This window comes from Lasioglossum baleicum, chromosome 19 (genome assembly GCF_051020765.1).
Source record: "Lasioglossum baleicum chromosome 19, iyLasBale1, whole genome shotgun sequence".
Lineage (NCBI taxonomy): Eukaryota > Metazoa > Arthropoda > Insecta > Hymenoptera > Halictidae > Lasioglossum > Lasioglossum baleicum.
Genome location: NC_134947.1, coordinates 2,763,524 through 2,835,612, shown reverse-complemented (window position 1 = coordinate 2,835,612; position 72,089 = coordinate 2,763,524). Strand labels below are relative to the sequence as shown.

At 41.2% G+C, this 72,089-nt stretch overlaps 3 protein-coding genes across 4 annotated transcripts; 2 read left to right on the top strand and 1 right to left on the bottom strand.

Moving 5' to 3' along the window:
* Positions 1-26,651: 26,651 nt before the first annotated feature.
* On the top strand, positions 26,652-33,014 carry LOC143218433 (uncharacterized). The gene is made up of 2 exons (XM_076443585.1): positions 26,652-27,017; positions 27,099-33,014. The coding sequence occupies exon 2, from the start codon at positions 28,162-28,164 to the stop codon at positions 29,545-29,547; it is 1,386 nt and encodes a 461-aa protein (XP_076299700.1). The 5' UTR covers positions 26,652-27,017; positions 27,099-28,161; the 3' UTR covers positions 29,548-33,014.
* A 3,241-nt stretch (positions 33,015-36,255) lies between these two features.
* LOC143218526 (uncharacterized) lies at positions 36,256-58,086 on the top strand. 2 transcript variants are annotated; one of them, XM_076443751.1, is made up of 9 exons: positions 36,256-36,280; positions 37,156-37,242; positions 37,901-37,997; positions 38,077-38,246; positions 54,667-54,799; positions 54,884-54,979; positions 55,203-55,436; positions 55,535-55,775; positions 57,198-58,086. In XM_076443751.1, exons 7-8 carry the CDS (start codon positions 55,362-55,364, stop codon positions 55,772-55,774), a joined length of 315 nt encoding a protein of 104 aa, XP_076299866.1. In that variant the 5' UTR covers positions 36,256-36,280; positions 37,156-37,242; positions 37,901-37,997; positions 38,077-38,246; positions 54,667-54,799; positions 54,884-54,979; positions 55,203-55,361; the 3' UTR covers position 55,775; positions 57,198-58,086. The 2 variants fall into 2 exon arrangements, with proteins under 2 accessions (XP_076299866.1, XP_076299865.1); XM_076443750.1 differs by lacking the exons at positions 36,256-36,280; positions 37,156-37,242; positions 37,901-37,997; ... (1 more) ...; positions 54,667-54,799; positions 54,884-54,979 and having other exon boundaries at positions 55,268-55,775.
* On the bottom strand, positions 45,242-54,610 carry LOC143218525 (uncharacterized). The gene is made up of 7 exons (XM_076443749.1): positions 54,021-54,610; positions 53,092-53,525; positions 50,993-51,323; positions 50,803-50,905; positions 50,628-50,702; positions 50,419-50,539; positions 45,242-47,463 (listed from the first exon to the last, which is right to left on the bottom strand). Exons 1-2 carry the CDS (start codon positions 54,604-54,606, stop codon positions 53,386-53,388), a joined length of 726 nt encoding a protein of 241 aa, XP_076299864.1. The 5' UTR covers positions 54,607-54,610; the 3' UTR covers positions 45,242-47,463; positions 50,419-50,539; positions 50,628-50,702; positions 50,803-50,905; positions 50,993-51,323; positions 53,092-53,385.
* Positions 58,087-72,089: the final 14,003 nt, after the last annotated feature.

Here is a 72,089-nt window from a genome sequence, read left to right as displayed (position 1 = left end):
AAATGTAAAGTTTTCCCCGGAAATTGTCTGTCCGAATTTAGTTAATTGTTTGTCTATCAAATCTATATAAATTTTGCTGTTCATAGTTTTCTTTATAAATTTTACTTCAGTCACCCCTCGATACCCAATTCCGGCCCAAAGCATTACTCCTCCGCCACCCATGTGTCTGCGGCTTAATATTCTTTCTTCTTTTCGCAGGTCGTGATAATAGTGTGCGAAACCATCCGGTCCATCTAGATTAAACCTTTTCTCATCACTAAAAATAACATGACGCCACTTTTTTCTCCAATGTATGTGCTCATGTGCAAATTTCAGACGCTCTGATTTATGCTGAGCGGTTAAAGGTGGTTTTTTCTTCAATTTCATTCGAACCAAGTGCGGACATTCTTTTATTATCCTTTGCACATTACGTATATGTGTATGTACGCCTGCTGCTTTAGCGATTTGTCGTGCTGTTCCCGAAGAATTCGAAGCTTCTTTTAAAATTGCACGTTTTCCGCGATTGCTTACTGCTTTTGGTCGACCAGAACTCTTTTTTTCCGTATGCTTTGGGATTTTTTAATAAATTATATACCACTTTTCTGCTCCGATGTATAATACGTGCAATTTTTGAAATCGAGTAATTCTCTTTATGCAATGTCAAAATCGTTTTTATTTCAGCATCGCATAAAGATTTTCCAGTACCCATAGTGTATGTAATTTCAATAGTAATAAGAAACACACAATATTTAATGCACAGTCAAACAGTACACGATACAAACAGTCTGACGGTCTAGTGTTAACTGCAGAGAAAGAATTTTAAGAATGTGCCATCAATTTGTCGCGCCGGTGACCCCGGTTGTTTACATTTAGACTAGAGTCTGCAACCTCCGCCGACCTCCGCCGGTGTAAGTAAGCTAGAAGCTCCACCGAAGTACATACACCGAGAGAAACATATCAAATTTTATCACAGTTTTAAGAAATAGCAATATTTACGGGTGTGCCATCTTTTTGTCGCTGTTCCGGAACGTTCCGGAATCGCGGCCGGGTCTCCCCCCGCGCGGAGCGGCGAGAGGCTAGCGCTCGCTCGGGGAGTGAGTGATCGAGAAGACGCGAACGCGAGCACAGTAAACACGCCATAATTACATTTTTCACGTTGACTCTTCGATTCTGTTACACTTTGATGTTATTAATTGTTGGAAGTGACTGTTTTGTTGGTTAAAATACAGTTAGTTGTTGTTAAAGTGCGGTGTGACGATCAGTTGACCATCCACGCCTGAATCCCATCCATTTTATCGTATCTTCTCTGAACATTTCTGGTCCTTCGAGCCGGATATCAGGCGCCGCGTGTTCTACGAATCAAGTGCGATCTCGCGACGTTAAAGCATCTGCATCTCCAATCTACAGTTGTAGCCGCATCGTACGGAAGCTGCAAGTCCAACGCCTTGTGAATTGGGATTATCAGTGATCGTTTCTCGCAGAAAACTCGCCAAACGTTTTCTTTTCAACGGTCGTCGATCGTTCAAATCCGCAACGGCTCTTTGTCTGCGAGTTCGCGTGTGTCTGTGCGTGTGTGATCGGCCAACGTTCCATGTTGTCGTTCTGAGGTCGCGTTCAAATTGCGAACCAGCGAGTGAAGCGGACCTCTCTCTCTCGCACTCGTGTCTCGTGTCCGGCGCGCCCGTACGCGACACACTCTCTCTTTCTCTCGTTCACTCTCGTCGCTCACGTGTATATCGCGAATCAGTTGTTGACGTTACCTTCTCTCTCGCTCTCGCAGCGCCGATCCAACGTGCGCGTCAACGGTAAACGCTCTATCTCTCTCACTCTCGTTCGTTTCGTTCGAGCCGCGAATTTTCTGTTCGCTTTACATCTCTCGCTGTACCAGCCTTCTTCGTCGGAAATCTCGATCAACAACGCGTCGCGGTTTCGTTCATAATGGAAGATCTCATAGCTAAGCAAGTCAGGGATCAGGATCTTCTAACGCGTGCGTTCATCAACCTCAAGAAGAAGGGAGGACAGTCATCGAAAGGGGCCATCGAATCTCATCTGGCCGGGCTCGAGAAAAAGTGGAGTATCATCGAAGCTCGTCATGAGTCCATCTTGAGGTTACAAACCGACAAGACAGCCGGCATCAAGTACTTCGTAGCAGACTTCATGGGTGAGGCAACTATCGCTTTTTATGACGAACGAGGCAAATTTCTCGACGCGTTACACGACCTTGAACCTGCGCCTGCCCCCAAACCAAGCGCTAGTCGGTCATCCGAACCCAAGAGTCGTCGAAGAAAATTGGCTCCTATTGAGATAACGCCGTTTGCTGGGAAATACTCCGAATGGACTTCCTTCAGGGATTACTTCACGTCGTTTGTCGGCAACGATCCAGATCTCGAAAACGTCGAGAAGTTGCACTACCTCAAGGCGTCATTGGAAGGAGAAGCTGCGAATCTAATCAAGAATATTCCAATTACGGATGCCAGCTACGAGCGCGCATGGAAAACACTCAAATCTTACTACGATAATAAACGCAATTTATTGAAACAGTGCATTGACGCGTTCTTACAGCTGCAGCCGCTGGCTTTCGAGTCTCCTCAGAGCTTGAAGCGACTCCGGGACGGTGCCACTGAGACTGTTGAAACGCTTCTGAGTCTCGGCCGACCGGCCTCCTCCGTAGACGATTTCCTGGTGCACCTGACGATCCAACGCTGCGACCCGGTCACTCGACGGGATTGGGAGCTGTCACTGGGCAAAAGCACCGAACTGTTAAATTGGCCGCAGCTCGATGACTTCTTGGTGTCACGAATCCAGGGGTTGGAGCGAGCCGAGCCCAAGGGGGCACCACCACCTGATGAGCCTGCCCCGTCGCGGACAGTCGCCAGGGGTGACAAGAAGACCTCCTCCAATCCGCGCAAGGTCAATGTGCACACGGCCTCTCATTCCAAAACATCTTCTCGTCCCGGGTGCTCATTTTGCCAAGCAGCTCATTTTGTGGCCGCGTGCGACAAATTCAGAAGTCGTTCTGTCGATGATCGTTGCAACTTCGTTTCAGAGAAGCAACTCTGCTACAACTGCCTTGGTCCACATCGCTTAGCAGAGTGCCAATCCAAAAAGAGCTGCTTCATCTGTCACGGACGTCATCACACCCTCATCCATCGGGATCAACCGTCACAGCAGTCCATTGCAGCGCCGAAGTCATCGACTCACCCACCGAACGAGCGTTCTTCTCGGGAAGTGGCATCACACGCAACCAGGACCGATGTCGCTCAGTCTCGGTCCATCTTATTAGCCACGGCTAGGCTAATCTTGTCTTCGGACAACAACAGAAGCGCATCGGTGCGAGCGCTCATCGATCCCTGCTCGGAAGCGTCGTTCATCACGGAGTGCCTGGCGCAACGATTGCGGCTCCCTTGTCAATCCGTCTCTGTGCCAGTGTCTGGCGTGGGTGCTGCCCTGTGCCACACGGCCAGATCGGCAACTCATGCGACCATCTCGCCACACTTCGAAAGCGGCAGAAGTTGGAGAATCAAAGCTCTCATCTTGCCACGCCTCACCAACTATCTACCGCCTCCGCAACGGATCAAGTCGTGTCTCACCTTCACCGAGGGAATACGTCTGGCTGATCCAAACCTTGACTCACTTGATTCCATCGAGATGATTCTTGGCGCGGACGTGTTTCCACGCATCATCGAGGAAGGGCTACGCAAGAGTCCCGATGAAGACACGCTCGCTCAAGCCACCGGGTTAGGATGGATCCTTACCGGATCACCTCTATCATCTCCGTCTACGTTCCAATCGTCAACGTCAGTCTCCAGCCTGCAATGCCTCGTGGACGGGGATCTCTCGCCGCTGCTGGAGCGATTCTGGACTCAGGAGGAGGCGACCATCCAAATTGATCGGCCTCTTACGAACGAGGAAGCTGAGTGCGAGAATCACTTCGCCTCCACCCAGAAGCGTACCTCAGAAGGAAAGTATGTTCTCAAGCTACCCTTCAAATCAAATCTGTCTCTCTTAGGCAACTCGGAGCCGGCAGCTCGATCAATGCTTAAGCGGATGGAGAAATCGTTTGCGGATCAACCACAGCTGCGCGAGAAGTACGTGCAGTTCATGGACGAGTACGCTGCCACAGGACACATGAGAGAGGTCTCGGTGGAAGACGATTCACCATCGCGCGCACTACCGGCCTTCTACTTGCCACACCACGGCGTGTTCAAAACGAACGGCGACACGTCCAAGCTGCGGGTGGTGTTCAATGGATCAGTCAAGCTTCGCAATGGACTCAACCTCAATGACTGTCTCCACACGGGTCCGAAACTGCAAGCGGACATCTTCGATGTCTTACTCCGCTGGCGGGTTCATCGTTATGTCTTCTCAGCCGACATAAAGCAAATGTTCAGGCAAATCCGTGTCGACCCTGACGATCAGCGTTACCAGCGGATCCTCTGGCGGGACTCACCTCAAGGACCGATTCGCACATTCCAGTTGTGTACCGTTACCGTCATGGATCCGAGAACATCCATCTGTCTGGAAAGCTTATGTTGCTAATCGAGTTTCAGAGATCCAGACAACTCTTCCTCAGGCATGCTGGCATCATGTTGCTGGGAAGGAGAATCCAGCTGACTGCGCCTCTCGAGGAGTCTCACCGCGAGAGTTAGCCAACTCCACTCTCTGGCTATCCGGACCATCATTTCTGCGCTCCGGCGACGCCACTTGGACATCTGCGACCGATCATCCACTACCAAAAGACTGTCCAGAGAGACGTGGGCCGTCCTGTTTGGTCATCAACCGTCCACCATCGGAGTCCGAGGTCCTTCTTCGCTTCAGCTGTATCACCAGGCTTCTGCGCATCACGACCCGATGTTTCGAGTTCGTGCAGAAGCTGCGAACAAGTTCCAAGCGGTTGGCGGGAGCTAACGCAGGAGAACTCTCACGCCTGGACCCAGTTCAGCTTGAGTCTACACTCAAGTTTTGGGTCAAACATGTCCAAACCTCGTATTTCTCCACCGAGATCCAATTCCTATCCCAGGCCAAATCGTTGTCATCCAAAAGCCCTCTAATCCGTTTGAATCCGTTTCTAGACGACTTTGGATTGTTGAGGGTCGGCGGACGCCTGCGGCATTCCTTGCTGCACCCTGACGAGATGCATCCCATCATCCTCCCAAGGGAATCGCACCTCTCTCAGCTCGTCGTACGGAACGCGCACGCTAAGACGCTTCACGGAGGGACGCAGCTGACACTTTCCTACGTTCGGCAGCGCTTTTGGATAGTCCGCGGACGTCAGCTGGTGAAGTCGGTCATCCTCAAGTGTGTCCGTTGCTGGCGACAACGTGCGGCCCCCGCTATGCAGCTCATGGGTGACTTGCCATCGCGAAGAGTGCAGCGATATCGACCCTTCCTCCATACAGGGATCGACTACGCTGGCCCTATCAATCTTCGACTCTCCAAGGGACGTGGCACTCGCAGCTACAAAGGCTATATCGCTGTTTTTGTCTGTCTAGCCACCCGCGCTGTCCATCTAGAAGCAGCCTCAGGGTACTCCACCGCTGACTTCTTGAACGTCTACCGTCGCTTTGTGGCCCGACGAGGTATCTGCGCGAGCATCTCCAGCGACTGCGGAACCAACTTCGTCGGGGCCGAGAAGGAACTTCGAAGCCTTTTTGCACAGGCTGGTGCTCAGAGCACGGAGATCGCCCACCTCTTGGCCAACGACGGTACGGAGTGGAAGTTCAACCCCCCCGCTGCGCCTCACTTCGGCGGCATCTGGGAGGCCGCCGTGAAGTCTACAAAGTTCCACCTCCGAAGAGTGCTCGGGGAAACAGCACTCACCTTCGAGGAAATGACGACCTTGCTCGCCCAGATCGAGGCCTGCCTCAACTCGAGACCTCTGTGCCCTCTCAACGATGACATCACCGACGCATCCGCACTCACTCCAGCGCACTTTCTCATCGGCGAACCGACCCTCACGGTGCCGGAGCCCTCCGCGTTGGATCCATCCTTGAGCCGGCCGCATCGCTGGCATTTACTACGTCAGATGTACGAGCACTTTTGGAATCGATGGTCGTCCGAGTACCTGCACGAGCTCCAACACCGTCCGAAATGGCGGGCTCGACAACCTCAACCAAAGATAGGCGATTTGTGCCTCGTGAGATTGGAGCCCCAGCCGCCGTGCAAGTGGCCACTCGCCCGCATCCTGGCCGTGCACCCTGGCGCCGATGGCTTGATACGCGTCGTGGAGCTTCGAACCGCCAAGACCACCCTCACCAGGCCTATCACCAAGGTCAGCCTCCTGCCAAAGGACCAAGACTGTTCCCCAGGGACTGGCGAAGGCGGGCGGAATGTTCCGGAACGTTCCGGAATCGCGGCCGGGTCTCCCCCCCGCGCGGAGCGGCGAGAGGCTAGCGCTCGCTCGGGAGAGTGAGTGATCGAGAAGACGCGAACGCGAGCACAGTAAACACGCCATAATTACATTTTTCACGTTGACTCTTCGATTCTGTTACACTTTGATGTTATTAATTGTTGGAAGTGACTGTTTTGTTGGTTAAAATACAGTTAGTTGTTGTTAAAGTGCGGTGTGACGATCAGTTGACCATCCACGCCTGAATCCCATCCATTTTATCGTATCTTCTCTGAACAGTCGCGGACTGTAGTACAAAGAAAAAATAGAAGGAGAAGTCTTCTACAGAAGGAGAAGAAATAAACAAAGAACTATTACAAATGATCGATAGTCTAAAAAAAAAAATTGAAGATATAAGCAAGGAGCTGGAGGAGGAGAGAGCCAAAAACGCATCGAGCTCTACGCAAAATAGCATAGCAGAAAGCCCAAAAAGAAAATCTACAGCAAATGGCAATGAAGAAAAGAAATCACCAAGTACCGTTAGCCGCACGACCCCCAACTACGAATAAGGGAAACAATGGCCAGAAGGTCATAGCACAAGCAAGAAAAGATGTAACGGAACAGGGGCAACCCAGGAGTACCTGAAAGAACAAAACAACACCACACCAGCCGACGACAATATAATGGACCTCGACGGGCCACAGGACCCCAACCCAAAGACAAAGACAACGAAACCAAACGTAGACAATAAAGAGGTACAAGAAATAGTAACGAAAGAACGACAGGTAAAACCGCCGATAATAAATATTTTCGAATCTTCCCAGCAAGTCACGTACAGAATTGTTAAAGAGTCCCTAAATATTAACAAATTCAGCATTAAATACATTAATAGTAATAAACATTATTTACAACTTGAGAACCTAGAAGACCATGCAGCAGTTATTAACATACTAACAGCAAGAAAAATTAAATTCTTCACATATACACCGAAGTCGATCAGACCAAAATCCATACTTTTAAAGGGTATTGATAACAGCTTTGTCCCGGACGAAATATTAGAAGAAATTAATAACCTAAATCTACATAAAGTTTCGATTATCAAAATAACCAAATTCAGCACGCAAAAATCTATCAAAAATAACAATCCATTACCATTCCTACTAGTACAAATCACCCCTGACAGTGATATCGGAACCCTAACAAGCATAAAATACATTCTAAATCAATCGGTTAAATGGGAATGACTAATAAAAAAAGAACCAATCATGTGCCTTAGATGTCAAAGAATAGGACACTCAGCGTCAAATTGTAAATTAGACTTTAGATGCGTCAAATGTTCCGAAAACCACGATCCAGGTAACTGCGAGATCAAAAAAGATAGCTTGGTAGAAAAATCAAAACTCTTTTGTGTAAGATGCAAAGAATTTGGACACCCGGCATCGTACAAAGGTTGTCCAAAGTTCAAAGAAATAAAAGAAAGATACACACACAACTTAAAAAAAAAGAACGAAAACAAAATTACTACTTTAGCAGAGATAAAAAATAGTATAACCCCGAAATACAAAGTTTCATATGCTGAAGCGGTTCAAACAAATAACCGATCTACCGACAATCAAATAAACAATAACACAAACCCAACAAACAGACACTACTCTTTTTCTCAACGACCAATAGACAGCTCACAGCACACACAAACACAACAGGACAAAGTACATACACACGTAACAAACCTAACATACACAAATCAACAAAGCATACCCGACCCTATAATGGAGCTAAAAAATCTTTTTACATCACAATTGAACAGAATAGAGTACTTAATATCTCAAAACACTCAAAACATACAAAATCTATTTAAATTATATTGTGATGGTACACCAGAACTAGTAGACACTAGAGACTATGAAACAAACGAAGAACTAACCAATGGCTAACAAAAGCGTAACACAGTTAAATATTATTTCCGCAAATGTAAACTCCATCGCATCAAACGAAAGGAGACATAATATAGTACAAATCATCAACAACCTCAATCCGGATATTATATTACTAAACGAGACAAAGCTTAAAAAATTTCACAACCTGAAATTTAAAAAATACAATCTAATTAGAAACGACAGGAACTCAGCAAACGGAGGAGGCGTAGCAACCCTCATTAAAAATCATTTTAATTACGAGAGAATAATACCAATAAAAGAACTGAACATAATAGAAACGGTTATCTTAAAACTCAAACTAGAAAATAACAATAATCTGTTCATCATAGCAGTCTATGCCCCTAGTACGGAAGCAACCGATGTAATAGCTGATTTGGACTACATTTTTTACTTTTTAGAACTACATAAGACTAATAATTATTTCGTAATAGCGGGCGACCTGAACGCTAAACACCAAAAATGGAACAACCATTATCAGAATGCTAGAGGGCGAGCTTTGGCTAACTGGATACAAAAACACGAAATAGACTATAAAATAGTTTTAAAACACACAAATATACCAACCTTTGTAAGGAGCAATTCATATTTAGATATAGGTCTGATCGACAGCAGAATAAAATTAGAAAACCTAAATCAGGATGGTACCATACAGACCACAGACATCGATAGTGACCACAGAGCTATCAACATACAATTCTCACTACCCAAAAAAGACGACATAATTGTTTTTAAAAACCATAAATATCCATTACTCTACAAAAAAACAGACTGGACTAAATTCAAAAAATACCTAGCGGCTAAATACACTACGCATATTCCGCAAAATAGAAATTTAACCAACCAAGAAATAAATAACTTTCTAGAAGAAATAAATACAGCCATAGTAGACGCAATAAAAAAAACATGTTCCTAGACAAGTAGACTACAATTCATCCGACATGTATATAAACAGAACCATTAAAAACTTGCTCGCACAAAAAAGCAAACTATTAACCATACTAAATAATGAATACAGACACCCCTCTCCACAAGCTACGGTCGTAATTAAAGAATCCAAAGAATTGATCAAAAAATGTAAAGCAGAAATCAAAAATGAATTCAAGAAATCGGTCAATACGTGTTAGATCGGTATAACAGTTGGCAACGTAGTTCCATTTCTAGTCACTACTGGCGCTACATTCACCATTGGCGTTCCGCCGCTATCGATCGCACTCTCGTCGATCTCAGACACGCGATCTCGTAACGTATACTTGTATCTCCGGATATCTCTTTTATAATAAAACTATTGTGAGTGTGTAAAGCGACGCCCTGCGTACAGTTAATTTCTGCTCCTATCGAAACCACGATCCTAGCCTCCTTAACAGGTTATGGGCCCAGAGCAGGGATTCATACCGGTATAATACCGGTATAATACCGGTACACAAAATAACGGTATTATACCGGTATTACCCCAATAACCTTTATAGAAACCGAAATACCGGTATGACACCATACCGGTAAATGGAAATACCGGTATATTTCAAGAACTTATACCGGTATTATACCGGTATTATACCGGTATTTTCGGTTGTATGTTGTACCGAAATACCGGTATGATACTATTTGAAAGTACCGATATATTTTCTCATATTTGCCGGTAATTTTTTTAATTTTCTTATTTTATTTAACAACAACAGACGTCTTGCGACAACGAACAAGCGATACCGTAACGACGCACGGAGACCGCCGCGCTGCGGAGCGCGGAAGGCGGAAATAATTGAATACGCGGCAAGGCCAAAGGCACGTAGGATTTTTGTTTTAATAAAGCAATCTTTCATTTTGTCATTAGCCATAACGAACGACATACGTTTTCTCAGATCCCTCACCACCTCCATTTTTCCTCCGTATATACCACTTTTTCGATATCGGAACGTTATCCGTTATTGTATATATTTAATACTTTATACTTACTTTTTTTAGTGTTGATATTAGAATATTTCTTATTCATTATAGTTCATTAGTGCGTTATTTTAGTTCGGTTTTAGTTTTTTTGCATTAATCTTAGTACAATTAGAGTCAGAGTCAGTGTAAGAAATGGGTCGAAGGAAGATAAATGCTGTTTTTGAATACTTCGAGTATAATTCATCGCAAAATAAATCGACATGCATAATTAATGAGTGTGGTCACGAAATTACAGTAAGTAGTCGTAAATATAGTTACTCCCAGTCGTATTTATACACTGCATCCCGACTTCTTTATTATGGCTGAAAATTGGAATACTCTACATGGTGAATAAAAAGTAATGGTCATACGTCCTAGGGGTGAATCTACACCTCTTACATCAACAAATAGTTATTGATATATTAGCTGTTAATGTTTTTACAAAATTTGATTGTGTGGAATTATACGTATAGATAAAAGCCTACTACTACAGTCCACACGTCCGTGTCGATGAGACAGAACATGATCGTGTGCGTGCCTCGAGTAAACGAAAGGGACATTCGTTGCTAGGCCCGTACCAAGCTCGAGGCACGCACACGATCATGTTCTGTCTCATCGACACGGACGTGTGGACTGTAGTAGGCTTTTGTCTATACGTATAATTCTACACAATCAAATTTTGCAAGAACTTTAGCAGCTCATATCTCAATAACTATTTGTTTGCGACACATGTGGCTCCTTTCAAACATTTTCTCTTTTCGATGAGTAGAAAGCGTTGATGTAAAAAAAAACTTTAACAACAATTTCCTTTGTTACAAACAATTTTGAGACAAGTTTCTCTTACAAATGTCCACCGATCCAGAGGTGTAGATTCACCCCTAGGACGGATGACCATTACTTTTTATACACCCTGTACATATTCGTTTACATACTACGATACTACATTTTATGTGTACTTTTAGGGAAATCATGGTACTAACCTCCAGTCGCATTTGTCTTCAACGCATCCGACTGAATTTACGTTAGTCATGCTACGTAATAGAAAACGGAAACATGATGAAACGACAACGTCGCAGACAGATACTAGCAGCTCTCTCAACAATAATAATAACAAACGCACTAGAGAAAAGCTATTGGATAACTGTGTCAACTTAGTTACCGTTCACGGCCGACCCTTTAGTTTAATAAACGATACTGCATTTCAAGATATTATTAAAATGATACCGTCGATTTCACGTTCACCCATATCATCGCAAGAAGTACGAAATGCTGTAAAAATTAAGGCAAACTTGTTTAGAGATATGCTGAATAAAAAATTAAACGGCAAATTACTATCACTAAAAATAGATACTGCGACTTGCATGGATCGCTCATTTTTGGGGATCAATGTGCAATATCTAGATGGAGTAAAAATTGTTTTAAATACCTTAGCGGTAAAAGAAATATATAATAGTCATACCGCTGTAAATATACAGAGAATTTTAAAAGACGTACTCCTCGCTTATGGAATATCTGTAAAACAGATTTATTCAATAACAACCGATAACGGCTCCAACATGATCAAACTTGTAAGACTGGTAGAAAATGATCAAGAAGATTTCGAATGCTATGACATTGAAGACAACAGTGATAGCGAAAATTCAAACTCTTTGTCTATGGATGAACTACGCGGGACTCGAAATAACGAGGAATTTCAATTGTCATTATCAGATGACGAAGATACAATTTCAAATGAAAGGGATGAAACTATTGAAAAATACCGGGCTCGATCAGTACGATGTGCAGCTCATACATTGCAGCTAGCTGTGACAGACGTATTAAAGGATAGTGATATTGCTGCAATAATAACCAACGCAAGGAGGGTTTGTAAGAAATTGCGGACACCAGTTTTCAAAAGCTTGTTAAAAGCACTGCAAAAGAAAAAACCAATCATAGATTGTCCTACGCGTTGGCATTCTACATTAGACATGCTAGAAGCCCTCTTGGAACTAAGAGAATGTTGCAATACAAGTAACGATCATTATTTGCATCCACTGACGTGGATAGAAATAGGCGACATAGTGCGTTCTTTGCTTCCAGCTCGCATCGCAACCAAAAGACTACAAGAGGAGCAACTTCTCATTGGGGATTTTTATAAAATATGGTCGCAATGCATATTGGAAACATCGACTATAAAAACTGAATTAGCAGAGAAACTCGTCACAGCCATGAAACTTCGAGAGAAGAATTTATTTGATAATGATGTTTTCTTGGCAGGTATGTATATTCCGTAATGTACAATTTAACATAGCTCTAAATCAATAGTATAAGGTATTGTATAAGGCAATGGTCATCACGATGTTTTTTTCGTAGGTATGTTTCTCGATGTGCGGTTCAACATAGTATTGAATCAAGAGCAAATTGTGCGAGCTAAAACTCATCTTGCAAGTACTTGGGAACACAAACAAAAACTGCATAAAGAATGCAGATTATCATTTAATAACACACCAAGTACTTCAACTGCAGACGAAGATGAAGTTGACGTTGACGGTGTCGAAAAAATGTTACGAGATTTAGAGCGTACTAGAAGGCGTAGTTGCGATAATCATACCGTACAGATTATGAATATATTGGGGAGATTCGAAGAGCATCCACGATTGGATTCTAAAAAGAAAATTTTGGATTTTTGGGATAACCAAAAATCCCAAATGCCAGAATTATATTCTTTAGTACAAGTTGCTTTAGCAGTACCGCCAACACAAGTTAGTGTTGAAAGATTGTTTTCATCTTTAAAGTATATACTATCTCCATTGCGCTACAACTTATCCGATGAAATTGTTAACGACATATTAATACTTAAAAATAATAAAATTGAAAATTTATAAATTGCTAGTTTAGAAATATATTGTTATTGTTCTAAACTAGCAATTTATAAATTTTCAATTTTATTATTTTTAAGTATTAATATGTCATCCTAGGACGGATGACCATTACTTTTTATTCACCATGTAGAGTATTCCAATTTTCAACACTAACTTGTGTTGGTGATACTATTAAAGTAACTAGAATGAATAAACTAGCAATTTGTAAATTATCAATTTTATTATTTTTAAGTATTAATATGTCATCCTAGGACGGATGAATTACTGTTTTATTCACCATGTAGAGTATTCCAATTTTCAGCCATAATAAAGAAGTCGGGATGCAGAGTATAAATACGACTGGGAGTAACTGTATTTACGACTACTTACTGTAATTTCGTGACCACACTCATTAATTATGCATGTCGATTTATTTTGCGATGAATTATACTCGAAGTATTCAAAAACAGCATTTATCTTCCTTCGACCCATTTCTTACACTGACTCTGACTCTAATTGTACTAAGATTAATGCAAAAAAACTAAAACCGAACTAAAATAACGCACTAATGAACTATAATGAATAAGAAATATTCTAATATCAACACTAAAAAAAGTAAGTATAAAGTATTAAATATATACAATAACGGATAACGTTCCGATATCGAAAAAGTGGTATATACGGAGGAAAAATGGAGGTGGTGAGGGATCTGAGAAAACGTATGTCGTTCGTGATGGCTAATGACAAAATGAAAGATTGCTTTATTAAAACAAAAATCCTACGTGCCTTTGGCCTTGCCACGTATTCAATTATTTCCGCCTTCCGCGCTCCGCAGCGCGGCGGTCTCCGTGCGTCGTTACGGTATCGCTTGTTCGTTGTCGCAAGACGTCTGTTGTTGTTAAATAAAATAAGAAAATTAAAAAAATTACCGGCAAATATGAGAAAATATATCGGTACTTTCAAATAGTATCATACCGGTATTTCGGTACAACATACAACCGAAAATACCGGTATAATACCGGTATAATACCGGTATAAGTTCTTGAAATATACCGGTATTTCCATTTACCGGTATGGTGTCATACCGGTATTTCGGTTTCTATAAAGGTTATTGGAGTAATACCGGTATAATACCGTTATTTTGTATACCGTTATTATACCGGTATTATACCGGTATGAATCCCTGCCCCAGAGCATAAAGAACAAAATTAACGAAATACGCAACTTAACCTATACGGCCACGAGGCGCGCAACATTGCACAAGTGACGCTAGAGATCGATCGAAGATCTGTTTTCGCTCGTAGTTCCGTGCATTAATAAAAGAACATAAATCGTCGCGAACGCGTACACACGTGCTAACGAATAATAAAGTGACGCCGTGTCGCCAGTGAACGATCGAACAAGAAAAATGGCATTTTCGAACACCGTGCGGTTAGAAGTGCTAACGCGTGAAAACTACGATACTTGGAAAATTCAAGCACGAGCCGTCTTAATGAAAAATGATCTTTGGGAATACGTGTGCGGCGAAAGCGTGCCTCCTGTCGTGGGTGGAGAAGGCGACGCCCTCCGAGCATCGCAACAAGCGCACAAAGCATGGCTAAAACAAGATGGAAAGGCTATGTCGGATCTGATACTTTCGATAAATCCATCCGAATTAAAACAGATTCGCGGCTGCAACACATCAAGAGAAGTGTGGGAAAAATTGGAGTCCGTCTACGCTTCGAAAGGACCTGCACGTAAAGCAACATTACTCAAAAAATTAACCCTGCACAAAATGCAGGAAGGCGGGGATATTCGAGAACATACGACTGTATTCTTCGACGTTGTCGATAAATTGGAAGCCATGGGCATAAACATGAATGGTGAGTTACTTTCAATGATGCTATTATATAGTTTGCCAGACAGCTTCGACAATTTCCGATGCGCGATCGAGACGCGCGACGATCTACCGGATGCTGAATCGCTACGGGTAAAAATAATCGAGGAAAGCGACGCACGAAAGCAAAAGACGACTGGAAACGAATCCAACGCCATGTTCGTCAAGCATTACCGACACAAAGGAAAACCATCGAGAAATGCAGAGGAAATCCACCGAAAAACCAATGGAAAACCGAACGAAGGTAAACAATCACTTCATCCTGTTAAATATAAGTGCGGATATTGTAGAAAGGTAGGACACAAGACTGCAGACTGTTGGAAGAAGAAGTCGACCAATCCAAGGGGAGATCCTGACGATGAAACGTATCTCGCAACTACACTCAACGATGAGTCAGCACAGCTCTCCAGCACCGTATTGGACAAGAATCATTGGTGTCTGGATAGCGGATGCACATCTCACTTATGCAACGACAAAGGTTTGTTCACGAACCCGGAGGAGACACGCAGCGGATTGAGACTGGCCAGTAACGCGACAGCTCAAATAACCGCAAAAGGCGACGTGAACATCATGACATCGGATGGCAATCAAGGCAAGTTAATCAAACTTCAAAACACCTTATATGTTCCCGAATTGAGGACTAATTTATTGTCCGTTGCCAAGATTGTAGACAAAGGCAATGAAATAATCTTCCGAAAGAATCATGCTGTTGTCGCAGACCCTCGTGGAAAAGTGAAATTAATCGCTGACAGAAGAGGCGATTTATTCTATCTGCGTGGGAATAGACAACAGGCTTGCGTTGCAACCAAGGACCGGTCCAGTGCACAAATCTGGCACGAAAGACTCGGACACCTGAACTCCAGGGATACGTCATCAATGTTGAAGAATTTACTTCAACTCAAGATCAACGACGCGAAGAAATTACCTTCATGCAAGATATGTCTAACGGGAAAACTTACAAGTCTCCCGTTTACATCCAAATCCGAGCGATCGTCAAACCTCTTGGATGTCGTGCATACGGACCTGTGCGGACCGATGCGAACTACATCAATTGGATGCGCGCGTTACTTCATGACATTAATCGACGATCACAGTCGATGGTGCGAGATATATTTCCTTAAGAGTAAGGACGAGGCAACAAGTAGGTTCATCGAATACAAAAACTTCGTTGAGACGCAGACCGGGCGTAAAATAAAAGCAGTTCAATCGGATAACGGAACGGAATACTGTAATAATATCTTGAACGAAATTTTCAGTAAAGCCGGGATCCGTCGACGCTTAACAACCGTACACACACCGGAGCAGAACGGAATCGCCGAACGCAAGAATCGTACCTTAGTTGAATCGGCGCGGTGCATGTTGATACAGTCGGGACTTCCACCTAAATTCTGGGCGGAAGCAATTGCCACCGCCAACTTTATACGCAACAGATGCATCACCAAAAGCCTGGACGGTAAAACCCCTCACGAAATATGGACTGGGAAAGAACCGAATATAAGATTTCTTAAAACATTCGGATGCAGGGCATACGTGCTGGATAAAACCCAAAATAAGGGGAAGTTCGATCGAAGAGGGATCGCAGGTAACTTCGTAGGATACTCGAACAAATCCAAAGCGTATCGCGTATGGATTCCGAGCGAGAACAGAATTCGAACAACAAGAGACGTGAAATTTCTGGACGAATTCGACTCCGAAGACAAGTTCGATGATATCATCACAGAAGAAACTGCAAACGGAAGATTCAGGATCATAAGCATCGGAAGCACCGAGACTACACGAAACGATGAACAGACAACACCGGAAGAGCAAACAACGCCCGCAACCAATACAACGTCCGCAACCAATACAACGTCCGCAACCAATACAACGCCCGATCCTTCACCGAACACGGAAAATAATACAAACGACGAAAATACTTTGAGGCGCTGTCCAGGAAGACCTCGAAAGATAAAAACCGGAAAACCAGGTCGACCGGCCAAAGAATATAATACGGCAAATGTTAATCAGAGTCGGGACGAGCAGCTCGATACGGGGACAACAAACGAGGACATGCAAACCGATGATGCCTCACAGATCGAAGAGCAAAACGCGCAGAGCGACGAAAGCGAAATAGAATGGCACGAAGCCGAATTCGCTATGCTCGCGTCAGAAATTAATTTCTCCAACGCAATCTCTGGTCCCGACAGCGACGAATGGAAAGAGGCGATCTATTCGGAAATAAAATGCCTAGTCACAAATCGTACTTGGACTTTAGTCAAGAAACCAGACAAAGCCAAGGTCATAGGATGCAGAACGGTTCTTCGGAACAAATACAAACCGGACGGAAGCTTAGAAAGGCGGAAGGCGCGAGTTGTGGCGAAAGGATTCGCCCAACGACCAGATATAGATTTTCATGACACGTTCGCACCAGTAGCGAGAATCGAATCTCTTCGATTATTGATGGCATTAGCCGCGAAGTGTGATCTTCGTGTCGCGCAACTGGATGTAACAACTGCTTACTTGAACGGCAAAATCGACACGGAAATCTATATGGATATGCCCCCACTTCTTGAAGAAATGCTTCACAGGATCGTCCATGAAGAGGAAGACACCGACCTTATAAAAAGGGCACAAAGCATGCTAGACAAGATCCGCACAGGACACAAAGTTTGTAAACTTGTAAAGGCATTATATGGCCTGCGCCAAGCGGGCCGCTTATGGAATGAGGAACTAAACAGAATCCTTCGAAGTATCGGATTCACTCCGACAAACGCAGATCCATGCGTGTACGTCGACAAAAGTGAAAGAACATTCATTCTAGTCTATGTCGACGATATATTGATTATCACCAATAATCAGGACAGGGAGAGACAAATTAAAAGGAAACTCTCCGAATCATTCAAGATCAAGGATCTTGGAGAAGTAAAATATTGTTTAGGATTCGAGTTTCAGCGCGAAAGGGGAACTATACGTCTTTCACAATCCGGTTATATTCGCGACATAATTCAAAAGTTCGGGATGGAACACTGCAAGCCAACGAGTACTCCTCTCGCTGTTGGCAGCAAATTAGACGCCGTCGGAGAAAATGACGAAGAGGACGCTCACAACTTTCCCTACAGGGAACTTATGGGTGCATTAACATACTTAGCAATCGGTACGCGTCCGGATATCGCACATGCGGTAAGTGCCTTAAGCCAATTTAACAGCAAACATAAAAGGGTGCATCAGACAGCCGCGAAACGAATCCTTCGATATCTTAAAGGAAGCATCAACTGCGGACTTCTATATAAAAAGGAAAACAAAAATCTAATTGGATTAGTAGACGCCGATTGGGGGAACTGCCCTATAGATAGGCGATCATACACAGGTTCAGCATTTATTCTTAGCGGAGCCGCCATATGTTGGGAATCCCGCAAACAAAGGACAGTCGCATTATCATCGACGGAAGCCGAATACATGGGACTCACCGACGCTACGAAACAGGCCATATACTTAATTGGTTTCTTAAAAGAACTTGGTTTTGCAGATTTAGCTGATGTCGTAATATACAACGATAACCAAGGAGCAAGAAAACTGGCTTCAAATCCTGTGTTCCACGCAAGAACGAAGCACAGCGATATCCGACACCACTTCGTTCGTCAAGCTATACTAAATCATCCAATGAAGATAGAATATATCCCAACAGAGGACATGATCGCCGACGTACTCACAAAAGCTCTCTCAGGACCAAAGCACCATAAGTGCACGAGCGAACTCGGCGTAACGCCTCTCATCAATTAGACAGCAATTGTATTAAAATGCAATGTCATGTACTCCCTTCAGGAATCATAACATTGAGGGAGAGTGTTAGATCGGTATAACAGTTGGCAACGTAGTTCCATTTCTAGTCACTACTGGCGCTACATTCACCATTGGCGTTCCGCCGCTATCGATCGCACTCTCGTCGATCTCAGACACGCGATCTCGTAACGTATACTTGTATCTCCGGATATCTCTTTTATAATAAAACTATTGTGAGTGTGTAAAGCGACGCCCTGCGTACAGTTAATTTCTGCTCCTATCGAAACCACGATCCTAGCCTCCTTAACAATACGTTCTGGGAAAACAAAATAAAAAACATACCCATAAATTCAACAAAAATGTTCCCGAAACTAAACTCAATTTTTAGAAAAAAACAACTGAGAATATCCCAAATCTAGAAACCGATAACAACTATGATATTTTAAAAGACGCGAAAATAGACATAAATGACACACAAACAAACAGCACGGGAAAATATATAATAACTAATAATAGGGACAAACTAAATTTAATAGGGGCTAACTTCGCAAAAGTCTACACTCAAAACAAAAATCTGGGAAAAAATAGATTATCTGAAATTATCGATAAACACCACAATAATCTCATGCAGAACATAGAAGAGGATTTGGCCAATAACAAATACCTAATACAGTTCGACGATAACAATCAAGCGAGAAACCCAGAATGGGAAGAGGACCCAAGCTACTTCACAAACATAGCACTAACAACCAGCCTCTTTAAAAAACTTAACAATAAATGCTCCTCAGGGCCAGACGAAATACCAAATATAATACTCAAAAATCTTCCACTCCACATCATATACGACTATAACACAATTTTCAATAACTGCTTAAACAACTGTTATTTCCCAACAAATTGGAAAACGGCAAAAGTAATCCCGATTGCCAAGGAAGGTAAAGACCCTTCTTCTCCTCTTAGCTACAGACCAATCAGCCTTCTCCCCAATATCTCTAAAGTATTCGAAATCCTAATAAAAAGAGCTCTAGAAAAATTTTACGATGATAACAACTTAATTCCGGACACACAATTCGGGTTCAAACATCAACTAAGTACAATACATGCAATACATAAACTAACATCCGATATCCACGCAGCTATTTTTAATAAAGAGAATGTGGCAGCCTGCCTTATAGATCTAGAAAAGGCCTTTGACACAGTGTGGGTCAAAGGTCTCTTATACAAAATGAAAAAAAAGGCTGCGAATCACACCTGTTAAAAATACTAACGAGCATGTTACTGAACAAAAAATTTTACACAAACACACACGAAGATATTCTATTCGAAATGGAAGATGGCCTGCAACAAGGAACAGTTACAGCTCCGATTCTTTTTAACTTTTTCAATGCAGAAATTCCGAACCTATTTGATATACCGGATTCAACAGACATAAAAGTCATATTTTTCGCAGATGACTTAATAATATACATTACAGGAAAAAACGTCAAAAATCTCCAAGCTAAAATGCAATCAATAGTTAACAAAATAAATGAATACTATAAAACCTGGAAGTTAAAAATAAACCCAACAAAATGCGAAACTATTTTATTCAGGCCAAAAATAGACAAACAGAGCAAAACTTTTAGAAACTCCTACAAATCATTCCAGATAAAAATTGACGATACAACAGTTCCGCACAAAAATCTAGTACGATACCTCGGAATTTACTTAGATAACCGAATAATACTAAACGAACACATAAAAATACAAATGGAAAAAGCTAGAAAAGCATTCATGGCTAATAGCAAAATATTCCATTCCGATTACCTAAATCCGCAAATTAAAAAATTATGTTACATGCTCTTGATCAGACCTATAATCTCATATGGTTGCCCTATTTGGTTTAACACGAGCCCACATATAATAGAATCTATTAGAAAATTCGAACGTAAATGTCTAAGAGCGTGTACGCGTGTATATAGGAGTAGAGAATCGAATTTCAAAAAATTCGAAACATGTAAAAAACTATATGACACGGCAAATATACCAAGGATAGATAGCTTTATGATAAAATTAAATAGAGATTATTTCGCAAAAATTAGACATATAAGAAACAACAATTTAATTTCTAGTTCGCTATACCCAAATGACGAATATTACACAAGAACGTGCAATACTGGAAATATCCCTCCAGAAGCTTTCCTATTATTAGACAAAACGGGTAGAATCACAGATTCAAATAATATACCTATTATATACCATATAGAGAGGAAATCTAGTGATAAAAGGATCCTATATCCACATAATCCTAACAGCAATGACCTTTCTCTCAGATCAAAACTAGTCTATAATATGTCTCTCCCTAAGAGAGATATCGAAGATAAATACTACAAAAACACCAAAATATATTGGTGCCTAAAAAGCGAGTAAATAATAAGACTGATGCAGGCTGCGACAGCTAAAGTTTGTTACTAAATATATATATAAATAAGATAATCTAGATCTAGATAGCAACATCTTTAGTATACCATATATAGATATCAAAAAGTACAAGATTGAATGAATGAATGAATGAGTATGTAAATAATAGTGTGCAAGTGGTAGTCAGATAAGTTATCCGCATTGTTCTGTATATATGTATATATCCCGCAACCCGATACATAGAGGTTAAGAAATTAAAATTCCGTCTTTTTCCTTTTATCTTTTTTTTACGGAAGAATTAGAATGCGCAAAAAAAAGAATCCAGAATTATGGATAATGCTAAAATATAGTTATAGTTATGTATAAGACCAGCCTTTAAGACATAGAATAAGTTAAAGTGGTTGTGAGCGTTAAATTATATTGACCATTCAACTCGTTTATATATTTTTTTTGTCTCCGATATGTGTTGTAGTATATTCTCTACATGTAACAATGTGCAATCTTGTTTATCATTGTTCCCTGAATAAAGCTTTTAAAAAAAAAAAAATTAGGCGTTCGATTGTGGACCGGCCTATGCTAGGTTCGCGCCCGTCGTAGGTCTATTTTTTTTTATTTCATCAATTCTCTTCTTTTTTTATATCTAACTTCACACTAGTCAAGGATATTTTTGTAGAATTCTTTTAAAAGCAATATTGAAATATTTAAAAAGTATTTTAAGGTAAAATACACCAATATAGTAGTTGTGTCTAACAGAGTCGTAAGGCGAGTAAAGAAAAGAAAAGGTAAATGTATAAAAGTAAACAAAGATAAAAGTTAATGAAACATCAAAAGTTTGTCATTCTAAATATGCTTTTATAGATTCGTTAGTTTACTTTGACAAGTATCGGAACATCTGCTTTCACTGTGAAATATATCATTAGCAACCCTGAGTAGTACATACACAACAATTGCTGTTCCGCATAAGAGACGAGGTACCAAATTGAATGCCAAAGCAGTAAACAACAATAGAGCCATTTCTACAACTTGAATTTCTTTCTTTTCTCTATAACAAAGTATTTAAAACTCGAAGACACATAAATGGAATTACTGCTTAAAATGTCGAGTACTGCCAGAAGTTCAATTCATCGATAAAATAAAATATGCTTTACAGAAAACACGATAAAATGAATCTGAGATAATTAAGATCCGCACAAGCTATGTATTATAATTTTTTTGCGAATTTCACCTATAATATTTTTTTTGAATATGTAGATATTGCTTCTAAAAGAAATCTACAAACACACCATTGATTATTATATAGTCTGTGACGTTGCAACGTTTGCGACGTCCCTTCTCCGTTAATTCCGCGCATATTTTCGAGAGCGATAAAGGACCGGACCGCCCTCTAACGGGACACGTACCGAGACAGGATTCGAGAGCGCTCCTTTAAGAGATCCCAATATTATCGAGGACCTCCTAATGACATCTGTCGCGCGTGCCGAGAACGGCAAGTTTCAGGGCCGTAGATGGAACGCGCAGAAGGAACCACCGACCGTCCGAATTGTCACGGGAAATGAACAATCGCCCCAAGGCCAGGAAGCGCCCGACGGAAAAGCGAATGGCCGTTTCGAGAAATTAGAGCTTGGTGCGAGGACACTCGGCAAGCAAACCGGAGGCGCCGCCAGGACAGCAGCTTGCGAACATCTCGTCCGATACGGACCGACGGAACACCCTGACGTCGTCTCGCCCCATCAAGGGAGAGCTGCCCCGGGGTTGGTGCCCTCGTAGCCAAAAAGAGGAAGCCCCTCCGCTGGTCAAGTCGAGCGATAGGCTCCTTGACCAATTTCGTGATTGCCCGGGGCCCTAGGGCGCGAAGAGGGTACGCTCCTGTGCCGTCGAGTCACGCCGTGGAAACACGCCATAGGCAATTCGGAAAAGCGGTCGAGTGGGGGGAACCGCGTTCGATCCGCTAGGCGGCCGAAAATCGATGGATCACTGTCGCGCTGGCTATCGTAGACCGCACACGTGTCTGCCCTTGAAAACGCGTTGCGAATCACAAAGTAATACTTGCGCCGCGAGAGATTGCGTGTCCTGTGGAGGGTTTCCGTGCGCCTAGGACTACGTCCACCCGAGCCCAGGCTTGCTGTACGCTCTATCGGGAGCCGGTCAAGTGAATCGGAACGACAAACAGCACGAGAAACGGTAAGTCGCACTTGCGATCCATTCGATATTTTCGTTGCGCGCCGGCTCGACCTTCGTCGTGCGAGGACGAACGCTTCCCGTTCGGGCCTCGATACTTCGCTCGCATTCCTCTCGGAATGCTTTGAGATTTTCGTGAATATTTCGGGAGAGTGTTCCTCTGTAAATTGCGTGCGGAAGAGTGTCTTCCGAGGAGTCGCGTTCGTGAGAGTAATTTAATTCGGTATCTTCGCGTTTCTCGAATCCGGTGTCTCCTGTCGAAGCGCGTAGTCTGTCCGTCGGCGTTCGATCGCGTAATCGATAACGTACGCGTAGGGGCGATTCACGTGCGGAAGTCATCGCGGCAGTCTCGCAGTTCGCCGGTCATCTGCGCCTCGCGTTTCCGAAGTTCGTTGCGAACGAAACGGCGATAATTGTCAGCGGTATTGTTGCGAGCGAAATCGGTAGGATACCCGCGCGGCGAACGGCCATCTTTTCGCTATCTTGTATGAAGAGCGCGGGCTCTCGGGTCGCGGCCACGTGGCCGCTGATTTTGTAAACCAACGACTGCTACAATAAATAGCTCGAGACCATATCGTAGTCGAATTATTCGATTCCCTGTGAGATCCGTCCTGCCGAGAGGGCTGTCCCAGTCGCCCCGTGTTCGAACCATCTGGCCTAGTCGCGACGTCATTTTCGATCCGCGTATCTCGAAGATTCGGCTCTCGACCTCGGCGTCTCCGAGCTCGAGCAGAGTTTTGCGTTTCGTGTGGCATCCTTGCGGTGCCTGGCGCCCGAACCTTTAGCTTTCGTGCGGGAATCGCCGAATCTTCGAGTCTCGTATTGTCTCGGGCGGACCGCGTGCACTCGGCTTGCACGCGGCCGGGTCTCAGCGCCTGCAAGGCCCGAAGGTAACCGGCTTCCGCGGGTCTAACTGCTCGTCGGAAAAAGGTTAACGTGACAAGTCAGACATAAAAAAAAAGAATTAATCAAGTAAAAAAAATGTATACCTATGCAGGGAGCGAACCTAGCATAGGCCGGTCCACAATCGAACGCCTAACGCACTGAGCCAATTGAATTGTTGGAAACGTGATTTAGATTTCTAGATGTAATGATTATACTGTAGAAATATTAATTAAGTTGATTTCATTTTTTAATTACTTCTGTAGAATGCTCAAGGTTTATCAGAGCCTGATAGACTTACAGAATAAATAGAACGTAACAATTTTAAGGTTAGCTTAGTTCTTCGCGGAAAAAACGTCGAAAAAATCGGTTTTTATTTTTTTTAACAACGGCGCACCAAACCGAAAAATCTGAAAAAATTCATGAACAATACTTATAACAATATACTGCTACTGTAAAAATATAAAAGTGGACACTCGAGAACTTGCATGTGAAATCTGCATTTTTTCGATTTTTTTGAGGTTTTTGATTTTTTACAAGCAGGATTTCCATTTTAAAAATCTGAAACTAATTGCAAAGTATGTATTTGGGTTCTTGACATGTGTCAGATTTTTTTCAGAATTTCTAAACGTCATTAATTAGGGAAAATAGGCCAAAAACTGATTTTTCGATTTTACCCCATAACTACCCTCCCGATCGAGATACAGGGTAGAAATTTTGCACAGTATGGTTTTTCTTGGTGCTCTATCGAATGGCACATCGTCGATAAAATTCGGTTCAAGGGCATTTTTGACTACCTTATCCGGCTATACCCTTTCAATATATAAAAATTAGAAAAAATATTTTTTGTTTATAAAAATGGGAATCAAGTCAATTTTTTAAATGTTACTATATATTTCTGACTTTATAATAGTGTTGTATAAAGCTCGAGTCTTCGAAGCTCCAGAGCTCAGTCTTCAAGACTTCTTCTAAATCTTCTTCTATAGAAACTTAGTCTTTAAGACTGAGCTCTGAAGCTTCGAAGACTCGAGCTTTATACAACACTACTTTATAATATCTTCAACTTTAAATAACGCTAAAATACTTTTGGCCACTAAAAACGGGTTTCTGGATAGCAGAGCGGCCAGAGCCCGAAGGCAGTTATATTGGCGGGGATGTACCGAAATAATCTTACCGGACAAAAGGACTCCAGGACATGTCCTACGAGTTACAAAATATACACAAATACACTTGTTCTCGCGCATGCGCGAGAAAATTTGGGCACAATCGAAGCACTAACCGCACGTTCCCTCTACACCAGCGTCGGCAGTAGATCGCTCCAGGATCATCTACAATATTGATTTCGAAAGGTATGAAGAAAAATATTATAATTATTATTATTTATTATGAACGGACCGAGGTTCATTTACACAAATGTTTACAGTAGAAGAAAATAGGAGAAAAAATATGGAGGCAACGAAAAATGCCATTGAACTGCAAGAAACATCGACAACACAACCCCAAACCGATCAGAGGGAATCTCTGTATCTAAGCTGCAAGAATATCGAGTATCAACCACATGAAACTGAAGCGTCCGAGAATCTCAGTAACACGCGGCCTCGTGTTCTTACCATTTGCCACCTCCTGGATATCCGCCCGCGGCGAATCAATCGCCCGGACTTCACGAATATCTGGACCACCCGGATGCCTTCCACGGCTGGTCTCATCACGCTCATCATTCGCATGTCCAATACCTACATTATTGTAGCGGTGATGAAGCTAACTCCGCCGATCACCGTCGCGGAACCATCTGGGTATTCGGGGTAACGAAAAAGCTGATGAATTAGCCAATATTGCCAGGAACAATGTTGATTCAGACGACTCTTTCAAAATGCCGTATACTGATTTAAGTGTGATCTTCAAACCACATGCTTTCAATAACACTAATGAATATGTAGTCAATGAAGGTCGATACAAAGGGAAAACTTAGTTTGAGCATTTTCACGACGAAAGAAGAAAACCCTGGTACTCAGGGAAAAATCTATCTCGAGAAACCATTGTAACCATCAACAGAATTAGATCCGGCCATTATAGTCTTAACTTCTCTTTAGCTAAAATCAATGTGGTAAATAACCCTGGCTGTTCATGTGGTCATGAGACACAGGATATAGATCATGTCCTGTGGCAATGTCCTATACATGACACTTCCAGATTAAAGTTTGTACATAACCTGAGATTACGAGGGTTTTTTCTTCCCATGTCATGTAACGTTCTACTCCACAGACCTACAAATACTGTATGTAAGATTTTATGTTCCTTTCTGAAAGATCGTGAATTATGTATATGACGCCACTTTCTATCACGCCCACCACAAATGAAGTGCCTTCAATTGATATATACTTGTTACATTAATCATACATTAGCATAAGGCTTTCATTGTAATATTGTAATATTATGAATGTATAATAATATAAACTGCAGAATAGAGGTTACTATTAGAGGTTCCTATTAGAGGTTACAACTGTTCAATAAAAAAAAAAGATGTACAAATTTTTCCACAACCAACAGGGGACTAGGTCGGACAATAGCGGCGGAACATCTGGGTGAGCGACCCGACTGCCTGCCTCTACGAAATCTAGATGAGATACAAAGCTTCGAGAATGCTCCCGTTGAGGTCTACCGCAGTGTCGTATGTAAATTGCAATATATAATAACAAGAGAGTATTGTGTTATAAGTTTATGAATATAGAAAGTAATGTTTATTTTTTTTCCGGTTGGGTATTTGGTCCAATTGGGGGGGGGGGGGCAATCGGTGAAAGATGCCGTGAAGGTGTGTTTCAAGGAGGTCCTCTCTGACGCATTGGCGGATATGTACACGTGGACGGGTACCGGTAATAAACGATCACTGCACGACACGCGCCCAATAAAGGCCATATACGGTAAGCATTGCACATCTTTCATTCAGCTGAATCTAATTATTAATTCATCGATTAATATATCTATTTAAATGAATGTTACAGAGGCTATAATGCGATCAACCATGTTCGCAAAGCCAAAGAAAGCCGATTTCGTGAAAGCGATGCAGTTGGTGCTAAAAGCGGCGAAAATGCGGACACGTATTTCGTCCGGGATATTCTCTGCCAACACCCTTGCCCTCACATATGCCCTCAATACGTGGGCAGACCTGGCCGACAGCGGCGGCGACGGCGACGGCAGCGGTGGCAACGGCAGCGCGACGACGAGGACACGTGCGAGTACGAGTACTTATATGTGTACATCTTCTCAAGATCCAGAGATGTCTCTTGCAACCGCACAGTCAAGGGACAACTCCGTGGACGATATCTTCAGCGAAGATAGGCTTCATCGAAGATAGGCTTCAGCGAAGTCGCGCCAATTAAATTCCCTTTTCAATCCTTCATCTACCTTGTCTCGAATTTCCATCAAAAAACAAATGCTTACGCTGAAGTAAACGCGTTCTTATTTCAAGAGTCGGTTCACATCGCTAAGAAAATACCTAGAAATCTTTGAGAGTTCCCCGAAGGAACGCATTAAATTAAGCGAACGTACAATCAATGAATATCGAAGTATTAAACAAGTTACACACGTTACAAATCGGATCACGAAGGTCAAGATTAAAGCTCGTTCAAATCAATTTCACCGCAACTTTATCCTTTTCGCAATACCGCGCATTGCAGGACTGTTACGCGACAGCCAATAATAATGATATAAATGTTCACGTTAGTTTAGCGGAATGGGCTGTAAAACATAGTATTTCACATGTCGCGGTTAACGATTTCCTTTCCATATTAAAGAAGCCCATTCCAAATAATTTAACAATGGATGCTAGAACTCTGTTAAAAACATGTAGGACAGTCGTTACCAAAGAAATTGAGCCAGGGCATTATTACCATTTCGGTTTAAAGAATGTCATTTTAAATCTATGTCAGTTTTGTAGACATTTCTTGTTTTACAAATAATACAATTCAAATTAATGTTAATATTGACGGTCTTCCATTATCAAAGAGTTCTGGCAACAAAGTATATCCAATTCTTTGTAGTATAGCAGGATATACACATGTAGATATGATCGGTATTTACCATGGTTATGAGAAACCAAAAGACGCGAACAGTTTTCTATTCGATTTTATTGAGGAGGCAATAATCCTTACTAATAGTGAATTCTTAATTAATGAACATTTATACCATTTACAAATAAAATCTTTTATTTGTGATGCTCCCGCAAAAGCTTTTATCAAATGCAAAAAACATCATACGGGATATCATTCTTGCACAAAATGCCATATTGAAGGAGATTATATTGATAAAAGGGTATGTTTTCCAGACGTAAATAATATTAAATTGCGAACTGACGTTGAGTTTAGATCGAAAGTTGATGAAGATCATCACGCGGGTACAACTTTATTAGAAAATATTCCGGGTATTGACATGATCAATTCTTTTCCACTTGATTACATGCATTTAATTTGTTTTGGTGTAATGAAGAAATTACTCTTAAACTTATGGTGCTGTGGAAAACCTACCACAAAAATTTCACATTCGAAATTTCTTAATATATCAAATTGCTTAGTTTCTCTGGCAAAGTGCATGCCATTAGAATTTAATAGAAAGCCACGAAGTTTAAATGACCTGAAACGATGGAAAGCAACGGAATTTAGGCAGTTTCTTTTTTATACAGGCCCAGTAGTCTTATTAAATAATATAAGTAAAGATCAGTACACTAATTTTCTTTCGTTGCATGTAGCAACCATTATATTATCCAATTCGAAATATTTTACATTAATTGACTATGCATCTGAGTTGCTAAATTATTTCGTTAAAACATTTAAAATACTATATGGAGAACAGCACATCTCTCACAATGTTCACAATCTGTTACACATTGCGGAAGATGTAAGAAATCATGGGCCATTGCACGATTTCGGAGCTTTCCATTTTGAAAATTCTTTTCAAACTATTTTAACATCTATTCGAACGCGTGATAAAATATTAGAGCAAATAGTAAAACGTCATTCGGAAAAATGCCATATTTTTAATAAAAAAAAGATGCATAGCAGTAAATTTCCCATTTTTAAAAATGAACATTTTGACGGTCCCTTAATACGAAATGTTACAGCTAGTAAACAATTTAAACGCGTTGATTTCCATCATTTCAGTTTAAAAACTAGTGAGCCAAATAACTGTTGTTCTCTTGTAAATGGTGACATAATTCTTGTTCAAAAAGTAATATTATCAGGCGACGTATACAAGATAGTTGGTAGAAAATTTTTATATCTAAAAGATTTTTATGAAAGTCCCTGTAAATCATCCGAATTTGGAATTTTCTCAATAGAATCTCCTTCTTTAGGTCCTTCCGAAATTTTTAATGTTACGGATATTTTCGCGAAGTATATTAAATTAGAAATGAATGAAAAAATTATTGTTTTCCCATTGCTACATTGTCTTTCATAACTTGTTACAATGGCGTGCAATAATTTTCGGCCGCTCTCAAAGAAACGATAACTTTTTCAATATTGTACTACACGATTTGAACTTTTTGGGGAAGCTAGAGCAATTAGTTGACAACAGGATGTGAAAAAAAATTGTTCAAAAATTGCAATTGATCGGAATTGTTGACAAAATACTCAAATTTACATTTTCAACTTTTTTATGTGGGCTGTCACGTCGTTTCTCGTTTCTTAGCGAAACGATAGCGACTCCGGGTATTTACAAGCGATACCGCCGGGCCACGTTCGGTCGCGCGAAACGTGGTCCACCCGGGACAAAAATTGTACGCAGGCCCGTCGTCTCTCGGGATCTCTTACGTGAAGTTCGGGCGCCAGGCACAGAAGATGCCACGCTAAATTCGCTAATACACACGATGAGAGACAACCATACGAGCCCGCGACAATCGATATTACGCGAAGATGAGATACGAATGGTCGCAGGATTCTACGCGGGTCGAACACGAGGCATTCCCCGCGGCGGGAAGGTTTCTCACGCAATAAACACTCTCGTACGATCTGGGTTAACACTGTTTATTAGTCCGATGTTACAATAACGCAGCCGGCAGCGACCGGCAGCGTTTCGAGGTTAACCGGCGCGTAACAGGTGTTCGGCAACGACAACGCGTTGTACGCGCTCTTCGACCTTTCCTGGTCCTTTTCTGTACGCAGTGAATCCGGCAACAACGTGATTTTAACGTCGGCGCTCACGATCTACGCGTTCTACGCCCGAATTCGGATGGAATACGCGTTATTATAAGCTTCTCGTCGGCAGAACAAGTTGCGGAAATACGACGAGAGCACGTGGCGGCGTCGCACTGGGGGACGACTCGAGGTTCGATTTATAACGACAATGACGCGCGGATCCTCGAAAACATAATAGTGCCCGATGCTCGCAATTTCTCCATCGCCGCGCGTAGCGAGGTCAAGTCTACACGCGGGTCCTCGCCATCCGACCTCTAGCACGGGCACCCGAAAAATATATTCCCCGCGCGTCTATTACACACCGGATTCTCGCCCCTCGCGGATTACTTCGAATCCGTCTCGAATACCGGCAGCTACGAAATCAGATCGGTGTTTCTACGACGCGATCGCTGACACGACACACTACCGAGCCAACGCGAGAAAGATCACTTCACGAAATTAGATCTGACAGAAGCTTACCCAGGGCAACGATTGATGGTCTCACGTTCTCGTCCCTCTGTGTCCGGCAGCTCGCTTCGCAAATACCATAGTTCTTATGCAATAATTAAGGTTCGAAATTCGCAACTAGTTTTCGCTAAAGCCAACGAAGAAGTGATCTCTCGCGGTGTGACTCGGGAACGCGGAAGCGGAGCGTCCCCCTCTTGCCGCTCTCGTCCCCCCGCACGCAATTCGACCGATCGCTAATAGATTTTCGGACGGGGCCTAGCCCTGCGCGACGGTCCTTGGCGTTCTGCGATTCGATGATTCTCCGGCAGCGATGTGTGTCGATTCGCCGCTTCCTTCCGAGGTGATCGACGCGAGCCAATCCGGCAACTGATCAGGTTTCTCTTCGGATGAGGCGACGGCGAGACAGCTGAGATCCCTTGCTTGGCATCGCCTGTCCTCGTCGGCGCTTCCAGGTTGTCTATCCTGGGTCGCGTTGATCCCTAACTTCCTTGGTGTGGGAGTTTACGCCGGTGCCGATCCTTTCTTTGTTTTTCGGCGGGAGAGGTGCTTCGGGTCCCCCCTTGGGGCCCGACTACGGTCCTGCAGATACGCGTCGCGCAATTGGCGCGACGCTCCAAAAATATTAGAACTCGCCCATGGGTCTCGTTCGCACCCAGGGCGAGCGCTCGCCACGCGCCTCTCGCGTATTAGGCTGCCAGAGGGTGACCCGGTCTTCCGATAACCGGCATCGGGTGACGTTGGCAAAACTGCCACGTCATAGGGCTTATATTGAAAATTTAAAAAATACATTTTGTAGATCTGTGTGAATGAAACATATTCTGAAAATATCGTCAAAATTGGTCGATGTTGCAATGAGCTACAAACGTTTAAAGATGGTAAAAAATGCAGATTTTCACGATTTTCGGCTTCTAACTGCAATAAATCTAAGGATTGTTACATCCTTCAATGCTTGTCGTTTTTTACTCGCATCAGCCGATTTCGATGAAACTTCCACAGTGCGTATAATTGACACAGATCTACAAAATGCACTTTTTAAATTTTCAATATATGACCATGTGACGGTTACAGAACCGATCTTTTTCGACTTTCCCACGAAAATCATACTCAAGATCGTGTCTGGCAGGAAGCGTCCCTAGATAACAGAATCGTATCTCGAGTCCCTTTTGACGAAGACCGAACTCTGGCTCGGTCTAATGGAAAACGACAAAAAACGAGAGTCTGGCACTACGCGACTTTAGATAATTAATAGATCACCCCACTCATTTTAGGGGTATATAAACCCGTGCATCTCTGCACTCGGGGGCTAGTACACCGGTAGACACGCATCGCGTCACGTCGTGCTGTATCTCGAAAAGTCAATTCCTAGTTAGATCGGGCTAAAGTTCCCCTTCGAAACAACGTCAACCGTACAGATTCCGCGAGCTCGGTATACAATCTGTTAGGCCTTCCTTTACGATTGATTCGAGACCCCCGCATTGCCAGTGCGTTACAACCGTGCACTTAGTTAGATAATTATTCAATTCTATTCTCTTTTAGTCATTTCTTTCGCGACATATACACAATTGTAACACACGTCTTTAATTAGAATATATATTGTTTGTGTTCTTTGGTAAATTCGTGTAAACTCACTAAACCCATCGTTATCGTTCCTATATCCTAATCGAATAATTGAACGTTCCCACACGATACAATCTAACCGCTCGGATTGTATCAATTAGATTATACTTGTTACGAGGCCCACTAACAATTCCTACCAAAATCATCCAAACAGAGATTTATCCAACCTAGCGGCTCCCTGACAATCGTATCAGGTTCATCCGTGCCTTTATCCAACCTCCCAGCGGCTCCCCAATTACGCATTGGGTTCGTCCGCGCACTTACTAACAAATTAAAATCTTATTCCTTGCGTATAAACATCTCGCCGGCCACTCAAGCTGCTCGCGGCCCTGGCTCGTAACAACCACATAAAAAAGTTGAAAATGCTACTTTTAATATTTTATCAACAATTCCGATCACTTGCAATTTTTGAACAAATTTTTTCAAATCCCGTAGTCAACGAATTGTCCTAGCTTCCAAAAAAATTCAATTCGTACAGTACAATATAATATTAGAAAAGTTATCGTCTCGTTTAGAGCGGCCGAAAATTATTGCACGCCACTGTACATATATGTTCGGATATATTTTTCTTTATTTTTTTTTTTAATCTAGCTTCATCGTTTAACACTTTAAGCACGTATTCAGTATGTATATAATAGTTATGATAATTAGGTAATTATACATAAAAGACTACAAGAGTTTAATCTTTTCTGCATACTTACTATAATTATATTTGTCCAAGCCAATTGTAACATTGCAGTTGTGCTATACATATATTATACAGGGTGTCCCAGAACAAGTGTCGTTCCTTGAAATGGGAGGTTCCTGAGACCATTCTAAGAGACATTTTCCTTTGCACCAATGTCAACTGCGGCTTTCTTTAGGAGTTATTACCGAAAAACACGGACCAATCAGAGCGCGCCCTGGGCCGCCACGCCGTCACGATGCGATGTCACGGCGTACCGCGACACCAGGGCGCGCTCTGATTGGTCCGTGTTTTTCGTTAATAACTCCTAAACAAAGCCGCAGTTGACATTGGTGCAAAGGAAAATGTCTCTTAGAATGGTCTCAGGAACCTCCCATTTCAAGGAACGACACTTGTTCTGGGACACCCTGTATACACAACAACTAAAATACTATAAATAACTATAAATGTTTTTTATGAAGTTTTATACGTAGCAATGCAGATTTGAAATGCTTGACACGACTGATTTCAACAAACACAAAGCCGAAACTGAACTCTGGCATCAGTTTTCTTAAGAACCAACACGATATTTTGAAATAAATGACGGTATACGGACAACGGAATACATACAATGTAAGGAAAGTCTGCAATGCGGTGACTGAAAAATTTTATTTTCAGTAATTGTCGTCTTATCTATGTATTGTAATTATAGTGCCAATGAACACTCGAGATTCTTCCGAGTAAAATAAGTCCAAACACAATATAAAGGGGACTGTTTTTATTGACTTAAATACATAATTAAAATAGTTTGCTCCATAGTGTAATAGTGTAGTAAATAGTGTAATAGTGTAGTGAGTGAATAAATTATTTTTTTGTTACAAAAGAATTTTTTGTATTAAATATACTAGAAACGAGAGACTAACATTAAAAAATACATAAAATAATTTATACAGAATAAATATACTAATAAATGATAAATAACAATAATATAACATTGTAGCCATAACGATAGGAATTAACAGGATATGCTGGACAAATAAATTTATTTTGGAATTAGGAAAATAGGTACAGGAAGGTGAAGTATATAAAATAATTCAATTGCTCGAATTACAGAATATGTAAACTCTCTCTCTCTCTCTCTCTCTCTCTTATCCTTTCTCTCACAAACGTCTAGAAGGTGCTCTGTCCTCTCTCGCTCGACAAGGCGTCCAGGTATTATCGCCGTACTCTCCATGTCGAACGAGCGACCAGGAACAGATTCCCGTCCTCTCCCGTTCTCCCGGCAGGCGTCCAGGTATTATCGCCGTACTCTCCTGCCGGGGCGCTACTGCTAACCAAGAGCGGCCGTGGTCCTTACCTCGTCCTCTCTCTCGGAATAGCAAAATAGACCGAGTCCCTCCGTGAACCCACTATTTACAGGGTGCGCCATTTGTAGGTACTATATGTTAAATGCTTATAAAATAGTGAAAACGTAATTAAATCGAGTTCGGTTTGCGATATTTATTTACTTTGGTTTATACCAATACAAAAAATTCATTTTTTAAATACAACGTCGGGCAAGTAATCACCTTTATGAACGACGCAAAGAAATGCTCGTTTTTGGGCATTTCCCATAACTTTTTGCAACGTTTCGGGCATTATTTCCGTTATTTCCTTACGGATTGCATCTTTCAGCTCCTGGAGGGACCGCGGCGCGCCAACATAAACTTTTGACTTTAAATATCCCCACAGAAAAAAGTCTGGAGCAGTCTGGAGGCGTCAAATCCGGCGAACGTGGAGGCCAATTGTAATCGCCATTTTTCGAGATTAAGCGATTCGGGAACAATCTTCTGAGGAGAGTCATTGTGCTGGTGTTAAGTTATTCATGGTGAATAATGGTATGAAATGAGCTGTCAAATACGCTAGAATATTCTCCGGAATGTTTACGAATAACAATTGTTTTAGCGTTTAACATATGGTACCTACAGACGGCGCACCCTGTATATAAATCCGTTGCTATCCCCGTACGTGAAATCAACAGCGGTCGTTAAGCGCGATTCGTCTTTTCGCGCGCTCCCCTTACGTCGCTTCCTCACGTCGGTCGTCTACAAACTATGCTTCTAGAAGCTTTTAGAAGCTTGTCGATTCTAAATTTCTTCTAGAATATTCTATACATGCTACAACATTTAATAAAATATTACATTTAAGTAAGCTGACATAATTGCGCGCTTATAGCCACGCGCCGTTTCACCGCAGCGCACCGCGCCGTATCCCGACGAACGACCGCGCTATTGGAAGAGCACCACTGGCGTCAACGCATGTCGGGCGAAGATATTTTGCTTTCTGGTTCGGTAAAAACGTCGACCATGCAAACTTCACAGGGGGGTTTCTCAAGATAAAAGTCTGCTCTTTCGCGTGGTATAGTTCAATTTTTCGCTGGACCCTTATTTTTTGAGATAAATTCGAAAATATCCGCAAAAATTGGTGCAAAAGTGGTGCATCTCCGTCTTTAATAATTGTTTAAACATGTTTAAACAATCATAATGTATTAATATTGGATATCACTGTATTCGGGAAAGTCTACAGAATCTTTTGCTGTAAACAACAATTCAATATCTTTTATAATAACATCGCAATATTTGTTTAAAGTTGAAAAATATGTCTTTTTTTAAAACTCCATTTTCTCAAAAACTGGACGTATAGGAAAAAAATTAAAACCAGATTCGGAATCAGCGCAAAAAACTCTATAAGAAGGACCCAACAGTATATTGAAATCAAATTTGGTGTTGGACAGTGTAATTATGCGTTTGAGTTACTTCTCTCGCGTATTACATTTATTCATGGTCGGATGTTTACCTTGTAGAGGATGTAAGATAGTCCTCTAAATAAAATGACGTGTTACTTTTTTGAAATATTTATTTGAATGAATTCTAATTTGTTATATAAATAGATTTGTTGGTATGAAACCAAAAACAAAATAAATGTTAACATATTAATCAATAGAATTAACATTAACAGAAATTTACATTATCTTCATGTCTACATCAGAAATCTTCATTATCTACATACGCCACAACCTCTTAATGATCGCGACATCTATTAATTGTGCTATTCACCATACGTAAATACAAGTATACAAGTTGTTTAGCCTGTACATCCCTCTCGCGTAGACGGCATTCGCGATTATGTGTACGCGTCTCGCATGTGTGTGTATGCCGTGCCGCGGAACTGCGTGTCTATCCGTCTATCCGGTCTTCTTGTCCAGCACGTCAAGGTGTCCACACGTTCGGTGAGTAACACGCAATACTTTTAATCTTTAAAATTACCTCATTCAGTCACCATCCCTTTCTAAACTGTAGATCATTGGAAAGCTCTGCATTATTAGATTAATTTGATATTAAATACTAGTGATTCAAGAACGTATATGATTTCATCGCGAAAACGTAAATGTTATGCGGCTACACGTGCGACGGGGTCTCTCTTTAATTGCTGGTTCCAATTCCGTATTTTCTAAATATATAAATATATCAATTGTATATTAATATATTAATATTTATTCTGCCGAACTTCTCGGAACCTTCCTGCTCTCCCTTCTTTCGAAGCAGGACAGGCGTCATTCTATTCGTTTCGACATTTATACAATACAATACATATACATGTATATTCTCTAAGCACGAGTATTTAATATCAAATTAATCGAAAAATTCAGAGCTTTCCAATGATCTACAGTTCAGAAAGAACAAACTATTCATTTTCGCCAAAAATTAAAATTACATTTCGCGTTTAGCATGTTGAAACGAATACATATAATGACGCATGTCCTGTTTCGAACGGTTAGAGGGCGGGGGGGGGGGGGGTCGACGTATTGCCATTAAGTGAAATGAGTGTGAGGAAAATATTTACAAAAGGGGACCCAGCTCCGATGATCTTGGCCTTGAAATATGTTGTCGAGGACAACATTCCGGACAACGTTTTTCTATACATATACACTATGCTATGCTTATATTATATATAGGTTGGGGATAAATAAATCCATTATTCTTACGTTATCTCAAGCGGAGAAATGATGGATTTCTTTTTCCCCAACCTAATACTTTTATATTAAATAATATTATAAATAGGATGATTTATTATTTATTATTTACACTACTATTTTATTTACAGCAAAACCAAGCTGTTTGGGTTTGTGTAACCCAGTCCATCCCGAATACGCCACCGAGGAAGCTAGACTACGGACGTTGGAAACATTAAGTAAGTTTAATAAAGACTCATGTATCTCTTCGATATGTATACAGTGGCTCACGAAAGTATTCGAACGCCCTTTAAAACAGTATAACTTTTTTATAATTGTAACAAACGACCTGATTTTCTATAATCAATTAGAAGCACTGGTTTATTAAATGATATGTAAAAAAGATTTTCCAAAAAATTATAATTTACAAAGTTACATGCAAAAATAAAAAAAGGAATTTTTTATTAGGGCCCTTAAAGAAAATTTAAAATATGGGTTTTGTAGATCTATGTTAGTTATACACATGCTGAAAATTTCATCTAAATCGGTTGATGCAGGAAAAAACGACACGCATCGAAAGATGTACGATTTTGTGGATTTTAAGCAGAAAATGATCAAAAATCGTGTAAAACTACGATTTCTAACGTTTTTAATCGCTTGTAGCTCGTTTGTATGTTAATCGATTTTGACGCAATTTTCAGCACGTGTATAACTAACATAGATCTACAAAACATATATTTTAAACTTTCTTTAAGGGCCCTAATAATTGTATTTGAATTTAATTTGTATTTGAATTCGTGTCATGCGATAGATATCGATTTTATTTAATTTCCGGTAATATTAATTTTGATTTGATATTCAACTTGAATTTTTTATTTATTATTAATTCTTATTTAGTTTCCGACTGTTGATCGACTGTCGACTGAAGGAAAAGAATCCATGGATACTACTCGATGCTACTCGGTGCCTTCTTCAAGCAGGAGAGGACGCGAGCGTAAGTACAATTAATAAATATTCAACTTTAATTATTTAATTCCTATTGAGATTAAATGGATTTATTCTTTCTGTTACAGAGCCCTAAGGGTACAAAATATTTTGAACGTATTGTCTAATGCTCTCTAATGGTGGACGCCTAATGCTGTCTAATGCTGGATGTCTAATTCTGCCTACCTTGACGACCAAAGACGACATCGATACTGAGATCGAGAGCAACGTGTTGTGTTGTCTTCAAGGGGGAGAGAATGTGAGTACCAAGACATTTTTACAATTAATCTTTATTATAGAACATTTCCTTAAAGTTTTAAAGAAAAATTGTACATCCTACACGTTCTATTTCGGAAATCATTTAAATAGCATTTAAACTAGAGGGTTATTGTTGCTCGCTCGCTTCGCTCGCTCGCGAGTAGGGTTGTTTTTGCTCGCTCGCTCGCGGGTAGGACTACTCTTGCGAGAGGGTTAGTATGGTACGAATGGCTCGTAGGGCCTGTAGCTATTAATGTTTTTTATTTGGTATGTGACTCTACAAGAGCCACACAAAGAACTTCCCGATTCATTAGTTGCAGTATATTATTATCACGTTTTTAGTACGTTTTAAGAAGATTATACGTTTTCAGAGAAATTCAATAGTTTTCTACTTATCAAAATGTTTGCTATATGGCGTCGCATTAAACCAATATCTTATGCTCGTTGCTCGCTTGGTTCCTTGTTATAGCAGAGTAATGTTGCAAAATAAATTGCAAATGCTCCACAATCAAACGCATTGTTTTGATATTGTACTCTGTGAAATATACAGGGTGTCTCAAAATTAGGTCCGGAGCCGAAAATGGGAGGTTCCTGAGATCATTTCAAGCGACATTTTCCTTTGAAAAAATGTCGTCCGCGGCTTCGTTAACGAGTTATTAACGAAAAACACGGACCAATCAGAGCGCGAGCTAGACGCGTGCAGCCCGGCGCGCCGGCAGCCGAGTGTCGGTGGCACGCCGCGATGTCGTAACGAACAAAAGTTTCTCGATGATGTGAATCCTCGCCAATTTCGATAAGCTTTGGATATGTTGTCAATACCATGATTCTGAACAACATTTCCTTTTACAGTTTCTGTCGATCGGCTTTAGTTTACGACATTATTGTAAAAATTTGTAATTGTAAATCGATCGATGTACTATTTCCTATCCGATTTCGATAATCTTTGGATATGTTGTCAATACCATAATTCTGAACAACATTTCCCTTTACAGTTTCTGTCGATCAGCTTTAGTTTACGATATTATTGTAAAAAATTTGTAATTGTAAATCGATCGATGTATTATTTCCTATCCGATTTCGATAATTTTTGGATATGTTGTCAATACCATGATTCTGAACAACATTTCCCTTTACAGTTTCTGCCGATCGGCTTTAGTTTACGATATTATTATAAAAATTTGTAATTGTAAATCAATCGATGTACTATTTCCTGTCCGATTTCGATAAGCTTTGGGTATGTTGTCAAGACCATGATTCTGAACAACATTTCCCTTGACGGTTTTTGTCGATCGGCTTTAGTTTACGATATTATTGTAAAAATTTGTAATTGTAAATCGATCGATGTACATACTATCTCCTCGCCGATGTCGATGAGCTTCATTTCAAAGGAAAAAGATATTTAAAACATCGAATTTATAACATATTTCAAAGTCATCGAAATCGGTGAGAACCCACATCATCGGCAACTTTACCCGAACGATAGAAGAAGCACAAACTTATTGAATCAAAAACTCACTTATTCAGCCGTAAATCCATTTGACTACCACATACAACCACCACACTTTTACATAATTGTTGAACTCGTAGCACACTTTTATAACTCGTATCGATATCGAACGAAATTACTTACTCCGACGCGGAAAGAGTTCGATGCTCTTTGCGATGCCGCGCGAAACTGTGCTCTCCCAGCGTACAATGTATTCGATGAAGGCGTCGTTTAAAACAAATGAAATCGTTCCCAAGGAGATATTGATTTTTCGAGAATCATATGATTCTCGAAAACACCGATTCGAAGATTATGTAAAAGTGTGGTGGTTGTATGTGGTAGTCAAATGGATTTACGGCTGAATAAGTGAGTTTTTAATTCAATAAGTTTGTGCTTCTTCTATCGTTCGGGTAAAGTTGCCGATGATGTGGGTCCTCACCGATTTCGATGACTTTGAAATATGTTATAAATTCGATGTTTTAAATATCTTTTTCCTTTGAAATGAAGCTCATCGACATCGGCGAGGAGATAGTATGTACATCGATCGATTTACAATTACAAATTTTTACAATAATATCGTAAACTAAAGCCGATCGACAAAAACTGTAAAGGGAAATGTTGTTCAGAATCATGGTATTGACAACATATCCAAAGCTTATCGAAATCGGACAGGAAATAGTACATCGATTGATTTACAATTACAAATTTTTACAATAATATCGTAAACTAAAGCCGATCGACAGAAACTGTAAAGGGAAATGTTGTTCAGAATTATGGTATTGACAACATATCCAAAGATTATCGAAATCGGATAGGAAATAGTACATCGATCGATTTACAATTACAAATTTTTACAATAATGTCGTAAACTAAAGCCGATCGACAGAAACTGTAAAGGGAAATGTTGTTCAGAATCATGGTATTGACAACATATCCAAAGCTTATCGAAATTGGCGAGGAATCACATCATCGAGAAACTTTTGTTCGTTACGACATCGCGGCGTGCCACCGACACTCGGCTGCCGGCGCGCCGGGCTGCACGCGTCTAGCTCGCGCTCTGATTGGTCCGTGTTTTTCGTTAATAACTCGTTAACGAAGCCGCGGCCGACATTTTTTCAAAGGAAAATGTCGCTTGAAATGATCTCAGGAACCTCCCATTTTCGGCTCCGGACCTAATTTTGAGACACCCTGTATATTTCTTATTATATTTATAAAGGGCATTGAAATAATCTATTACATCATGGTTCAAATGATTAGCATTAAAACTATCATAAATGTGTACATTTCCGTTACCATCAGATCTTGTGAAAATCCAATGCCCTACTACCTTTTTTCCAATTTCACCAGTGTATATTATCTGAATATTCGTCTCATGTTCTGGGATCTCTTGTAAATTTCTCAAAAAAGCTCTAACGTAACCAGTATCTTGAGCAAAGTTGTATATTCCACGCTCGTTTAGATATCTGTTCATAATTTCGTGAAATAAATTAATATGTTTATCTTGTAAATAACAATTAGGTTTTATGACTTCTTTACATTCGGCTGTTTCTAAAGCATAGTTATAACCATCATTGAGGAAACATTCTGCGGGCACTGCATATTCATGATTATTTTGCTCGATATGCTGGTCCGAGATCATTATACATTCATGAAAAATTGTAAAATTTTCAGGATTCATTTTTTGATTTGTGATTGTTACATCTGTTTTCTCTACATTCTCTTCTTTTTTATATTTGACAACCTTCTTATCGAGGATTGCATAAATAGGCTTATGATAGCTGAAATATGTTTCATAAACACCGCAATCTATATCGTCAACGTTTGAGAAAATGATATCTATTTGCGTATTCAAATTGGTCGTTATACTTTTGGATGGTAATTTAGTTTTTAAATTGTACTTGTTCAAGAGGTTAATCAAATAATTATTACCATTATCCTTGCAATTTAATATATTGTAATTGAAATCACCTATCAAAATCTTGTCACTTTCAATTGTAATTTTATTCATTATTCGTTGTACAACGCTACCAAACATAGAATTAGTAGCTTCTGGTGATTTATAACCACTTATTATATAATAATTTCTGATTTTAAAAGTAAACAGTTCTACATGCGCATTTGAACTAAATTCCTGTTCAACAAATAAGTTTTCTATTGATAATTCTGTTTTTCCATAACAAATTAATCCGCGGCTGTTGTTGTTGTAGAATTTATGATGCCTCACAAATAACACACAGCATATAAAGGTTAACAACAGGAAACAGTTTTAATGAAATCAATCAATAGACAAGAAGACATTTGACATGTTTTGTATAACGACGATTGACAGACGACTCGCTTGTTTACCGCGCCAACGCATACGCACGCGGCAACCGACTCGCGCCGAAGATCCCTAGCTTACCCGAGCCACGCACGGAAGACGTGCTGTTGTATGGTCTTTACCATTCCAACAGTTGTCAATGTCGGATCGGAATAATATATCATAATTTAAAATATTCAACTCATCACACATCGGTTTTCGTTAATGTTTCACTAAAAATTAATATATCGCTTCGATGAAACCATGAATCTTTATTTATATGAATTAATTTACTTGTCAAACTACCAATATTTTGATATATAACTATTAATCCGTTTTCATTGACCAAATTATTGAATAATAATTTTAATTGTTTAGTTTTTCGCAAACGATACAATTCATCGTTAGCCGGATTTGCAGTATTGATCTTTGTTTTTTTCGATACTGTTAATTTAAATTGTCCCGCACCACCTCGGACCAACTTTTTATTTATAAGTATTTAAAGTCCAAAAGTGCAAAAAGTGATTATTTTACACGTAACAATATTTTTTGTTGTGTTAGGGCCATCTGACATTATTAGGAAAACTCGTAAAGAGATATTTGATGTCATGAAGTCGCAAAATGACTTAGACATTAATGGGAAGCTGGAGTTTGCCGAAAATTACTTGATGACATTGGACTCCTATAGTGAAGCAGACATGAATACAATAAAGCGTAAATTCGCAATTGTTTAAAAAAATGTTTGCAACAAAAGTTTAACAGTGTTCAGACATCTACAAAGTTGGACATATAAAATTTCGAAAATATTTTTTTACGACAACTAATCAAGGTCACTTTGATTTTTTAATTGTTAAAATGTATTTTTTATGTCATAATGCTGTAGCTGATCTTAAGACGAATTCAACGATATATAATATTATGACCTTGAGACCATAAATAACGTTGCAATAGTTTTGGCCAGCTAGATCGGCCAAATACCACTCTGTGCAGCGGAACGATCGGCTTCTCTCGAAACTTGCGATACGTTTCGGATGTCGTCGATCGTTTTCACTGCGAGCACGTTTAGGGTTTCAGTTGTTTGGTGGACCGCCGAAGAAAAAGAAGAGGCTATATGCTGAAATGGCTCCGACAAATTGTCGCTCAAGAGGGCAACTGCAATGGCCTTGCATCTTGGGATGCGAAGTCATTTCATTCATTGTCACTGTACTCATCTGTAGAAGTAGTAGTAGTAGTAGAAGTAGTAGATGTAGTTAGAGTTGCACACATGGGCAGGCCACGCCGCACAGTGAGGTATTTCGCTGAAAAACGGGAATAAAATATTCTAGCGTTATTTATGGGCTCAGGGTCATAAATAAGTAGGTCGTTGGATTCGTCTTGACGCCAGCTATAACATTATCAGATAAAAATTGTATTTTAACATTAAAAAATCAAAATATTTTTTATTTTTTGTAGAAAAAATTTTCTTTTCGGAATTTTAAATGTAGAATTTTGTACATGTTTAAGTACTGTTCAACTTTTATTCGAAACATTTTGTTGTCAGATTATCCGAAACTCTTGAAAAGTAGTGATAACGAAACGCTTTGAGTACGATGTACGGAGTTCAGGTAGGTGTACAGGGCACTCACAGATTTCATTCCGTCATCATCTAAATTAATATTGTTATTAATATTTGAACATTACTAATCATTCTGTAAGTTTTTTTTCGATTTCGAAACGAAAGTCGCCACTTTTGACACTCATTTCTACTTAAATTAGTTATAACTCTCCAATCCGGAACAATCCGGAAGAAATTTTTGTTGGACTATGATCGCAAAGCTTTATAGAATGTAATGGTACAAGAAGGAGTGCTCAATTCAATTCAATAGTATACCAAAATCATCAATAAAGTTTTGAAATCGAAAAAAAACTGACAGAATCATTGGCAATGTTGAAATATTAATAACAATACTAATTTAGATGATAACAGAATGAAATCTGTGAAGAGTTTGTACACCTATCTCAACTCCGTACATCATCGTAATCATTACATATCACTACTTTTCAAGAGTTCGGATAATCTGACGACAAAATGGTTCCAATAAAAGTTGAACAGTATTGGAACATGTACAAAATTATGTATTTAAAATTTCAAAAGAATTTTTTTTCGACAAAAAATAAAAATTATTTTGGTTTTTTAAATGTTAAAGTACATTTTTTATTTCATAATCTCATAGCTGGCGTCAAGACGATTCCAACGACCTACTTTTTTATGACCCTGAGCCCATAAATAACGCTACAATATTTTATTCCCGTTTTTCCGGCAAATACCACACTGTGCGCCGCCCCAACGATCAGCGGAGGTGGCCACGTCCGCGATTTCCAGTTGCGAAAAAAACCACGCGTGTTGCATTAGTTATTTCTGAACAGAAATCAAAATTAGCGCTGCGGACATGCTCACGATTTCCATTTACTTCAATCAAGTATATTCAATTAACTTCAATTTCCATTGTATTCGATATGTAGCGTTGCGAATGAAATAGTCGCGATTCCATTTTCCATTTTTACCAATACTTGAAGCAATTTTGAGATATTGCAATTTTTTAAGAGTAAAGTTTGCATAGTTGTTTTGCATAAAATTTACAGTAATCATTTGGATCTCTGTTCGTTGAATTAGCGTTGCGCAGCAGAAGAATCACGTTTGCGTTCGAATCTTTCGACATTTCAGGCGCCCATGCTCCAGCTGCAACGGGCCACTGCAAAAGTGGTCCACGCAGTCGATGCGGCTGCCGGGTGCGGTCTAGGCAGAGTTGGGCAGTATTTAAATAAAAAGTAACTAAATCCGGATCCAACTAAAAGATAAGTAACTAATATTCGTGATCTTAAGGTTCGGATCGAAAAGGAACTTGATCCGAAATTTAATTAGTTATTTTTGTATCCGAAGCAGAAGGATCCGAAGCTACGGATCCATTTGTAACTAGTTAATGTAACTAATTCAAAGTTCCTTTCGGATCCTTCAAGTTCCTTTTGACCCCCGATCCCCCGGCCGTGTTTATTGTACTGCTATTGTGTTCTGGGCTTAGGCTGGTCAAGCCTCGAGCTGGTCAAAAGGAACTTGAAGGATCCGAAAGGAACTTTGAATTAGTTACATTAACTAGTTACAAATGGATCCGTAGCTTCGGATCCTTCTGCTTCGGATACAAAAATAATTAATTAAACTTCGGATCAAGTTCCTTTTGGATCCGAACCTTAAAATTAATTAATTAAAATTTTGTATCTTTTATTCGTGATCCGAAATTTGTAACTAATTACATATTTTGCCCAACTCTGGGTGTAGGTATTCGCGATTTCGATTAGAGTTCCGAGAGAATCATAATCTGTTGTCGCGATTGTCTTAGTGTCGCGAAAAATACCACCGCGTTGTTTATAGGCGGAATTAAAGTGAACGCGATAGTTGAACGATCGCGTCTACACGCACATTGAAAAACGCACCTAAACGATTCGATTTAATTACTTATAAGAGTCGCGACCTCGTATTAGAGTAGAGGATCAACATTGCGGAACCAGTAGCGCACGGAGCATACGACCATTAAATTCCAGAGATACTTAATATTACTTTAGAGTTTTTGATACCGTCAAAATTGTGGAGCATACGCCCACCGGACCACTACGTAGAGAAGAAACGTATTGGTACGTTCTTAGGCCAGGTTTGCCGTAAGCAGTTAGCGCAAAAAAATCACGGTGCAGGTTACTACGTTCAACTCCCCGCGGTGTGCCATAACAGACGCACGTTTGCCGTTCCAGCAATGGAACAAGTGTTTCCGTTGTCATTCGACAATACCGTACGCAAAAAGAAGACGTATTAAGTTACGTCACCTGTGGCGGTATGCACGACAATGCCATGGTGAGCATCGTATTAGCATCTAATGCGGTGCAAGCCATGGTGTTGGGCGTGACTTGCGATGGCGGAAAACACTGTAGCTTACCTGAACGTAGCGACGCGTGCCTTTGGCCATTTGATGGTGTGTGAGCGCTAAATGCAGGGAACGGGCCACTGCGTTTCACCAGCATGTATACTTTTCGGACTAATCCCCCACGACGTAGTAGTTCGATCGCGTTGGTAGACATACACGGTGTGTATGTAAACGTATCGAACGCCTTGTCGGCCCGTAAGGTAAAAGACGAGGTATCATTACGTTAAGCGAAGTAGTTTTATCGATGGAATTTTTAATGTTCGTCGCGCCGCTGGTTTTTGCAATTCTGCAATAATATTCGAGGTCGCGAAGTATAGTCCTCTTCGCGTATGTTACCGTGAGAATTTGCAGAATCGAATCAGTTCAATGTGTAAGTTTTCAATAAGTGGTAGAAAACACCGGCCTCCTAGAGTTGCGAAAAATCAGATGCCGCACTGCACCTCGACACGACTGCATCTAAAATAGAATAGCAATAGTTGTTCCGTTTCATCGTTTTACTATATTTTTGTGATTTAAAGGCGCCTCTCCCTTTATTACTGCGATATTTACTGCATTCGCACAATGGTACACATCTGCGTACAGTACGCAGCGAGATGTTTCAGAATCATGTGCTTTCTCGTATCGTGGGGGTTTATAAAATGAGTATATGGAATAGAGTAAGAACTTTTACGGCGTATGAATATCACATTAGCCTGTATCTTCCGGATGGATGTCTGAAGTACGTCCGTATCGGACGTTTGTATGTCCCACTGACTTCCGATTTACAGTCGTGGACAAAATTAAGTGGACAGAACATAAATTCTGAATAATCTCTATTTTCATTTATTGCGTTATAAATTTATTTGGGATGTTTAACATGATAAATGTTTATACACAACGAAAGAACATATTTAGTATGTGAATGTATAAATATAATGTTTCTGTTATTATTTATACGTATGTAAGTGTCTTTTACTCAATTAATTCCTCTTTTTTGGGAACATTCATAAATAAGTAAACTGAATTGTTTCTCTGTAAATCAAAGAAACAACATTCATTGTTTATTATCCACTCTGTCCCAGCAGAGATGCCATTATGGACGTGTAAAAGTTGCCTTTTTTGACACGCCGTTTTTACGTCAGAAATGAGATGCATAAAAGGCACCTCCCGCCAACCGTCAAAACTACGTCTGAAAAAGTTCGCCTTTTTGGACGTTCATTCATTGGAATTTCATTCATTCAATTCATTTGGAATTCATTACCTATTATTATTATGGCGAATTTCATAGTATCGAATCTTCCCTTTTCCTTTCTACCAGTTGTACTGCAAGGCGAATACGTGGATTTAATGCCGGAGGCGGAGGCAATACCGAATCGGATTCATCATCGCTGTCACTACCCCTCATCTTTATAGATTTTTATTTTCCTATGTCCTATTTCCTAATTCCGAAAGTCCGAAGTTTCTTCAGCCATTTTCGCCTTTCCCTTTGTTTTTGCATAATCATCTGAAAACATTATAATATTATTATAATATACTAGCTTTCGCCCGCGGTTTCGCTCGCACAGGAAATCGTTTAATGTCCTCGGAAATTGCTATTGTTTCTCCATAAAACCTTTTAACCCCCTATTTACCCCTATAGAGTTTTAATTTTATGTCATGTCGCCGTTTTAGATTTCGAAACCCCTTTTCACCCCCTTAGTGGTTCAATTTTTTAAAATGCCGAAACAGGTGTTTGATTAATTATATCAAAGAGCATTAAGACCAAGTATGAACTAAATCCGACCACGAACAAAATATTCCTCATACAAACGTTTCAACACCTTTTCACCCCCTTAGGGGTTGAATTTCGAAATATCCTTTCTTATCCCTTGTATAGATCATAAAGGAAACCTCTGTGCAAAATTTCAGCTTTTTAGGTCCAAGGGTTTAGTCTGGGCGTTGATAGGTGAGTCAGGACTTCGTTTTTATATATATGTATATAGATAACATGATAACACATTACTACCGTTCTTCGTAACTGTTTCAATCAGAACTGATAAATAACAGTTTAAAACCTTTTCATTCCCTGATTCAAATAAAATTGGTAAACTTCCGTACCACCCAAATGAGGCGTTACCCACTGGCACGTTACAGCTTTTTTTTAATGTGGGTAGTTCGCCGATAGCCCTATAGTCCCACATATTGGCTGGCTTTACATACAGGGTGTCCCAAGACCCCTTCGACTCCGGGAAATGGGAGGTTCCTTAGGTCATTTGAAGCAACATTTTCCTTTGCACCAATGTCAGCCGGGGCTTTGTTTAGGAGTTATTAACGAAAAACACGGACCAATCAGAGCGCGACCTAGACGCGCGATGGCACGTTCAGCCCGGCGCGCCGAGAGACGAGCGCGGTGTAACGCCGCGATGCCGCAACGAACAAGAGTTTCTCGAGATTATGTGAATCTTCCCCGATTTGGATGAGCTTTGAATATGTTGTCAAGACCATGATTCTGAACAACATTTCCCTTTACAGTTTTTGTCGGCCGGCTTTAGTTTACGCGATAAGTAACTTGTAATTGTAAATCGATCGATGTACTATCTGAACTATCTCCTCTCCGATTTGGATGAGCTTTGGATATGTTGTCAAGACCATGATTCTGAACAACATTACCCTTTACAGTTTTTGTCGGTCGGAAGAACTTTACTTGTCAATTCATATGGGTGGATCTCTTTACCCGACTTACGGCAACTTTACCCGAACGAGGGAAAAAGCAGAAACTGATTGTATTAAAAACTCACGTATCCAGCCGTAAATCCATTTGCTGCTTCGAAATGTGTGTCACTGGGTCACTCGGTGACGAACTGTACAGATGTCTTCAGGTATACGACAGTACCGAAAGCTAAGGGACGTACGGCCAGGTCGACGAACTGCACAGCCGGTGGTAAAAGGCCTAAGGGATGCGCGGTCAAGTCGACGATCCAGAATTTCACTTTCACTTTCGAATCGATAAATAAATCGTATGTTTATTTCACACAGATGCCTTGAAATTTTTCCACACTCACAATCACTGTTCACATTTGTCAACACATAGTTATGCACTAATAATAATTGCCATATCCCTTGTCCTGCTGCACAAATCACAACAATCAGGTAATGCAATCACTAGACTGCGGATTTCATGCATTTGTAGCAAACATGAGTAGGTGCATTTTAAGACACTAGAGAGATTAAAGTAATTTCAGAACACCAATGTATTATTTTCAACTTCTTAAAATGATCACAGTGAGAATCAAATATCTGTCTGGCTCCTGTCCCTTGTAATAGCGGCAGCCAACTTTCATTTTACATAAAGATCCGCAGTCTAGTGATTAGATTAAATAATCGTTTAATTAGTTGAAGCAATTATTATTAGTGCATAACTATGTGTTGACAAATGTGAACAGTGATTGTGAGTGTGGAAAAATTTCAAGGCATCTGTGTGAAATAAACATACGAATTATTTATCGATTCGAAAGTGAAACTGAAATTCTGGATCGTCGACTTGACCGCGCATCCCTTAGGCCTTCTACCACCGGCTGTGCAGTTCGTCGACCTGGCCGTACGTCCCTTAGCTTTCGGTACTGTCGTATACCTGAAGACATCTGTACAGTTCGTCACCGAGTGACCCAGTGACACACATTTCGAAGCAGCAAATGGATTTACGGCTGAATAAATGAGTTTTCAATACAATCAGTTTCTGCTTCTTCTCTCGTTCGGGTAACGTTGCCGTAAGTCGGGTAAAAAGATCCACCCATATGAATTGACAAGTAAAGTTCTTCCGCGACCGACAAAAAGTCTAAAGGAAATGTTGTTCAGAATCATGGTCTTGACAACATATCCAAAGCTCATCCAAATCGGGTAAAAGATAGTACAATCGATCGATTTACAATTAAAAGTTTTTACATTTATCGCGTAAACTAAAGCCGGCCGACAAAAACTGTAAAGGGAAATGTTGTTCAGAATCATGGTCTTGACAACATACCCAAAGCTCATCCAAATCGGGTAGAAGATAGTACTATCGATCGATTTACAATTACAAGTTTTTACAATTATGTATCTCGTAAACTAAAGCCGGCCGACAAAAACTGTAAAGGGAAATGTTGTTCAGAATGATGGTCTTGACAACATATCCAAAGCTCATCCAAATCGGGGAGGATTCACATAATCTCGAGAAACTCTTGTTCGTTACGGCATCGCGGCGTTACACCACGCTCATCTCCCGGCGCGCCGGGCTGAACGTGCCATCGCGCGTCTAGGTCGCGCTCTGATTGGTCCGTGTTTTTCGTTAATAACTCCTAAACAAAGCCCCGGCTGACATTGGTGCAAAGGAAAATGTTGCTTCAAATGACCTAAGGAACCTCCCATTTCCCGGAGTCGAAGGGGTTTTGGGACACCCTGTATAATACTTTTATTATATCTGTATTACAGTATACATACTTACCGCACCCTCATATTCGGGTTCGGGAATCGTCTCGAACGCCAGTAACTCCTCTGTCGTTTTAAATGGCAGGAAGTGCGGTGGCCTCCCCCGCTGTTGGGCCTGCATGGCCCGACGTTGCGCACTGTTCATGGTGGGAGCAAAGAAAAATTAATAAATGGACCAACTTTTCCAGAAATATATGATTTCAACTAATTCTGAGGATGACTCACTCTAGGTTCTCCATGATTAGGTTCTGACGCTCCACTGTTGCCTGGAGGAGGTCGCTTAGCGTCTTTTGTTCTGCTCTGCGTTCGGCCCGGTTGATTGTGGGATCAAAGAAAAATTAGTAAATGAAACAACTTTTTCAGAAATATATGATTTCAACTAATTCTGAGGATGACTCACTCCTGGTCTCGAGATATTCGAACCGCCCGTTCATCTCATTGAACCGCCCCCGTTTATCGCATCGAGCTGCTGCAGAACGGCCTGCAGCAATTGCACCTGCGTTCTAAAACAAATACACAAACATTACACCATGTACTATATATATACAATTTAATTATAATTATTACTACATTTAAAAATATCTATGCACCTTACTGTTTCGGCATCGCAGGAAGCGACGGGAGAGTCGGAGGCGGGTGCACCTGTGGCATTGGGGTGGGATTGGGTGCAGGGGGGAGCAGGGTATCGTAGCTAAAGGGGGAGGGGTGGGTGGGTGATGGGTGGGGGAGATTAACCGCCTCCTTGTCCATGCTCGTCAGGGTTTGCATAAGCCTTTCGACGCTGGGGCTAATAGGTCGCGGCGATGGCAAAGGCAACCTCTGCGACCAATTGCTCCTCGAGAACTTCTCACAGGGTTCCTCGTCAGAGGACGTGGTCTGGTACCTCACCGGCTTCTGAGCGTTCCTCGTTGGGCGATTCAGCTGAAATGTATGAACATTGAAAAATATTAAAAAGAAAAAACAAGGTCACTTCGATTTTTTATGTATTGGCAATAGTTTTGCCGCGCTAAAATGGGCCAAATACCCGACTGTGCGTTGCGTCGCAACGACGGCGATGGAGTCGAGTTGAGCGCGAAATTACATACGTACAGTGACTCCTATTAATATTCGGACAGTCTTAAAAACACCACAACTTTTTTAATATTGGACTATGCGATTTGAACTTTTTTTGGGAGCTAGAGCAATTAGTTTACTACAGGATGTGAAAAGTAATTTTTTAAAACATTGTCAATTATATGCACTGTGGAAGTTTCATAGAAATCGGTTGATGCGGGAAAAACTACAAGTATTGAAAGATGTAAGAATCCTTTGAATTACTGCAGAGTTGGAGGCCGAAAATCGTGAGAAACTGCAATTTTTACCATCTTTAAACGTTTGTAGCTCATTACAACGTCGACCGATTTTGATGAAATTTTCAAAATATGTTTAATTTATGCAGATCTACGGAACGTGTTTTCTAAATTTTCCATACAAGCCCACATACATAAGTTGGAAAATACAACTTTTACTATTTTCGCTGCAATCCCGACAACTTGCAGTTTTTTTCATAAATTTTTGTCGCGTTGTGTGGCAAACCAATTGTTCTAACTTCTCCAAAAATTTCAAGTCGTATACTCCAATATTAAAAAGTTATGGTGATTTTAAGAGTGTCCGCATATTAATGGGAATCACTGTATGTCAGCTTATTTGAATGTACAATATTCATTATTTTTATTCGCTATTAGAGATTGCGGATTTCATGCATTTTTATGATAAAAATGGGCAGGTCTAATTTTTGACATCAAAATAATTTGAAGAATTTAAATGTACTACTATATTCTTTTCACAACACACACATGTGAAATAAATTAAATATTTATTTCTTATTTATACATATAGAATGCAGGCTTGAATGTTGTTGTTATTGGTCCAGATATTGATTTCTCGAAATAAATATTAACAACTGAAGCCTGCCTTACTGTGACGGTTATGTCAAGGTCACCTTGAGTACACCAACCCGTTGAAAAACACAGGAGAAAGGCAAAAATTTAGTCTGCTCATTATTTATTACTATATTCCCATTTTATTGGTATGTTCATTCTTTGTACATTATTTTATACCAGAAATCACAAGACATATTTGGTTATGGAGAGACAAGATGGGAAATATTTGGGAAAAGATGGTGCAATTTTATAACAGAAGCAGAAATACCTCACAAACGTTGGTCAAGAGGAAAGAAGTTTTAGGTATGTTTCCCATCTTTTTTGTGCATTCCCGTTTTTAATATAAAATAATTTAGAAAGAATAGGTATGCTAATAGAATGGGAATACAGTAATAATGACATAATTGCGGGCTTAAAGCGACTGCATCGCCGCCGCGTCGTATTCTGTGTCAAAATCAAAGAACGTTCGATTAAAATGATATGGAGATAAATAACTTAAATTAGACATCTATTGTCTCCATAATTATATTTTCATTAGTGCACGGGAAGCAAGGTAAGTACTTCATCTTTTTAACTTCCTTCTCAGCGATGAATTATGGAACTTTTGGTGATACAAATAAAAAAATAAGGTATCACCAGAAATTACCAAATTCGTTGATGAGAAGCAAGTTAAAAAGATTAAATACTCACTTTGCTTCCTGTATAAATGAAGATATACTTATGGGCAACAGATGTCTAAATTGCATTAGTAGATATTTAAAACTTACACTAGCCATGTTATGACGGCAATCAATTCACTGTGAACCTAACAAACACTAACACTCGGCAAAACCGCCGCGCGCGATGGAGCTTTGCTCGTGGAAAGGATCGCGTTGGATACACGATTACATCTTGTAGAAGTCAAGAGGGTTGAGAGGGTCAGGTCTCAAGAGCTTCTGACGCTTCTGCGGGCAGCAGGTAGATTGGTATTTAGATATACAAATGGACATCTATTCCTCTCCTCCTTTTCCCCTTCCAGCACCATGCGTATACTCCTACGCCTCTTCTGCCTTCCGCGTTTCCTACGAACATTTGCGAAAACTGCGCAGTGGGGGGTCCTGGGCTGAGAAACGTGCGCTGATTGCACAGCAGCGTCGGTTGCTGCCTTGGGCCAGTACACCCATCCCATTCCTTGCGCTCGAGGAGCGCTTTTCCGGGGATGCTATAGGTCATCACAAGTTGTCTTGTAGTGAAGAAGATATTAGAAACGAAAAAACTGGGGCCCCAAGCAAAAGAGGTCCCCGAACACAAACCAAGATCCAAGATCCAAATTCTACGTTTTTCTCATAAAGTTATTTAGTTGGGGTTAGCGGCCCCGAAATTCTACTTTGCCCAAGGCCCCAACTAGTTATAACGCGCTACTGTTTGTTTGAGCCGTAGGTGCGGCGCCGCAATACAATATTTACCGCGATTCCGTTACCGCACGTTAGAAAAACGGATGTTAAATCCATAGTACATATTTCAGACCGCAATTCCGGTACCGCACGTTAGAAGAACGGACGTGTGTAGGGGGCCTAAGAGTTCCACCGAGTCGATGGAAAATAAAACGTAGTTGTCTTGGTTGTCGGTGAAAGTCGGTCGAAATGTTGCGCTCTAGGTCTCTTTCGGAAATGCGTAGGTATCACTAGGAGGAAGAAAAGCGAGAAAGTTTACTAACCTGGACCGTACGACGACTTCTTCAACCAGTCGTAGGGTCTCCTGAGATTGTTGTTGTTCCTAGAGGTCACAGTGGTTGATGCGCCGGGATTGCTGATCTCGCTTCCGCTGACGGTGATCGGCGGACTAGATTCTCCGGCGACGACCACGGGGTTAGCTTCGTCACCGCTATAATCATGTTGGTATTGGACATGCGAATCGTGATGAGCGTGATGATGAGACCAGCCGTGGAAGGCATCCGGGTGGTCCAGATATTCGTGAAGTCCGGGCGATTGATTCGCCGCGGGCGGATATCCAGGAGGATATAGTGGTGGCAAATCGTAGGAACACGAGGCCGCGTGTTGCTGACCCTGTTGCGCCTGGCTTTGTTGCTGAGCTTGCTGCGCGAGTTGCTGCTGTCCGGCCTGCTGTTGTTGCTGGTACTGCCCGAGCGGCTGATAATACGAGCTGCCGATATCCTCCATGTGGACGGTCCACCCACACCCTCCGTCAACCTTCGCCCCAACGCCAATGTCGACCGCGACAATTCCGAGTGGTCTAGTGGCGGATGCTTCTGTAACAGTATCTATAATCCGCGCGAGTACCATTCGTCACGGACATCGCAATTACCTCTATTATAATTAATAAATTTCCTCTTTTTGTTACAGATTCCGAGGGGAAAGAAATGAATCGAAAGAGTAACTTGGTGGTCGAGATCGATGCTTTCAATAATATAATCGAAAGCGTGCCGCAGCGCCTCGCCGCGTGTCGTATTTTATTCAAGGAGGAAAGGACGTGAGCGTGAGTACCTATTATCTTCCCAATTAAATTGTGTTATTGAATATAAAATAATAAACTATTAATTAATTCAATTCTCTGTCACAGTGCCTGAGGGAAAAGAATCCACGAATTCAAAGACGACATTATCGATTTCTAAGATTGAGATGCACAATGTAGCGGCCGCGCTGGACGGATTTTATGGTAGGGACACCCTTCTTGTAGTTTGGCTACGGCGCGGCGTTTGGGCCTGTCATCGCCACGTGATTTCCGTCCGTACCTGGGTACCCTCGATCCCGTCCTTGCCGTAAAACCGTATAAAACGTATAAAATTATTTCAAGTTTATAAACATATTTTCACAGTACATTAGAATACAAGACAAATATTTATTACTACGTACTACAATAATTTGTAAATTGCTTTCAGATGCCAGACAGAATAAAGATTGTTAGGGATGCAGTCCGTAAAATAAATATTTCATCACAATCGCAATGGCGACCGCGGCGATCGTGGTCGCCGTTGCGATCGCAGTCGCGGTCGCACCGACGACGATCGCACCGATGATCGCGATCACAAACGTCGCGAATGGCGACCGTGGGTTCGCCAAGAAGAGATCGGGAGACCACCACCCTGGATATAGTGAGGTGGGAGATGCATACAGTATGTATATATACAAAAATTTTTGTAAATTTTCAATTTTGGAAACTTTTAAAAAAAATTTCATTTTCGTTTTTGTATTGCAACTTCATCAACTGAAGAAAAAATTACTGAAAATAAGATACGGCCAGGCCAGCGGGGTGGAGGAAGCCAGGCAGAATAGAGAGTGTGAAGGACGCAGTCAGCGAAATGCATATTCCATGCAAATCGCAATGGCGACCGCAGCGATCGCGGTCGCAACGACGATCGCGATCGCAAACGTCGCGACTGCCGACCGTGGGGTCGCCAAGAAGAGACCAGGAGACAAGAACCCTGGATATAGTCAGGATAGAGATGCATAGAGTACGTATATACAGGGTGTCCCAGAACAAGTGTCGTTCCTTGAATTGGGAGGTTCCTGAGACCATTCTAAGAGACATTTTCCTTTGCACCAATGTCAACTGCGGCTTTGTTTAGGAGTTATTAACGAAAAACACGGACCAATCAGAGCGCGCCCTGGCCCGGCGCGCCAAGCCGCGCCGGCAAGCGAGTGTCGCGGTACGCCATGACATCGCATCGTGACGGCGCACAGTGGTCCAAATCGAGAAATTCAGTGACATTCTGCCAAAAATCAACTTTCTTATATTAACATCTGATCGACATGTATCTCTTCTTAAATGTTCATAGATTTCGAAAATGAAGAAAATAAATCAAATATCATTCAGATTTAAATTATACAAACACTTAAAGTTGGACATTTTAAAATTAGAATCTTTTACGCGGAAAAACTGTTCTGTTTCTTCGTGGTGTCCTGAGGAGCTCAGTTAATATTTGGTTTCGATTTCTTTTTTGTTTTGAAGAGCATTCCTTTGAGATAAGAAATCGTGCACGTCATTAATAATTATTGTATATAATGTCTTTTAAACATAATGTTGAATGAAATAAAGAAAAATCTCAAAATGCTTTACAGTTGACAAGGTGTATCTTTTTTGTCTCGGGGGATCGCGCATTGTAACAAAATAGAATATTTTCAGTAGATCTTCCCCTATAAGATCGTGTAAATATCATTTCCCATGCTATCCCAGCGTTAAAGTTATTATAGTTTAATCCATCCGCGGCATGTCATCTTATGCGTATACATATGTTTGGATCCAGCGCCGAAACTCCGCAACGAACTAATGTAAGACATTGGACAGATTTGTTTAGATTCTTTTTTTTACGGAAGAAGCTTTAGAGAGCAGACACAAAGATTTTAAAAAATTTAGATTGAAAAATACAAGAAAATTACCCGATTGATTACGAATCAAGATTTATTTTATAGACTTCTGTTAACATCTGATCTGTATGTATCCACTGCACGAATAAACTTGAAGAAAGAACATAAACAATTAGACGCGGAAGCTATAAAATTAATTATTAAACAGCTTCAAAAGATATGCAGTTAAATAAAATTGATATTTGTTATTGTTTTTTTTTTTTGTTAAAAATATTGTTTTTTTTATATTTCATGTTATTCGTTGTATGCTATTAGTTCAAAAGTTATAACAAAAAGTCACTAAATTTCTCGATCGCGCGCTCTGATTGGTCCGTGTTTTTCGTTAATAACACCTAAACAAAGCCGCAGTTGACATTGGTGCAAAGGAAAATGTCTCTTAGAATGGTCTCAGGAACCTCCCATTTCAAGGAACGACACTTGTTCTGGGACACCCTGTATACACAAATTTTTGTAAATTTTCAATTTTGGAAACTTTTAAAAAAAATTTCATTTTCGTTTTTGTATTGCAGCTTCAGCAACTGAAGAAAAAGTTGCTCAAAATCAGATATGGTCAGCGGGGTGGAGGAGGAGGAGGAGGAAGAGCAAGAGGAAGAGGTGGTGGATGAGGAAGTGGAAGTGGAAGAGGAGGAGGAAGAGAAAGTAGAGGAAGAAGAGAAGGAGAAAGAGAAAGAATAGAAGAAGGTAGAGAAAGAAGAGAAGGAGGAAGAGAAAGAAGAGAAGGAGGAAGAGAAAGAAGGGAAGGAGGAGGAAATATTTATATCAATTTATAACTTTGTTACTAAGGTGGACGTATAATAAAAAAAATTAAATAGTTAAAATTGAAATTTAATTTGAATGATTGGAAAGATTAGAATTGAGATATAACGCAGTTTTGAACCTACCTGCATTCACCGGCTTCGGTTCGGGTAAATGAGGATTTCTTAATATTCTACGTAATTTTGATGATGGAACGTGGAAATCGAAGTTGGATAGTTTCTTTAATAAATGTGTTACGAGCCAGGGCCGCGAGCAGCACGAGTGGCCGGCGAAGGGTTATTACCCTAGGAATATGATATAAATTTGTTAGTTAAGGAACGCGGACGAACCCAATGCGAAATTGGGGAGCCGCTAGGATTATTGACAGCGAGGACGAACCTGACGCGAAGTCAGGGAGCCTCTAGGAATGGAGTCAAACGCAGACGAACCCGATGCAAAACCGGGGAGCTGCTAGGAGGTTGTATAATAGCACAGACGAACCTGATGCGAAATCAGGGAGCTGTTAGGATGCGGACGAACCCAATGCGAAATTGGGGAGCCGCTAGGATTATTGACAGCGAGGACGAACCTGACGCGAAGTCAGGGAGCCTCTAGGAATGGAGTCAAACGCAGACGAACCCGATGCAAAACCGGGGAGCTGCTAGGAGGTTGTATAATAGCACAGACGAACCTGATGCGAAATCAGGGAGCTGTTAGGATGCGGACGAACCCAATGCAAAACTGGGGAGCCGCTAGGTTGGATAAATCTCTGTTCGGACAATTGGAATGTCGCGAAAGAACCTGATGGTTAATCAGGGAATTGCTAGGATAATTAGTAAGCCTCGTAACTAGTATAATTTAATTGATACAATCCGAGCGGTAAGATTGTATCATGTGGGGACGTTCAATTACTTGGTTAGGATATTGGACGATAATTATGGGTTTAATGAATTTGAGTTAATTATAAAAGAAGACAAATATATTCTTACTATAGAGTTTCGTTCTACAAGTGTATTTGTGTCGCGAATGAACTGAATTTAGAATAGGAAAGAAATTGAAAGGTGATATTACCTAAGCTAAGACGCACGGTGTTGACGCACTGGCAATGCGGGGGACTCGGAGCAACCTTGTCACTGCCTAACAGATTTTAGACCGAACTCGCGGAATCTGTACGGTTAAACTTTGATTCAAAAGGAACGAACGTCCGATCTCACTGGTAGTTGACTTCCGAGATGCAGCACGACGCGACACTATTCGTGATTACGACAGTACTAGCCCACGAGAGTAGAAATGTAAGGGCTTATATAGCCCTGCAATGACGGGTGGTACTTGTCAGTACCCTTCAAGTGAACATTCGTATTTTGTCAACGACCAGTTGGTCGTGCGTACGTTTGGGCCCTAAACTAACCTAAACAATTATGTAGATTTATCTAGGGTAGCTCTGTTCGTTTATCTAGGACGGTTTCTGCCAGAGATGATATTGAACACCTGTTCGTCATCCGTAACATCTCCCCACCAAGAAGAAACATCGCGGTTCCCGTGATGCTTTCTCATCAGGAAGGAAACGTCCTAGATACTATAGACTTTAAGAAAAAAACGAAAAAAGTGGAGAGAAAAAAAATAAAATGAAGAGAAAAAAATTTTTAACGAGTGTAGTGTAGGTGTAAGTGTACTTATTGCTAGGTGGTGCTCAGGTAGAGACTGCTGTCGGTGGAGGTAGTCCTGCTCCTTAGAAGATCGTTATGCATGGTTTCTATTTGCTGCTATATTACGGATTCGGACTATATTTGTTATCAGTTCCGATAAATAGTCTCCATATGTCTTCAAAATTGTACCGGTTGGAAATGAGGTTGGCTCTCGAGCCTGTTTACCAAAAATTAATTCATATGGTGTGAAGTTGGTAGCTTCATGAACAGACGTATTATAAGAAAACATTGCAAACGGAATTAATAAATCCCAATCCTCGTAGTTCTCCATATAGTGTTTGAGGTATTCTGTAAGAACAATATGGCTTCGCTCCAATGATCCATTAGTTTGTGGTCGATATCCGGAGGTGGTGATTTGTTTAATCTTGAATATTTCTGACAGATGTGTCATAAGAGTTCCAATGAAGCTGGTTCCCTTATCCGTGAGTATGGCTCGAGGTGTCCCATATATTGCAATAAAATGCCGTGCAAAAGCATCTGCGATGGTAGTGGCTCGGATATTAGGTATCGCTACTGCAATACAATATTTGGTTAGATTGTCCTGCATGGTGAGAATGTATCGGTTCCCTCCAGGTGTAATTGGTAATGGTCCAACGGTATCTAATGAAATTTTTTCAAATGCGTTCAACGGTGTGTCGGTGATCAACATAGGTTGTCGAGTTTTCGTTCTGACTAATTTTTGCTCCTGACAACTTTTACATTTTCGGATGTAATCCTGAATTTCGTTGCGCATGTGCGGCCAATGAAATCTTGATCGAATGCGATTGTAGGTTTTTGTAACTCCTTTATGCCCTCCTATTAGGCTATCATGTGCTTCATGGATGATTTCCTGCCTGTCTTCTACGGAAGGTGTAGTAATAACACAGTGACATATTGTAATTTGATAAGTTGAATCTGTAAAGACTTCCTTTAATGCTTTGAAAAGTTCATCAGGCGATGATTTATGATGATCTCCGGTGGCGGATATTCGGAAAGATTTGCTCCTATTTTGTTCTAAAGCAGATTGAAGAGTTTCCAATCCATTAATTATATCCAATCCTTTTGGTTTATCATAGAAGTTATCGGAAATTACAATGCTGAAGGTTTTAAATAACCCATTGTTTGAAATTATGACCTGTCCCTTTTTCGGTCGTGCAGCTAAAAGTTCTTGCTTATTTATTAATCCCGTGTCCAGTAACAGTTTTCCTACGGGGGTTATTAGGTTGCGATCAGCTGATATGAAATGTACATAATGGTCTTCCTTTGCGGTAAGGGTGTTTGAAGAAATGCTAATCCTCTGTTTCGGTTCCAGCGGCGCTTCCAGGTCAGTTTCGGTAGAAGAACCATCGGTATCGGCGTCAAAGAATGGGTAAGGGTCGGCTGTGCGATCAGGCAGTTGCCGCGCCCTTGCTTCGCGTATTATATTGTTTGGAAATCGAATTACGTTGCGTTGCAAAATTTCACCTATTTCGGGAAATGGTACCTGCGGTATGTTGGGTACATCCTCCTGTAAATTGTTCCTATTCTCTATAACGGTGTTTTCCAGTGGCTCCTCAAACGAAATTAAATCACCAGATAAGGTCGTATTCTTATCCGTAGAAAAAATTTCTGTGGAGTTTGCTGCGGGCAAAAAATGGTGTGCGTTGTCCTGATCTTCGTCTGGCATCACTATCTCTTTAGATAAACTCGGAAGAGTTCTATTTATGTTAATAATTGGTGAGTGTTGAACCTTCCCCAGGGCGGGTTGTTCCGTCTCATCTGAACTGCTGCTTGTTTGTTGATATTTCGGCCGTTTTTCTCTGTCTCGATGTAGTTGTCTGACGCGTTGTCCTATTGAACCAGCGTCGACAGCTGTTTCCGGTATTTGGATTTTAAAATCGGGGTCTTTGAGTTCCCTCGGGGTGAGTGGTAAACAGATGGAAGTAGGATTACGTGACAATGCATCAGCATTCTTATTTGTTTTTCCAGATTTATGGACGACCTGATAATCATATTCTAATAGTCGGAGCTTCCATTTCATGAGTCTTGATGTCGGATCTTTCACAGAATGTAGCCAAACTAATGGTCGATGATCTGTAACCAATGTGAATTTTGTTCCGTACACATATGGTCGGAAATATATGACGGCGTATACCATTGCTAAACATTCTTTTTCCGTGGCTGAATAATTTCTCTCTGCTTTGTTGAGGCTACGCGATGCATAAGCAATTGGCAGATCATTTCCTATTTCACCTTGACTAAGCACGGCTCCAACGGCATATTCGGAGGCGTCTGTTGTAACGACGAATGGTTTGCTAAAATCTGGATATTGTAAAATAGGCTCTCGACAGAGTTCTTCACGTAACTGCTTAAAACTGTTTTCCTGTTCTTCAGTCCATTTGAATTTTTTGCCCTTTCCTAGAAGGTCAATTAAAGATTTTGCTTTTGTAGTGAAATCTGGTACGAATCTTCGGTAATATCCTACTAAACCCAAAAACTGTTGTATATTTTTCTGTGAGGTAGGCGTTGGGAAATCCTTGACAGCCTTTAATTTTCGGGGATCAGGTTTTACTCCCTGTCTTAAAATAATATGTCCAAGGTATGCAACTTCTTTTCGTAAGAATTCGCATTTATTGGTTTGAAGAGTTAAACCATGTTCTCGCAAACGGTTTAATAATTTCCTGACTTTAATGTTGTGTTCGTGTAATGACGCAGCGTAAACCACGATATCATCCAGGTAAATGAAAACGTCCGTTCCCTGGAGTCCAGTTAATACCTGATCCATGAGGCGTTGAAAAGTAGGTGGTGCATTTTTCAAACCAAACGGCATTCGTGAAAATTCATAATGTCCATTAGGGGTGGTGAAAGCTGTCTTCTGTCTGTCTTTCGGATCCATTTCTATTTGGTGGAACCCATTGGCAAGATCGAAAACGGAGAAGTATTTGGCTCCTCCGAGACGATCCAATATTTCCGTAATTTGAGGCAGTGGATATTTATCGGAAATGGTCTTCTCGTTAAGCGCACGAAAATCTATTACCATGCGCCAACGTTTGTTTCCTTGCGCATCTGGTTTTTTGGGTACAATCCACAAGGGTGAATTGTACGGAGATTTCGACGGAGTAATAATACCATCGGATAATAAGCCATTTATTTGCTTTTTTATTTCCTCTTGGTGTACAGGAGGGTAGCGATACTGTCTCGTGTTAATCGGAATCTCATCAGTTGTATGTAAGGAGTGCTTGAAATCAGATGCCTTCCCTAATTTATCTCCTGGGAGATAAAATCGATCGGGAAATTCCTTTATCAATGCGGTGATGCTACACCGTTCTTCTTTGTTCAGGTGACTCAAATTTAGCGTTTCGGAGATTCCCTGTATCCTATCTTCTCTAGTTTTGAAATTACAATGTTGACGTACCCCTGAATAAATATCTTCATCTGATTTGCTCAAAATGTCGTAAGGTTCCACGATTTGTGGCTCTATTTCTACGTCTATGGCTTCCTCGCTAGTGTTGGTTGCCATAACATGACATTTTCCTCCGTCGTTCAGGACGGCGGCTTCTCCTATGTAGAGTTGTTTGTGTGTTTTTATGCGTGGTAAATAGCCTTCTTTTATCCTTGGATTAGCTATTCTTATGGCAATCTGTTGAGATGTTCGGGCATCGATGCGATGTTTGGTCCGTACATCTGAGTCCTGCTGGTAATTTGAAAATCGAATAGGCCTGATGGGCTTATTTTTTAATACCAGTGTCCCATGGTAATAAGAAATTTCTGCTTCTTCCTGTTTTAAAAATGGGCTTCCTATAAGTCCATCTGCTTCTATTGCAAGGCGCTTCACTACGTAGAAAAACGCAGGAGCTTCGTGTATGTGAAGTATCGTAGTTCCTAGAGTGCGAATTGGATTTGTAGTAAGACCAGTTATTTCAATTTCTTCGCGTGAAACAATTTCTGCTCCTTCTCCTAAAACGTCAAGAACTACTAAATTTACGGATGCTCCACCATCAATTAGAAATTCTCCCGTGCCTGATTCCAGTTCTGGGATTTTGATTTTGATTCGTGGTGCTGGAGCTTCCTTGATGAGGGTTTTTCCTCGAAGCGGACAGTTCTTTGGCGAACTTCTTTGTTTTCGCTCATCGTGTCGCCTGTACGGTGAGCGCGATCGAAGTTTAAAGATTTGTTCGATTCCACGGACGAATGTCGCGAATCTCTTTGGAATCGCGGACTACGCGGTCGATTCTTGCAGAATTTTCCATCGTGTCCGGATGTTCCGCAATGCCAACAATACGATTTTGACATGCGATTCCTATCGGAATTTTTTAAAATTGTATACCGTTTCTCTCCGTCTCTCACAATTGACGAATCCGAACGGTTGGAGGGGGAACCGGAGGGGCTCCTGTGACGCAAGGTCCAGGCAGACGCTCGTCCTTCTCTTTCCTCCTCAAAACCAGATGGTCTCGTGCGTTGATCCCTGTGTCGGTCATATTTGCTTGGAGATAAGGGATATGACACTTCACGATCGCGGTAGCGAGAGTCCTGGTCATATGAATCTCGGCGGGACCACCTTGATGGTGATTCACTCCGAGGCGACTGTCGTCGATTCCTTAATCTTTTATCTATCTGTAGCACGGCGTCGTAAGCATCCTCCAGATTTTTTATATCCTTCAAGATAGCCGACACCTTCAGGGAAATCCGATCCGGTAATCCATCGATGAAGTTTTCAATGACGACCTTTTCCATCAATTTGATAAATCCTTCAGCATGTGCCTCGTATTTTTCCCTCATGGCTCCGCGCGTACAGTAGACCAAGTGGCTTGTCCTATCGATGTATTGTCGTAGGCTCTCTCCTTCGCGAATGTGTAGTTTCGCGATTTCCACTTGATAATATGATAGGCTCTTGCCGGGTGCGAACCGTTTCTTCAAATGTTGAATTAACGCTTTTACGGTAGTAAACTTGTGCTCTAATGTGCATCTACGTGCTGGCCCGACGAGCTTAGTAAGAACAATTGCCAGATACTCGGTTTCCGTACCCTCCGGAATCAAAGTTAACCCGTCCTCTAAAGTTTGCGCGAAACGAATCAAAGAGGGGTCTTCCCCGTTAAAGGTCGGAATTGTCGAAGTAATATTCTGTAAGCATGTCTTTTGCGTCAACAGCGACATAGAATTTGCAAGTGAAACCGTCAAGTTCATTATGTCAACGAAAGAAGTATTTGCAGCTGAATTCGGCATTTTTAAGGAATGTAACTAGAGAAAACTAGTATATTACCGAAACCTTTCAACTAGGAAAACTAGTATATCGAAACCTTTTAACTAGGTTAACTAATGTTGCGAAGGCTTCGGCGTGGTCTTGCCGGAGAACACATAATAATAATAAACGAAACTATAACTTTATTAAATGTACAATAGAAGGAGAACAATCGATAATGTGTGCTTTCGTCTCAATCACTCGAGAGGATCTAACATCTCTCTTCTTCTTATCAACAAACTCGTTGTCCGGATACCGCAATATCGATCTGACAGGCGACTTCACTCGATCTCTGTGATAACTTCAGAATATCACAGGGGAAAGGCAACTTCATCGTAACATTACTCGATGTTAGATCCTCTCGAGTGATTGAGACGAAAGCACACATTATCGATTGTTCTCCTTCTATTGTACATTTAATAAAGTTATAGTTTCGTTTATTATTATTATGTGTTCTCCGGCAAGACCACGCCGAAGCCTTCGCAACATTGGTGTCAGAAGTGGGATTACGGGAGATAGCACCGCAACAACATCCACTTCGGGAGTAGAAGCGATGATGTTGCAGACGCTTTTCGAAGCCCTCCAGAGGAACATTTCGGGGCAGTTTCAAGAGCAGCAGAAGATCTCGGAACAGAGATGGGAACAGGAGAGGACCCGGTTTGAAGAGACGGAAGCAGCAAACAGGGCCGCTCAAGCTGCGAGGGAAGCTGCCTTGGAAGGACGTTTCGGGATCCTGGAGGCTCAGTGTCAGGTGCTCTCGCAAAATCTACACACGCTTGTACAGCCGCGATTAATTAACTCTACCGAGAACCGTGAACCTCAAAATGAAAATATATCTGTTCTTAACGGGTCTACGTTTCCGGTTCTTCCGCTTTCGCAGCAGGATCCTCCGCGCGATACGGTGGGCGGGTTTCGTAGTGTTTCAGAGTTAGGATATACCGTGAAACCGCCTAAATTCGACGGTAAAGCTTCGTGGGAAGAATATCGGATTCAGTTTGACACGATAGCTCGCGCGAATAGGTGGGATGAACCGAGGAAAGCTTTGGCCTTAGTTGCATCTTTGGAGGGCCCTGCTCGAGGAGTGTTGACTTCTCTTTCTGTGGATAAACAGAATGACTTCCAGACGATAGTTTCGGCATTAGAGTTCCGTTATGGGATAAAAAATTTTCGAAATTTAAGTTACGTGAAGTTTCAAAATTACAGGCAACGGAAAGGGGAGTCGATTTCTGAGTTGGCGGCAGAAATTGAGAGGCTTGCTCAAGCTGCATTTGACGAATGCCCTTTCGAAAGTAGGGACAAACTCGCGGCCTCTCAATTTGTAGCAGCATTGGCCAACGAGGAGATCAAGCGAATATTGAGACTCGGTGGTTTTACATCTCTGAGGGCAACGGTTATTAGAGCCCTAGAGATTGAAGCTGTTGAGTCCATTACTGAAACCTCATATAAAAACCGAAACGATCGCTACAAACCTTATTATTTTCCGGAACGAATTATCCCTGGAAGGAGTTGGAGAGAACGGGAGAGCGATCGAAGACCGGAGGAGGCGTTTCGTCCGAATAGGAGCTACCAGCAGAGGTCGAGTTTCGTGAATCGGAATACAACGAATATCAACAGTAATAGAGAAGATCGACCCAGGGAGTGTTGGAGTTGTCGGCAGCCTGGACACTTTCAGAAGGATTGTCCGAAGAGGCAAACGCAGAAGATGGGAAACGCAAAGAAGTCACAGTAGAGGGGGAGACTGTGACTTCTTCTTCTTCTACCCCCGTCGTGCTGAAGACTTACTTGAAGAAGAATTGTACGGCCATCGAGGGATTCATCGATGGAGAATTGACTTCGATAGTAATTGACACAGGATCGAGTGTGAATCTTTTAGGGACAAATAAGTTCAGTCCCAAAAGTAAGCTTGGCGCGGCGGAGGGACTTCCGGAAATGAAAATTGTGTCCATTTCTGGAGAGAATTTACCGATTCAAGACAGGTGCAGATGTCTGGTTAAAATTAACAGTTTTGAATCGGAGGAAGATTTCTTCGTAATTAATATGGCGGAGGAGTGTATTTTGGGAAATGAATTTCTCCAGAGACACGCGTGTGGGCTCGATTATTTGGCAGGAAAATTACAAATAGCTGGGAAGGAGGAGGTCAGCTTTATTGGTCGAGGGATGAAAAATAAGGCAGAAGTAACTTTATTGGCGAAGAAGAAAGAAGTTACTCCGGAGGAGGAAAAGGTGGTTTCACTTGTGCCGAAGCATTTAAAAGATCTTTTCCAGCGTTGCTCTACCGTCTTATCTCCGCCGCGGAAGATGGCGTTTGCAGAAATAGCACATGAATTTCAGGATGTGTTTGCAGAAAATCCTGAACATGTTGGAAGTTGTGACGTTGTCCAACATAGAATTGATACAGGAGATTGTGTACCAATCAAACATGCACCACGTCGCCTTCCTTTCCACCGACGAGACGAGGTTGAAGAGTTACTCGCAAAGATGGAAAGGCAAGGAGTAATCGAAGAGTCGAAAAGTCCATGGTCCTCTCCTATCGTTCTTGTGAAGAAGAAGGATGGAAGCACTAGATTTTGTGTGGACTATCGCCGGCTTAATGATGTCACGAAAAAAGATTCTTACCCATTACCGCGAATTGAAGACACGCTAGATGCCCTAGCTGAATCGTCTTGGTTTTCAACGATAGATCTGCAAAGTGGTTATTGGCAGATTATGTTGCATGAAAGGGACCGTGAGAAGACCGCGTTCTGCGTGGGTAAAGGACTCTGGCAATTCAAAGTGATGCCCTTCGGACTTTGCAATGCCCCTGCCACGTTTGAACGACTTATGGACACGGTATTAAAAGGCCTTTGTGGAAAAATCTGCTTGGTGTATTTGGACGATATAATTGTTTACGGGCGAAGTTTCGATGAGAACATAGAAAATCTGAAGATTGTTTTCGTACGCCTGCGTCAAGCTAAACTGTTAGTGAACCCGAAGAAATGCAATTTCTTCTGTAAAGAGGTGCGTTACCTTGGACACATCGTTTCCGAATGCGGAATAAAAACGGATCCGGAGAAGATAAAGGCAATCCAGGAATGGCCGGTCCCGAAGAATAAAACGGAACTAAGAAGTTTTCTTGGGCTCTGTACGTACTATAGGAAGTTCGTCAGGGATTTTTCTGCCATCGCTAGGCCACTACATCGTCTGACGGAAGAGAAAGTTACCTTTGGATGGTCAGAAGAATGCCAGGAGGTGTTTGAGTGGTTGAAACAACGACTCTCTGAATCTCCGATACTGGCTTACCCTTTGGTAGATGCAGATTTCATTTTAGATACTGATGCGTCGAATTTTGCCATTGGAGCTGTTCTCTCGCAGGTTCAAGATCAAGAGGAGAAAGTTATTGCGTATTTCTCGAAAATGCTAGGAAAAGCTGAGAGGAATTACTGCGTGACTAGAAGAGAACTTTTGGCAATAATCAAGTCTATTGAACATTTTCACCACTATCTGTATGGTCGAAAATTTTTAGTGAGGACTGACCATGCTGCGCTCAGATGGTTACTGTCGTTCAGGAATCCAGAAGGACAAATGGCTCGTTGGATAGAAAGACTGCAACAGTACGATTTCGAAATTAAACATAGGGAAGGAAAGTTGCATATAAATGCAGACAGTCTGTCAAGAAGACCATGCGAGGTTTCGCAGTGCAAATATTGTCATCGCTTTGAAAAGAGAGAGTTGAGAGAAGAAATATGTAACAAGGAAGAACACGTTTACAGGACGATCTGTGAAGATGCCGGTTCAGAAGAATGGAAGAGAGCACAAGAGGACGACGGAGAAATTAATTTCATATTACAAAGAGTAATTGAGCAAAATAAACCAGATTGGCAGGAAGTTTCTTCATTTTCCCCAGTGACAAAGTTTTACTGGAAGATTTGGGATTCTCTTGAAGTAAGAAAAGGTTTGCTTTTCCGGAGGTGGGAATCCACAGACGGGAAAGAAGCAGTTCTGTTATTAATCGTCCCTAGATGCAAAATCGAAGAAGTGTTACGGGAGTGTCATAACGCCCCATGGGGAGGACATTTCGGAATTCGCAAAACACTTGCTAAGATTCGGCAAAGGTTTTTCTGGCCTGATCATCGTCGGGAAGTTGAGGAATGGTGCCGTCGTTGTGATAGCTGCGTGGCGAAGAAGGGCCCTAGAGAGAAAGGGAAGGGCGCTTTGAAGATTTACAATGTTGGAGCCCCTTTTGAACGAATTGCACTGGATATTGTAGGACCTTTACCAAAATCTACGACCGGAAACAAATATGCCCTTGTCGTCGTAGATTATTTCTCGAAGTGGCCGGAAGTGGTTCCGCTTCCGAATCAAAGAGCAACAACCATAGCGAAGACCCTTTTAACGGATATAATAAGCCGTCATGGTGTACCACTGGAACTGCATTCAGATCAGGGTCGGAATTTCGAATCTAATGTTTTCAAGGAATTGATGAGGATGCTTGGAATTAAAAAGACAAGGACGACGCCCCTACATCCCCAATCGGATGGACTCGTTGAAAGGATGATTCGAACTTTATTGCAGTATCTAACACAGTTTGTTTCAGAACATCAAAAAGACTGGGATGAATGGATACCGACGTTCCTTCTAGCATATCGGACGTCTCAACATGAGGTAACCAGAAATACTCCGGCAATGGTTCTCATGGGTCGAGAATTACGACTTCCTTTAGATCTCCTGAGAGGAAGTAACTACGCTTCTGAGAAGAAGGAAGAAGGAACTTACATCGAAGAAACGAGGACTAAGATCTTGAAAATCCATGATTTTGTACGTCAACGGATGAAGATTAGTAGTGACAAAATGAAGTCTTGGTACGATGTTCACGCGAATTCAGTTTCATTTAAAACGGGAGACAAGGTATGGTTATTCAATCCACGGCGTACAAGAGGCCGGTGTCCGAAACTCCAATCTGACTGGGAAGGACCGTATGTAATAAAGGATCGGTTAAATGAATTAATCTTTCGTATAATTCGCTCACCTAAAGCGAAGCCAAAGATTGTTCATGTAAATAGACTCGCACGTTACAATGCTTGAATTTATGAGGCAAAGGAAAGGAACTTCGACACTTTTCGCCTAAGAAGAGGACGTTTCATCAAAAGAAGACGGGGGTAACTTTGTTCTGGTACCCGAGAAGACATCAAGAAAGGAGTACTCAAGGCACAAGAGTCAAGAGGAGTGGCGAGGATTGGGCGGAGTAGCTTCATTAAAGAATTATTAATCCCTCCTATCAACGTCCTGCTCAGGGTTTTTGGGTGGTTTTTCCCCTGAGACAGAGGACAAATGTCGGGACGTTTACTGTCTGACTGAGGCCACCAGGGTAAATCACTTAAGTTTTCGGTTATTGACTTTTCAGACAGTGGTTGACATGTCAGGGAGCTGTCATTCTGACGTGAAAAGGTTAACGACTACGTATTGAAGATGCTGGTTAATTAGAAGCGTGAAGGTTGAAACATCTACAGAGGTGAACCTAGTCGCGGACGGGACGCCCGCTTTCTTCGAAGGGGGGAGTAATGTTACGATGAAGTTGCCTTTCCCCTGTGATATTCTGAAGTTATCACAGAGATCGAGTGAAGTCGCCTGTCAGATCGATATTGCGGTATCCGGACAACGAGTTTGTTGATAAGAAGAAGAGAGATGTTAGATCCTCTCGAGTGATTGAGACGAAAGCACACATTATCGATTGTTCTCCTTCTATTGTACATTTAATAAAGTTATAGTTTCGTTTATTATTATTATGTGTTCTCCGGCAAGACCACGCCGAAGCCTTCGCAACAATATTATTGGTATAAAAGCGTGACTAGCGAAAACTAGTATATTGCTAATAATATTGAGACGTAACTAGGAAAACTAGTATATTGTCAATACTCAGCTACGAGTAATTTAACGTAGTAAACCCAAAATTAAAGTGATCCTAAAATAATTGAACAGATCCCACCGCTGTCACCAGTTCTGTTACGAGCCAGGGCCACGAGCAGCACGAGTGGCCGGCGAAGGGTTATTACCCTAGGAATATGATATAAATTTGTTAGTTAAGGAACGCGGACGAACCCAATGCGAAATTGGGGAGCCGCTAGAATTATTTACAGCGAGGACGAACCTGACGCGAAGTCAGGGAGCCTCTAGGAATGGAGTCAAACGCAGACGAACCCGATGCAAAACCGGGGAGCTGCTAGGAGGTTGTATAATAGCACAGACGAACCTGATGCGAAATCAGGGAGCTGTTAGGATGCGGACGAACCCAATGCAAAACTGGGGAGCCGCTAGGTTGGATAAATCTCTGTTCGGACAATTGGAATGTCGCGAAAGAACCTGATGGTTAATCAGGGAATTGCTAGGATAATTAGTAAGCCTCGTAACTAGTATAATTTAATTGATACAATCCGAGCGGTAAGATTGTATCATGTGGGGACGTTCAATTACTTGGTTAGGATATTGGACGATAATTATGGGTTTAATGAATTTGAGTTAATTATAAAAGAAGACAAATATATTCTTACTATAGAGTTTCGTTCTACAAGTGTATTTGTGTCGCGAATGAACTGAATTTAGAATAGGAAAGAAATTGAAAGGTGATATTACCTAAGCTAAGACGCACGGTGTTGACGCACTGGCAATGCGGGGGACTCGGAGCAACCTTGTCACTGCCTAACAGATTTTAGACCGAACTCGCGGAATCTGTACGGTTAAACTTTGATTCAAAAGGAACGAACGTCCGATCTCACTGGTAGTTGACTTCCGAGATGCAGCACGACGCGACACTATTCGTGATTACGACAGTACTAGCCCACGAGAGTAGAAATGTAAGGGCTTATATAGCCCTGCAATGACGGGTGGTACTTGTCAGTACCCTTCAAGTGAACATTCGTATTTTGTCAACGACCAGTTGGTCGTGCGTACGTTTGGGCCCTAAACTAACCTAAACAATTATGTAGATTTATCTAGGGTAGCTCTGTTCGTTTATCTAGGACGGTTTCTGCCAGAGATGATATTGAACACCTGTTCGTCATCCGTAACAAATGATTTGATATTTTATTTGTTTGAATAAAAATAAATCAAAACTATATTTTAAGCTCCACATTTCGGGGATACATAATATTATCGAAATCTTATTATAATTTGTTAGTAATTACCGCTAAGTAGATTTCTTGTTCGCCGTAACGAAAACTATCTCCTTGTGGTGAGGACTTCTGGGTTGTCTTTTCTTAACTTCACGCACAATAATGACGTTTACACCACGTACTGATCGACTGGTAATGATACGAACTTTGATTAATAATAATAATACTGATTGTGGAATGGATTTGTAGACTGACTGTTGTTGACTGAATGACTGACTGCGTATTGATTGAACTATGATTATTTAATAAAATATACTGATTGCTGACTGGATTTTTGTAGACTGAGCTCCTAATGAGGAGTCATCCCTTTTATAGATCGATCAATCCTTTGTTATTAATTTCGTCAGGTGATTATCGCGTCATTTTCTTCCATTGAATTTCCCATCCTCCTATTAGCTAAATCATATTACTCTGCGTATCTCCTAGATCAATTTCTTCTTAGCTGCTATCCTCTCTGTCACTCTCGTAGCCAGATCGTATTACATCTACGTCACACGTGGGGTGATGAACAATTTATTGCTCATCGATTCTTGATAGACAATCTTCAGCGGATATTAGGTCACTATTTATATTTGAAAGTGACTTGATCATTTAGTGAAATGGTTTCGCTACGCAGTT

Coding starts and splice junctions, on each gene's coding strand:
- LOC143218433 (XM_076443585.1), top strand. CDS start 28,162: ATGATCGGTATTTACCATGGTTATGAGAAACCAAAAGACGCGAACAGT.
- LOC143218525 (XM_076443749.1), bottom strand. CDS start 54,606: ATGGTACTCGCGCGGATTATAGATACTGTTACAGAAGCATCCGCCACT. Junction 53,526..54,020: donor GAAGTCGTCGTACGGTCCAG/GTTAGTAAACTT, acceptor GATGACCTATAG/CATCCCCGGAAAAGCGCTCC.
- LOC143218526 (XM_076443750.1), top strand. CDS start 55,268: ATGGCGACCGCGGCGATCGTGGTCGCCGTTGCGATCGCAGTCGCGGTC.